The sequence below is a fragment of the Salvelinus alpinus genome, chromosome 15, assembly GCF_045679555.1.
Source record: "Salvelinus alpinus chromosome 15, SLU_Salpinus.1, whole genome shotgun sequence".
NCBI classification, from domain to species: domain Eukaryota; kingdom Metazoa; phylum Chordata; class Actinopteri; order Salmoniformes; family Salmonidae; genus Salvelinus; species Salvelinus alpinus.
Window position 1 is genome coordinate 10,010,649 of NC_092100.1, and position 72,089 is coordinate 10,082,737.

Below are 72,089 nucleotides of genomic sequence, written 5' to 3' on the forward strand. Positions count from 1 at the left end.
TAACACTGCTGTTGACCTTTATGAGAAATATGATTATTTGGGTCATGGCATTGCACTGCTTCTTTGCAATTGATATGCTGTACTTTAAGATATCGAACATTTTTCAGTTTGTTTTACTGTGCCTTTTCCCACCAACCAGGGTTCCAAGAAAGTTAGTAAGAACCTCTGTCCTCAAGAGTCTCTGGAGTACCAGCCTCAGAACACTTCCCCTATGTACTTTACAGGTAAGCCCTGCTGTTGTTTAGGCTGCTGCTCAGTCAAGACTAAGATATTATTACTTTACCGTTCAACTAATTCATTTGGAAAGACATTGTACTCTCCTCTGAGTTGTTACCTATGACATACTGTACTGCGGGCTGGGTGGTAGCCTAGTGGGTTAAGAGGTTGGGCCAGTAACCGATAGGTTGCTGGTTCAGAATCCCTGAGCTCACTATGCAAAATCTGTCAATGTGCTCTTGAGCAAGGCACTTAATCCTAATTGTTCCTGTAAGTCGCTCTGGATAAGAGCGTCTGCTAAATGACTAAAAATGTAAATTGATGACATACTGGATGGTCTTTCTTTGCAGAGTCGATGACAAATTCTCATGGCTCCTTTGCTCCAGAGGGAAATTATGATATTGCATCGTCCTTCCCACTTGAAGAGAAGAGTCGCAAACCTTCCCTTTTCACCAGATTGTGTAGAGCCATCACGAAAGGCTTTTCCAGCCCATTCAAATCTTCAAGGAAAAGCAAATTATTTCATTAAATTCCTCATTAAAACAACAAGAGCATTCATTTGTTCAAATCAAAATCGAATCGTATTGGTCACATATGCCGAAAACAACAGGTGTAGACTTTACTGTGAGATGCTTTATTACGAGCCCATTCCCAACAATGCAGAATTAAAAAGTAAGAAAATATTTTCTAAATAGTAACACAATCACAATAACAAGGATATATATGTAACAGTATAACTTTAGACCGTACCCTCGCCCCGACCCGGGCGCGAACCAGGGACCCTCTGCACACATCAACAACTGACACCCACGAAGCGTCGTTACCCATCGCTCCACAAAAGCCGTGGCCCTTGCAGAGCAAGGGGCAACACTACTTCTAGGTTTCAGAGCAAGTGACGTAACTGATTGAAACGCTATTAGCGCGTACCCGCTAACTAGCTAGCCATTTCACATCCGTTACATATACAAGGAGTACCAGTACCAACACGAAAAAAAAAGAAAAAAAACTTTTTCGTGAAAATGGTTTTAAAATATTTTTTTTAGGCTTATCCAGATTGTCGCTAGTTCGGCATGTCCAGAGTCACCGTTTTTTTGTCACGAATTTCGGGAAAAAAATATCTGCACTTTTTTGTGAAAATAGTTTTTAAACAATTTTTTGGGGCCTATCCAGAATGTCGCTAGTTCGGCATGTCTGGAGTCACCGTTTTTGGGTCACGAATTTGAAGGGGAAAAAATCAGCACTTTTTCGTGAAAATGTTTTTAATATCTTTTTTTAGGCCTATCCAGAATGTCACTAGTTCAGCATGAACTATATATATCACCATACTTAATATATATATCACCATACTATATATATATATCACCATACTATATACCACCACACTATATATCACCATACTTAATATATATATCACCATACTTAATATATATCACCATACTATATATATATATCACCATACTATATATCACCATACTATATATCACCATACTTAATATATATATCACCATACTTAATATATATAACCATACTATATATATATATATCACCACACTATATATCACCATACTATATATATATATCACCATACTATATATATATATATATCACCATACTATATATATATATCACCATACTATATATATATCACCATACTATATATATCACCACACTATATCTCACCATACTATATATATACCACCACACTATATATATATATCACCATACTATATATCACCACACTATATATATATATCTCACCATACTATATATATATCATCATACTATATATATCACCATACTATATATCACCACACTATATATATATATCTCACCATACTATATATATATATCACCATACTATATATATATCACCATACTATATATATCACCACACTATATCTCACCATACTATATATATCACCATACTATATATATCTCACCATACTATATATATATATATCACCATACTATATATCACCACACTATATATATATATCTCACCATACTATATATATCACCATACTATATATATATATCACCATACTATATATATATCATCATACTATATATATCACCATACTATATATCACCACACTATATATATATATCTCACCATACTATATATATATATATATATCACCATACTATATATACCACCACATCCAGATTGTCGCTAGTTCGGCATGTCCAGAGTCACCGTTTTTTTGTCACGAATTTGGGGAAAAAATATCTGCACTTTTTTGTGAAAATAGTTTTTAAAATAATTTTTGGGGCCTATCCAGAATGTCGCTAGTTCGGCATGTCTGGAGTCACCGTTTTTGGGTCACGAATTTGAAGGGGGAAAAATCAGCACTTTTTCGTGAAAATGTTTTTAATATCTTTTTTTAGGCCTATCCAGAATGTCACTAGTTCAGCATGAACTATATATATCACCATACCATATATATATATATATCACCATACTATATATATATATATCACCATACTATATACCACCACACTATATATCACCATACTTAATATATATAACCATACTATATATATATATCACCACTGTTGATAAAACAAGTTTACTGGAGAACTGAGACGAAGTAGAGACTCTGGACAGGGTGGATAAGGTTTAATTAAAAGCAATTTATTCAGAGGTAAAGATATCTGAAATAGCGTGCACGGACCCTTTCATCAAGCTCAAATGGAACTCTCCGAAAGACGCCCAGATAACAGAGTGCATAGACATTTTATACAAAGATAGAAAGTAGGTTGAGTCTGGAAGTTCTTGTCCTCTGGTTGGTCCTGATGAGTTGGGCGAGGTCCCCTTCAGGCTAGTATCACTGTCTCATTGGCTCTGAGTAGATTTCTTTGTCTTCAGAAATGTTCAGCTAAAACAGGAGATTAGGTGTGTGCGTAGATGTTCCTATTTTGACATTTCTGTGTGTCTCTGTAAAATGTTCAGACTGAAGAGGAGATTTTGTGTGTGCGTAGATGTTCCTGTCTTATCAGTGTTTATGAAAGGTTAGCGTCAGCCCTCTGTCCTTGGGTATGTGTGTGTCTCAGTTTCTGTGATATGCAGTACCAGGCATCCTTTTCTTATCAGTCTTTATGAAAAGGCCTGTGTCAGCCATCTGTCTCTGGGTGTGTGTGGGTCTCAGTATCTGCTAATGAGTTTGTGAGAAACCCTGTTTGGAAAGAAGTTAGTTATAACAATGTAATAGCAAATATGCTTGTGTTATAATAAATGATATTTATTACAAATCCCCCTCTTCACGTCTCCAAAGAGACGTGACATAAACTAGGTAAAAGTAAGAAAAGCACAAGTAAACAACCAGGGAAACTTTCTCAGAGAGAAAGTTTTATTCCCCCTCTTCATGTCTCACAAGAGACGTGACATAACTTTAAGCGAATCCAGGCACAAGAAGGGAAACTTTTTCCAGAAGAAAAAGTTTCATATTCCCTCTCTTCACGTCTCCTAAGAGACGTGACATAAACATGGGATCAAGCAGGAGTAGTATATGCAGAAACTTTCTTGAAGAGAAAGTTTCATATGCCCTCTCTTCACGTCTCCTAAGAGACGTGACATAAACATGGGATCAAGCAGGAGTAGTATATGCAGAAACTTTCTTGAAGAGAAAGTTTCATATGCCCTCTCTTCACGTCTCCTAAGAGACGTGACATAAACTAGAAAAAGGTAAGAAAAGCAAAAATAAACAACCAGGGAAACTTTCTCAGAGAGAAAGTTTTATTCCCCCTCTTCACGTCTCACAAGAGACGTGACATAACTTTAAGCGAATCCAGGCACAAGAAGGGAAACTTTTTCCAGAAGAAAAAGTTTCATATTCCCTCTCTTCACGTCTCCTAAGAGACGTGACATAAACTAGAAAAAGGTAAGAAAAGCAAAAATAAACAACCAGGGAAACTTTCTCAGAGAGAAAGTTTTGATTCCCCCTCTTCACGTCTCACCAGAGACGTGACAAAAGCTATGAATGGCGTTTAATTAGTCATCAGTCCAATAGCCTGGCTCAGCATCCTCCAGGGCAAGCATAGGAAACATCTGTCCCTTCTCTGCCTGGTTGGGATCAATAGCATTAGTTATGATCCTAGTGGTCAGCGTTCGAATACATGGAATGCAGCAGCATCCACAAAGCACCAGTATCGCAGTGAAGACAGATATAGATACCAGTATGGAGGAAACAAGCATCTTATATTTCCCAAACGCATCCATCCAAGAGTCCCACATAGAGGTGTCAACCCCGGAGTGGTGCTTCATCTTCTCATTAAGTGTACGAAGACCCTCTAAGGCAACAGTAAGACTACCATCAGTTGCTGTGTTATTGGGAATGAAAGTACAACATTGCTCCCCGAACATGGCACAAACACCTCCGCGTTCAGCCAACAACATATCCACCGCGATTCTATTTTGGAATGCCATCAGGGATGTAGCTGCCAATTGTCCATGGACCGCCTCGAAACCTTGTTGAGTCCAATTACCTAATTTTTAACCAAAAAACGAGAAAATGTTAAACCCTCAGGTCCATCCCTCTATACAACCTGTACCAGGTGGGCTCGTCGCCACCCGGGAACTTCAAACCTTCACAACAGGGAGGACAAACATCACTTTTTATTCATTCGACAACCTCTACTACAGCAAACCAAGGGTCCTCCTCTGTCAGGCCCACTCTCCTGCGAAAGCTTGATTCCGTATCAGCCTCTCCAACTGGAGCATCAAGCAACGGCATCATACCATAGGTCCTTGCCCCATCTGTAACAGACTTCTTCAAACAAGGTATGATACAGGTAGCACAGCACATGAGCATAAGAAAAACAACAACTAGAGTCAGAAATCCAGTAACCATCATTGTAGTGTACTTACCAAACCAACCACCCAGCCAGGGGAACAGTCCACTCTCCTCCACACCTGCAAGACCCTTCATCTCCACTGATAACCTTGCCAACCCACTCAGAGCTTTTGAAATGCTCCCATCTGGACTAGTATTGTTTAGGGACAAACGTACAACACTGTTCTCCAATCATTTTACATACACCTCCCTGGTTGGCCAGAATCATGTCCAGTTCTAGTCTATTTTGTCTACTGGTTTGAGAGGTAGCATCCAATCGTTCAGCCATCCCCGTAAGTACTGTGTGGGTGTAGTTAACAAATCATTGTTGATTATAGTAGATATAATTGATCCAGGCATTCTGCTTAGCATCAACAATAGCTGGGCCAAAAATGGGCAATAAATGCCACAGGCCATCATTCCTGTTTGATGTCTGGTATTCGTGGGGGACCCCTATTGGGACCCCAACAGGTTGGTGTGCATGTTATCTGTACCCTCGGACCAAGGAGCGTCACGGTTCTGCCGTCTCCTGGGTTGGTACCGAGTCTCTGTGTCATGTGCAGCTCCCAGAAGTTGGTTAGCTGTAACCTCAATAATAGGCAATGGTGTTATCAGACTGGCCAAAGCACATGTGCAACGACAATATCCTTTCAAAATGGGGTCAATCGCCTGGCAGGTCCCCACATCCACCATACATCAGCAACACCTCTAGTTAATAGTGGCATTAGTGATGCAGGTAGTAGTAGGGAGCCTCCCATAGTCTATACCCCTACCTGTACTAGTGATACAGCTGTAATATCCCCCATATGCCTTAACTCCCCACGGTACCTTCTGGGGAGGGACTTCTGTGAACACAAGACTCAGAGTTTTACACAGGGTTGAATTTGGCTTAAACTTTCCAATATACACATCCAACCTTCCCCATTACTTAGGGCAAATGGGTGAGCAGCCAGAATAGGTCTGGCATGTCCACATACGACACAGTCCTTTCTATTTATTGTTTTGTAGGCCAACCACATATTCTCCCTTTCCTCATATTCAGTTTCAGTCCCCAATTGGTCACTATCTGAGATGTCTTTTACATTTATTACCTGTACCAGATTGGAGAGCTTAGGTGATGGCGTGGGACTTGGTCTTGAAGTGGTGGAGGAGGCCGGCTGAACCCTGGTCCGTTGGAACTGGTGGTGGCTCTGGCAGCACTGTGATGGTAACATCCCCATCGTATCCTAATCAGACAGCTCAGGACTACAAGCAGTCCTGTAAAAACCTCACCCTCTCCCAGAGAACACATCATCAGCCAGAGACCAAGCAACACTTTCACTTCTATGAACGTACACAGTGAGGAAAGGTCGGGGTCAGGGAATTCTTCATTAAGGAGTTGACCCCTGAGCTTTATTAGCAACAGTTCTTCTCCTTAACTCTGTGATCATTCGGCAGTGTCAGTGTGTCTCACCCTCCAAGTGCGATATGCCCCCAGGTCGAGTGAATCACCTTCTCCTTTAATTCATCTGTAATGCATAAAATCTTGGACATACAGGTTTGGTTAACAAACAGTTTCTCATTTGTTCTATCTGATTATATATTTAACTTCTATGCCTATTTTTTAGCTAGAATTATTATTATTATTTATTTTTTAATTATTATTATTATTATTTTTTTAAATAATTAGTTTATTATCCAATAGGCCCCATCCTATCCTAGACCACAATGTACCCATCCCCCTCTTGATACCTGGCTCTAGCCAGGTAACAACCTTACCTATTCTAAATAATGACTTAGGTAAGAATAGTAAAATATTCTTATGTTCTACATTATCATGTAGGAGCGCCCCTTTCATTTTCCACATGTCCAATTCTCCCTGTTGTCTCCATTCAGTAACTGTTATCTACCCATTCTGTTATCCATGTCCTGGCGCCCCTTCCGAAACTCCCCTCTCTGCTCTCAAACCTTCAAGGTCTCAGCAGTGTAGGAAGGGCCTGTCTGTCTGCCCTTTCCCTTATCTGTCTGTAACAACTGTTTTGTTTCCAAATTTTAACTAAATGTCTCACTGTTTGGCTTCATCTAAACTCATGGATTTTTAGAAAAACATGTCTATGGTGGCAATTTCTAGAGTCCTTACATATTAATTTACCTCAAAACCAGTATACCAAATGACCACAAATGCATTATCTACATGACCCTCCCCCGAAGCTGATCAGACTTCAAGAGACAGCCATGATGCAGGTCAAAGGTTACAACACCCCCTTACATTCGTGTTCCATACCATGTCTAGACCTATTAAAGAACCCCTTATCTTTAAAAATTAAACATTTCCTTGTCTAATTAAAACTCAGAAAATAAAACTCTGAATATTCCATATATGAGTGTGCCCCTTTAAGATACCTTGTCTCTGGGAACATGTAAATCCCCTTAACCCAAACGTTTACTACAAACAAAACATAATTACATAGTTATACCTGTCACAAGAATTTAAAACATGGCCAAGAGGATTAAGTCCTCACCACATTAAAGCTCAGGCTTGGACTTAGGTACCGAGCGGCGACCAGTTAAAAAATAGTTATTAACCTGACCCGGATTTGCCAATTCAGCACGAGCTCCCGAATGATCAAGCTCAGTTTAATTCCGATGCTACCTAGAAGGGTGTCCGAGGCGTGTACGAGGTTGCCAACAACTTACATCTTCAACTTACACTAACTTCTAGTCCCGGACACTGATACAAACTTGAACAGACACTTCAATCTTATGGATACTCCTAGTTCTAGCAACTAGCCCCATTTCTAAGATGTGTCATTACTTCTCACTTATCTTACGGATACTCCTAGTTGCAACTAGCCCCGTTTCTAAGATATATCTCACACTTTATCTTATGGATACTCCTAGCTGATCAACATATCAGCTAGCCCCATTTCTAAGATATTTCAGAATAAATGGCAGATATCTTTACACAAGTGCCTTCACATGTAACACAAGTAATTTTAACAGAAATTCATACTCACACTCAGTTACTGATCTTAAATTTGGATATGTCTATAATACAATATGCAGATTTTTGATTTAACAGGCTCTGCTTACCTTTGTTTAGTCGACTTTTAGATCAGGTTCCTGAGGTGAGATGAATCCCCGGCAGCTCCTTTTCAGGTCACCCATCTCTCTGGATTTGTCTCCAACTTCTCTCTCTCTTCTCATCAACCTCCTATGGACCGAATTCAGGTTCTTAGAAAACCATCCTCTGCTACCAATTTGTTGATAAAACAAGTTTACTGGAGAACTGAGACGAAGTAGAGACTCTGGACAGGGTGGATAAGGTTTAATTAAAAGCAATTTATTCAGAGGTAAAGATATCTGAAATAGCGTGCACGGACCCTTTCATCAAGCTCAAATGGAACTCTCCGAAAGACGCCCAGATAACAGAGTGCATAGACATTTTATACAAAGATAGAAAGTAGGTTGAGTCTGGAAGTTCTTGTCCTCTGGTTGGTCCTGATGAGTTGGGCGAGGTCCCCTTCAGGCTAGTATCACTGTCTCATTGGCTCTGAGTAGATTTCTTTGTCTTCAGAAATGTTCAGCTAAAACAGGAGATTAGGTGTGTGCGTAGATGTTCCTATTTTGACATTTCTGTGTGTCTCTGTAAAATGTTCAGACTGAAGAGGAGATTTTGTGTGTGCGTAGATGTTCCTGTCTTATCAGTGTTTATGAAAGGTTTGCGTCAGCCCTCTGTCCTTGGGTATGTGTGTGTCTCAGTTTCTGTGATATGCAGTACCAGGCATCCTTTTCTTATCAGTCTTTATGAAAAGGCCTGTGTCAGCCATCTGTCTCTGGGTGTGTGTGGGTCTCAGTATCTGCTAATGAGTTTGTGAGAAACCCTGTTTGGAAAGAAGTTAGTTATAACAATGTAATAGCAAATATGCTTGTGTTATAATAAATGATATTTATTACACCACACTATATATCACCATACTATATATATATTTCACCATACTATATATATATATCACCATACTATATACCACCACACTATATATCACCATACTTAATATATATAACCATACTATATATATATATATATATCACCACACTATATATCACCATACTATATATATATATTACCATACTATATATATATATATATCACCATACTATATATATCACCATACTATATATCACCACACTATATATATATATATACATCACCATACTATATATATACCACCACACTATATATCACCATACTATATATCACCACACTATATATATATCACCATACTATATATATATCACCATACTATATATATATCACCATACTATATATATATCACCACACTATATATCACCATACTATATATATATCACCATACTATATATATATCACCACACTATATATCACCATACTATATGCCACCACATTATATATATATATCACAGTCCATAACGGAAAGGCTGCCGGATCCTGTTCTGGCATGATCCGGCTCAAATTAAGCACTGATTTGAAGTACCTAGGCCTCTACCTGCTGAGTATAAAGATTATTCAACTAGATTCAGTGGGCTTGTCATTCACACATTACTGATGAAAAATCAAGTACATTTGATCTAAATGTGGGTATACGAGGACATCTAGTGGTCACCGTGTTTTTTGTTTAATCCATGCCAGCTATGCACTAGCATGCGATGCCATATATTTGACGCAGGTATTTATTTTTTAACATGTATAGTCATTGACTGGAGCAAAATATAATTGTATGAGCTATGCATCTGTGTACAGGCGTTGTTGTACCCCTCTACTATCTAACTTGGTGGGGCGATCTCGTACTGCATGCCTTCTTCACTTAAATACAATGTGTCGTCATGCATTTGTGCGTGTGTAACAGTACTCTGCTTGCGTTGTGTACAATCAATCGTCGACACGAACTCCAACGTGTAGCACCAGTCATGGAGATTTATTCTGATAGGAACAGCACAAAATTGCACGTCATGCAATGCACGGCTCACCATCCAAACTCTGCACTCACACACGCTGGTATGGTGCTTGTTCACTGGGCTGTAGTTACCAAAATAATACAATTACAATATACAATATAATATTTTTAACAATGTACCTGATAGGAACAGCACAAAATTGCACGTCATGCAATGCACGGCTCACCATCCAAACTCTGCACTCACGCACTGTACAAAATATATGAACCCCCCCCACCAGACACAGTAAGTTGCTAGCTAGTATTGGCGGGAATTCTTTACAACAAAATGCACAACCAATATTCTCCAAAAAAACCACTGCATCTTATGTGTGATGTTCGAATAACATTTACAAACAGATTGATATAAATTGTACATTTAAATCATCACTTGGGAGTATAAAAATCATTTTTGACGTACAGTGCTTTGCAACCAACAACTTACCGCTGGTTTGGTGCTTGTTCACTGGGACGATTCTAACTGAAACATCCTCCCTCGTAAGCAAGCTACGCAAACCAGCCAATAAGATGCCATGTTGAGTAGGTGAAGGCAAGACAAAACTAAAACCAAAAACCCATTGGCTTAACAATAAAGTGGCAAGGGGAATCACCAATAGAACCCTGTTACACGTGCACGCTGTTAACGGTCATATCTGTCTTGCTAGCTAATTTAGCTAGCTCATCAACCAGTATTTTATACGCTATTTATGCACGATAGCACTTATTAAAGCCTTGAAACTCATAGGGACCTCACTGTCACCACTGGTCATCTAGCTAGCCCTTATTTGCCAGCAGGATTGCATCGGTTTCCATTGGATTTGACAGTTTGTTAGGCTGGTTAATGGGTAGCTAATTCCCTAACGCGAACTGCTTATCATGTAGCAGCCTATGCTGACTAGCGTCGCTAGCAACTAGCTAACATCGATAACCTTTAGTCGTCGGTCCACAAATTCAAACAAATGGTACTGAACTGATGACAAAAGCATGTTTCTAAATTGTGTGTGGCTATTTATGTTTTGTTTATTTGTTTTTTGCTGAATGACATTGCGAATATAATCATTTTTGTCATTTAACTACCGGTATGTATCTAATCCGGTTTCGGCATGAGAAAAGTATTAATCCCAAATTCCCGAGAATTTGCGCACTAACGGATACTGGGCAATAGAAATCAGAGATCCGGTCACGAATGCGGAGCCACTCCCGAAAATAACAAGGTGTTTGTGACACATTCATGCGTTCCAGTTTGTCATAATTGTCTGTAGGTTCTAAATTGTCTATCAGCTTGGCTGTCCTTCAGAAAGTAGCTAATACTTGTACTCTACAGCTGTATTTTCCTACAGTTAATAATAACACTAGCAACAAAACAGATTTAATTCCTTAAAATGATATTGCCAGATGGAAGAAAATAATAAGGTAGGCCTAAACTGTAATAAGATATACCTTAAAGACTGCTTGTGTTTGATCCTGAATCCAGTTGCCCCTCTTGTACTGGGATAAAACAATAGGGAACCCATGAACCTTATGGAGGCGTGCATGTGTTTTGCAGACACACCTGGGTTCTAGACTGGCTGAGGTAAACATTTTAGGAAAGGCTGGGTTTTTAAATCCCGGTGAAAGCAGATATGACAAGGTTTGTCAATGTCATGTTGCCCTCCTGTTTAGAGGAAACTAGCGAAAAGGACAATTTTGCTTCTCTTAATTCACATTTTCTAGGAAAAAACATGTTCATGCTTTAGGGCTGGTGGGCTGCATACATATTGGTCAAATGTAAAGTGTGTGTGTGTGTGGGGGGGAGGGGGGTAGTGGATAAAATGGGGTATAGGCCTACACTGTTTTCAACCTCTAAACTCTGGATGTTTACTAACTTTGGGAAGTTGGAAACACAAGCATCTTAATATAAAATAGGTTGAATTTGTACCTTTGAAACAATGTCAGATTTTCAACATTATATACACTTTCAGAAAAAAAACAATAGGCTGGGCAGCACCTCAGCCCGGGATCGAACCCCATCCAGGGTTTTAACTACACCCAGCCCTGCTTAGCTTTGATATGTCACTGACTACTACCAATATGCTATTGTGAGAATTATTATTGAGAGATCTCTTAATAACAAAATATATTCAGTGTTAATATCGAAGTCATTCCAAGGGGTAGGTTTGACAAAGCAAATGAGGTGTAACCATACTTTGTAAAAGCCTATATAGCATTTGCAAAGTCATCAACAGCTATTGTTTCAATTCAACCCAGAGTTCAACTAATAGACAAGGCATACAGTATAGGCCTAGTGTCTCAAGCTTTGGTTGATTTCAAATTGAATCTTCAAGTTAATCATTAACATTTTGGATTCACGTCTCCATCTCAACCAAAAATCTAAGTTAAAGAATAGGACTAAATCAAATCAAACTTGATTTAAAGTGCATTTAAAGTTTGATTTGATTTAATTTAGTCCTGTTCTTTAACTTAGATTTTTGGTTGAGATGGAGACGTGAATCTAACATAGAAATGATTCATTTTTAGACAAACTGGAATTAAAGCCAGACTAAGTCAGTGGCACAGAAGGAACTATCCAAGCAGAAGATACTTCTCCTTCAAATGTTGATATTTGGTTTCGTTGTCAACCAAACACAATTCAATATTACTTTAGTAATACAGTACATAGGCTGAACTTTAGGCTAACTTACAAACTAATTGAACAGTATTTATTCAACCTTAAAATGAGTAACACATTTTGACAAAGCGTGCAAGTTCAAGGTAGTGACATGTGTAACTCTGTGTTGTTGTATTTGTCGCACTGCTTTGCTTCATCTTGGCCAGGTCGCAGTTGTAAATGAGAACTTGTTCTGAACTGGCCTACCTGGTTAAATAAAGGTGAAAAAAAGAACAACAAAAAAATAGCATTCTAAGGTCGCAGATCGGTGGAAATCTTCCCAATTGCTATAATAATCTTCGCAGAATCTCAAACAGCATTGATCACTTGCACCATGCTCTTTTAATGTAATCTCAACTACAATCCAGGTCATTTGGTTGTGCTATTAGACAAAGCACATTGATAACACATTTAAGTTGTTGTATAAATACAAAATATCTGACATTGTATTTCCATTTGAACTTTGTTGTGCATTTAAATGGTTCAAAGCGCTGTGATAACACATTTAGATGATAACTAAACCAGAAATCAGACATTGTTTTTCCATTGGAATTTGGTTGTGCTTTTAGATGGTTGAACGCACAGTGATAACACATTGTTTAATTCCCAAACTTCTCATTATCTTTTTGAGTGGATGAATAAAGGTTAAAATCTCATTGATCAACATCTCAACCAAATATTACCCACATTTCCACGTTGAAATGACATGGTGTGCCCAGTGGGATGTGTCTACATTGCTGAGGCTTGTTTACTCATTGACTTCAAGTAGAGCATTTTTGGTGAATCTGAATAAAAGCCTAATAAAATTGTCCCACCCCCCCAGCTTGGGCAGCACTGCTACACTGCTTTTTTTATAGTGACAAAGTGTTTGTGACACGTGCATGTGTTCCAATGATGTCATAATTATCTGGAGGTTCCATGTTGTCTATCAGCTTGGCTGTCCTTCAGAAAGCAGCTAATATTTGTACTCCACAGATGTATTTTCATGCAGCTAATAATACCAGCAGAACTAAGGTAATTGATCGGATCCATCAACATAACCCACTGGGCACAGACGTCAGTTTAACATCTGGTTTTGATTTAAAGTTTGGTTGTTGTTAACTAACGTGAATTCAATGTAAAATCAACAAAACGTTTCACCATGTCACTGGATTTAGGTTAAAAGTTGGGTGAAGAAAAGACTAAATGCCTTTCAAGTTGATTACTTTTTGCAAATCCAATTCGTTTTCTAGGTTGATTAAATATCATCACATAGCTTTTTGGGGGTTGAAATGATGTGGAAACAACGTTGATTCAACCAGTTTTTGCCCAGTGGGAAATGGTTCGGTTCACATACAGTCACTTTGTTTCAGCTTGAGAGATCATCCCGGACTTTGCCCCCTCTGCTGTAGCTGAGACGTCCCTGGAAGACATAGTCTTATTGTTCTATGATGTTTCTGACACTGAGACAGTCAGGTAAGGCCACTCACACTCTGTCCAGTTAGATTGTTGTGTGGAGATTAAGAGAGAGAGACTAATAAGAGAGAACTTGTTATGGGGCAGGTCAGGCATCATTCTTGGAGTCATTTGAAGGGTCAAGTCCCCAGCAGATCTATTTGAACCCCTCTTTATTTGTGGCCATGTATTAACTACTAAGTGAGTCTTTGACATGAAGACAGTGGTTAGATTCTGCCATTGGGATTGCTCTGATGTTGTTTCCATTCTCTCCTGGTTATGACCATAGAGCCTTGTCCCAGTCTCTAGACCTGCCTGTCTGTGTGGTGGATGACCTCCTGCCCTCTGAAGCTGTCAATGAGATGGTAAGTTGACCTTTTGAGTTGACCGTCATTTCATATTTCAACATTAATTCAATAAAATGTTATAGTGATGCTATCATTGGAAATGTTGAAGTACCACAACCATCTCTGTTGTGTTGCAGTTGTTTAATTGGTCCAACGTTGCCAATGCTCCTCCACCCTTTAACAGTTAATCATTATTTCAGTATGATATTTGTTGTATATTAAGTTTGATTATTTGCAATATAATTAAATTTCTACCAGGAGCAGAGCAATTCTGCCAGGAGCAGAGCAACCTCAGTGATGGAAACCACAGAAGAGGGGAAGCTCAACAGTGTGGAAGATCTGACACTTATGGACTTCCTTCAAAACCTAACTGAGAAGTATGTTCTGTTTTCTTTGGTACTATCACTCCTTCAAGGAAATAGGATCAAATTAGAAACTGATTAATTGGAAAAAAATGTTCAGTGCTAGAAAAGTTGTCACATTGCAATTTTGCCAAAACAACTGACACAAAGCAAGTATAACTTCACCGTCAGGCAAATATTTAAATAAAAACAATTCTGCCACGCATCCTGATATGACAACATTTCTAAGGCATCCTGATATGACAACATTTCTAAGGCATCCTGATATGACAACATTTCTAACAATATTGTTTTCAGGCAATGGAGGGGGATTCGTGAGGGCATGTTTGACCCGGTAAGATCATGTTACTGACAATTTAATCAGATTACCATGAAAACTCTGCCTAATGTTTAACCTTGTTCATAAGCTTTTGAAAGATGCACTATGCAACATTTTAAAACACTTCTTCTGTTTCTGGAATACAGCTGACAAAACAACAGCTTGCCGGCTTGTGTCTGAGGATTGACCAGTTTTTATCGGACAAGCTGATGCAGATCATCATCCCAGGTCTTTACGAACTACTGGGCATCCAAGATGCTGCCTCCTCTCAATTGTCACAGAGATCTCTCACAGCGTCACTCACCAGCCTGTTAGACGATAAGGCTAACACCAAGTCCCGCGTGAGATTTACTGAGGCTGGTGTACCTAAGAGGCCAGGCAGTCGAAAGTCTTACAATAGCTTTCGCATCCCGACTCCCTACCCTTCCTCCAACTGTATGGAGCAAAAAGAGGAAGAAGAGCAGGAATCACAACAACTTAAGTTCAAGGAGTTTTACCTGACTAAGGAGATGGGCAGTCTGGGCAGTGGAAGCTACCTGCCCAAGGGGGCCATGAGGTATGTTCTTAAAGGGAAATTTAACAACTTCATATTCATCTCCAGCATCACCATATGTGAAAATTACACATTTCCCTGCTTTGTAGTAAAAAAAGATAGAGGAACGTAACTGTTTCCAATAGTGCTGAGAGATTAGTGCTTTTTGAGGTTGATTTGGTTTCGATTCAAATATTGAAAAAATAATCACGGTTTTCGATTTCAATAATTTTTTGAGATATTGAATGCACTATGGATTATGTGGGTTGAATGCTGTAACAACACAGAATAAAAATATTAATAAAAGTCCCATTTGGGTAGTGACTGCCCATTACTGCTTATCACTTATTAACCATCATTTACTTTCCTACTTTATTATTTCATTCCAAGTCATCAACTCATCTCTATAGAGCTGCTGCCTATGCTGTCTGACAAAATCACTATTTTAGTAGTTCTTCTAAGTAAATAAGGCATACTTTTATGACTGCTGAATACCAATTATCAATCACTTAGATCATGTATTTCCAGGTAGAGAAACCTCGCAAAGCAACTGCTTTTTATCGCTCTCATGCATTCTCTCGTCTCAGTCAATGAGGTCTCCGTATCTGCTCCACACATAGTGGACAAATAAGCGGGCGTGCAATGGATTATGGGAATGAATGACCATATTTTCTGTTCTAAACTATGTAGAATATTGGCCTGTTGGAAACTACAACTCCCTACTACATTGCATAGTTCGTGCTTGATCTGATTTATCTCTACAGAAACTGAGCATCGAGCTCACAGAAGAAGAAAAAAATTAGATATATGGAATTCAAATAATTGAGCCGACGTCGGTCAATTATTTGTTTAAAAACCGAAAAATAACAAAAATGTTGGTTAAATGCTCAGCTCTAGATTCTAATGACATCATCAGTGTGCATCGTGTGATTTTAACCAATTATGAGTAGGCATAGCCTACTAATTGGTTGATGATGTCATAGAAAACACTTATCTTCCTCTTTCTTTTGTACTACAAAACATAGAAATGCCAATTTTTCACATATGCTGATGTTGGGGTGGTGCTGGAGATGATGAATATGAAGTTGAAACATTTAGACATTTCCATTTAACATTTCTTCAAACTGCCTGGTATTTACGATTGTCCTTGAAGTTATTAGAAGTTACAGTATTTGAAGTTTATAGCAATTTGGATTTAGCAGAGGATAGATATTGCCAGGATAGATAGATATCTACAGGCCAGTTTCAATACAAATTACTTTTACAAAAAACATTTTATTGGGCTTTAGAAATTAAGCAGTTAGGCTGACATCACACTAAGGTTTTTTCTCAGAGAAACAGCAGTGTTTTCCTCATTGTTTTCAATGGTGCAGATGTATTTGACACACTGAACGTGCATCACAGCCTTACATATTATTTGTTTGACTTTGATGATATCTGTTTTTTGTTCAAGGTCTCAAACCTCTCTGTCTGAGGTGCAGAAGAAAACAACCAACTCTGAGTCTCTACATGTCCTTTTAGGTCTCTCAGAGGACACCCTCGTCACCTGTGTGCAGGACAGCCTGCAAGGTTCTCTCTCCAAACTTGCATGCATGTCCGATTCTCCATCTGGAAGTGCAGGCTCTATGATGCTAATCCCTGCTGTAATGGCAGAGTTGGCTAAAGATGTCAAGTCGGCCGTATCACTGGTCGTTAAGAGTGCCTCCGCAAGTCAAACCTCTCTAGTGACATCTGGAAGAAGGGGAGACTCGGAGAACAAGGTGACTGAAAGCATGGTGAGAGAGCTGGCTGCTAAACTTGAAAAAGTTGACCAAGAGAGCAAGAGTCTAACAGGGCAAGTCATGAGCACCATCTCTGACACAAAGGTGGCTTTTGTTGACGAGAACGAACAGAGTTTGCTGGAAGTTCTGAAGGACAAGATCACGTTTTTGGCATCGCATGTTGGCTTCATTGACGATCTTGATGCCCTGATAAGGAAATACGAGAGCAGCTACAATATTAGTGAATCTGGTTCCTCCTGCACGCTCACATCTAGGAGCATCCAAAAACTCTCCAGCCGGCTGTTTCTAACATCAGCAATGCAAGCAGTGAGTGGAGTTCTTGCCAAAAAAGTCAGTAGTTTGAGCTTTCCTAGTTCAGTCGTTCAGTCTGAGTTAACAGGTGCTATATCAGGTCAAACATTGTCTGGCATTGTAAAGACAGAGTCAATTCACCCAGTGGGCTCAGCAGCGTCAGTAGTTGTTAAGACTTTCGTGTCAAATATGAAGTCCTTGGCTGAATCTGAAGAGAGTCCGCAACAGAAGAGTGCCTGGTCTGCTGCTGCTCATATCTACCACAGCATCCAAAACAACTTGAAAGATTATTTCGGCAAGCTTCAGCGATGTGCCTTAAAGAGCATTGTCACATCTGATGACAACATCACAAATGCTCAGTTTAAGGAGACAGTTCCACTTCCTTGCTTAGACATGAAATATAGGCCCAGTAAGAGTGAGCCTCAGTTGCCAGAGTCCACTGGTGAAGTTACTTTACAAAGAGGCCTAAGTGAGAGCTCAAAACTTATTTGGGCACAAACTGACTCAGAAGAAAGCAAGCTCCTTCTGACAACTTGCACCAAAGAAGTCATCTCAGAGCTTCTGGTCTTGTACAACACTGAGATGTCAAAGGAGGACCCCCTGTACACTGTTGGAGAAAAAGGATCAGACTTCTCTATTGAGAGACAACAATTTGTAGAAGGTGTTCTGGCTCAGCTTGGGGATATCTCCCATTCCAGGGCCTCATCATCAATAGTATGTGAGTTCCCCTCTCAAATTGAGGACAGCAGAAGTAATGCCACAGCTTCTTTGACCAGTCTGTTAAATTGCATGAAAAAACTCTCAAGTGAGGAATTCAAGAGAAACGCCACTCAAGCAGTGAGTGAGTTCCTAGTTGAAAAGTCCACCAGTAGCTTAACTAGTGCAAAGCCTGCTTATTCTGTAGCGACCAGGTCTGGTTCCATTCAAAACCGGTACACATGGTCAAAGGATATTTGTGCAGATTCTGCTGCCTTTGGCATCATTGACACATTTGTGGAAGACCTGCAGAGCTTGGCGCAACCTGCAGAAGTAGAGGAGAGAGAACCTGACCTCCAGGAAAAAGCACAAAAGCTACAGAGCAGGATCTGGTCAGCTACCACTAGTTTATATAACAATATTAAGAAGACATTAAAGGACTTCACCATTCACCAGCGGAGGTCAGACATGCTGAGCAGAATGTCCAGTCATATACCCACAGAGGACTCTGAACATCTTGGGACTAAGGAGCACATTTGTTTGGCAAGCCAGGACTTGAGGCAAGCTAGTAAGAGTGTGCCTCACTTGCCCAGTTTGAACCTTGAAGTGGCTCTACACAGGGGTGTCAGCGAGAGTTCAAAACTTCTCTGGACTGAAACAGACGAGGCTCTACTGACCAATAGTACCAAAGAGGTCATTTCAACAATCTTGACCTCATGCGAGGATCAGACATCAAATGCACCTTGCTTCTCCACAGTAGGAAAGAAAATATCTGATATGTCCCTTGAGGTCAACGTGTTGGTAGGTGGTGTTCTGTCTCAGCTGAATAACATCTCCTGGTCAAGGTCCCCAACACCATGTGAAGACATGTTTGAACGTCTCCAAGATTCTCCTGAGCGAACCTCTCCAGTAAGTCTAGATTGCAGCACGGCTGCCTCCAAAGGCATTGCATCTTCCCATAGTCTTTCAACAAAGAGCCTCCAGAAACTCTCTAGTCATGAGTTCCAAACCAAAGCTGAGAAAGGAGTGAGTGAGGTCCTCTCTAGATCATTTAACATTGTGGAGGAAGGTACAACAGATCAGTCTGTATCTACATCCACCACATCTACTGATATTATACAAACCATGGTGAAAGACCAGCAGGAGCTCACCCAGACCACCCATTCATCTGACATGGTATCTGGAACCTCCCTGCTCACCACTGGACAGGTTTCTGAGAAAAGGATCTGGTCTGTTGCTCGTAACATCTACCACAGTCTGCAAAGTAAGATTAAGGAGATTATCAGAAAAGATCTTCAAAGATCAGACACAACTCTTGATTCAATCAAAATGTTTACATATCAAAGCAGTTCTGCATCACTGAGAGCTAATCTCGGCCATCTTGAGGTCAACCAGAGCAGTGTTACATCTGGTGGAAAAGATGCCTGTGTGGACATTCCGCATAAATTACTACCTAAAACCACTGAGCTCTCAGGATCCATGCTGGAGGATAATGGCATGATCCGTTGTAGGAGTGCTGCCAGCCAAAAGACAAGAAAGCCCTCTTCTTCACGCTCCTCCATCTCTCCAACACCTACTTCAAAATCAAGGCAGTCGCAATGGCACTTTGCTTTACCCGGGACTCCCATACCCACTGAGTTTCCTGCTCAGATTGACTTTCCCATTGTAAGAAACACAATCATTGAGGACTTCATTCACACAGAGGACTTACTTCCTCTAACCTTTGTGGACAAAGTCAGGCAAGCTGCTGGGGTGGTAGTGAACATTATGGTGGAAAGTGTTGAGAACACACAGGAAAATGGACAGGGTGCTTCTCATCTTAACGACCTCCGTTCTGCTGTTAGGAAATTGAGAAAAATAATTTCCACTTGGACCATCCACATTTTCAGTCATGAATTGGTAGATAAAGTGATAGCCATTCAGGACAGCCACAGCACTCCACATGTCTTAACATTGGAAGCAGCCAAAAGTGTTTCAGACTCCATTCTTTCAAGGCTGAAATGGGGAAAGGAACAATGTGCCATATCCAAGAAGCTCTCCTCCCATCTTCTCCAGATATTTGCTGAAGAGATAGTGAAGGGCTTCCTAAAACAGTGGTCAGATGAGTATGAAAATATAAACTTTGATGTTTCAGTACAGAACGATCCAAAGACTTCTACTTGTATGGTCATTCTTCAAATGATCACCAAAGCCACTGCTAAATGTTATTTTGAGTCCACTACCAGCGTGGCCACCAGTGACATTGTAGATGGCGTGTTTGATTTGGCAAGGGATACCACCAGCAGTACTGGAGAGCAGGTCCTCACCTTTAACACAAAGGTATAGTACACATACATCTTTCATGAATAACACTGCTGTTGACCTTTATGAGATATATGATTCTTTGGGTCATGGCATTGCACTGCTTCTTTGCAATTGATATGCTGTACTTTAAGATATCGAACATTTTCCAGTTTGTTTCACTGTGCCTTTTCCCACCAACCAGGGTTCCAAGAAAGTTAGTAAGAACCTCTGTCCTCAAGAGTCTCTGGAGTACCAGCCTCAGAACACTTCCCCTACTGTGTACTTTACAGGTAAGCCCTGCTGTTGTTTAGGCTGCTGCTCAGTCAAGACTAAGATATTATTACTTTACCGTTCAACTAATTCATTTGGAAAGACATTGTACTCTCCTCTGAGTTGTTACCTATGACATACTGTACTGCGGGCTGGGTGGTAGCCTAGTGGGTTAAGAGGTTGGGCCAGTAACCGATAGGTTGCTGGTTCAGAATCCCTGAGCTCACTATGCAAAATCTGTCAATGTGCTCTTGAGCAAGGCACGTAATCCTAATTGCTTCTGTAAGTCGCTCTGGATAAGAGCATCTGCTAAATGACTAAAAATTGTAATTGATGACATACTGGATGGTCTTTCTTTGCAGAGTCGATGACAAATTCTCATGGCTTCTTTGCTCCAGAGGGAAATTATGATATTGCATCGTCCTTCCCACTTGAAGAGAAGAGTCGCAAACCCTCCCTTTTCACCAGATTGTGTAGAGCCATCACGAAAGGCTTTTCCAGCCCATTCAAATCTTCAAGGAAAAGCAAATTATTTCATTAAATTCCTCATTAAAACAACAAGAGCATTCATTTGTTCAAATCAAAATCGAATCATATTGGTCACATACGCCGAAAACAACAGGTGTAGACTTTACTGTGAGATGCTTTATTACGAGCCCATTCCCAACAATGAAGAGTTAAAAAGTAAGAAAATATTTTCTAAATAGTAACACAATAACAAGGCTATATACAAGGAGTACCAGTACTGAGTCAATGTGCATGGGTCCGAGGTAGTTGAGGTAATACAGTATGTACATGTAGGTAAGGGTAAAAGTGACTAGGCAATCAGGATAGATAATAAACACAGTAGCAGCAGCTAGTGTGAAAGTCGGTCAGTGTCACAGTGAATGTGTGGGTAGAGTGTAGTGAGTGTGCATCGAGCCAATTCAAGAGAGTCAGTGGAAAACAATTAGAAAAATACATCAATAACAAAGGGGTTCAATGCAAATAGTGCAGGTAGCCATTTAATTAACGTTAAACAGTCTTATGGCTTGGGGGTAGAAGCTGTTAAGGAGCCTTTTGTCCCAGACTTGGTGCTCCCGTATCGCTTGCCGTGTGGTAGCAGAGTGAACAGTCTATGACTTGGGTGGTTGGAGCCTTCTGCCAATCATTTACATATCACTTACTTGATTTTTATTTTATTTGATGTCATATTGTAAAAGTATGTATCTGTTCTGCTGAAAATATGATTTTGAAAACAATGAATGTCTACAAGTGCTTCATAAAACAGTTATATTTATTTTTGTATTTTCAAAAGACAGCAAATAGCCAATCAAATATCAACATAAGTGAAATGAAAGACAGATTTAATTTTCAGTGAATAATTGTCTTGTCCAGTGAGCAACTCAATGACAGCAATTCAATGACATCATTAGATCACCTCCAAGAAGCATCTTCAACATTCACCTGACAACCCATTGGTTAAGGCACATACACTAACCAAGTGTTTCTTACCTATCAAGAAGTTTGAGATCAGAAGCTTCTTCAATACCCCAGAAATGGAAAGGCTTTGAGACAAAGACAATCAACTGACAAGATAATGCACATACACTAACCCGGATGTTCTACTTGCCCCACTGAGTTACAGCAAAGTTATCATTTATGCATGGGTCCACGATCCACTCATAGCTCTCACAGCTATCTGACAGTTCTCAGAATACCAAGGAAGAAGTGTGTGATATTGGATTTTGTATCCTTCCCACTCCAAGTGATTGGGAGTCCCGTAGGGTGCCGCATAATTGGCCCAGCGTCGTCCGGGTTTGGCCATCATTGTAAATAAGAATTTGTTCTTAACTGACTTGTCTAGTGAAATAAAGGTGAAATAAAAATAAACTATTTAAGTTGTCTGCTATGTTGCTGTGTAAATCCACACACTGCAGGGGAATGATGACACATGCTGTGCTAACACATCGTTACAGTAGTTGTCAGCTTTGTAACGTAAATAAAGAATTTGTCAAATACTCTATGTGAAATAAAGTATGTATTATTTTCCCATAATGCCATTATTTCATGTCTTTTGTGGTATTTTTTTTCTCCCAAAATAGCATTTTTTCCCCCTTATGTAACAGATGTATTATTTTGACACTGCACAGACTCATTTATATAAGCAATTATAATCCACATCTTAATCCGCATCACCGGGGGCAAACTACCTGCCCTCCAGGACACCTACACCACCCGATGTCACAGGAAGGCCATAAAGATCATCAAGGACAACAACCACCCGAGCCACTGCCTGTTCACCCCGCTATCATCCAGAAGGCGAGGTCAGTACAGGTGCATCAAAGCAGGGACCGAGAGACTGAAAAACAGCTTCTATCTCAAGGCCATTAGACTGTTAAAAAACCACCACTAACATTGAGTGGCTGCTGCCAACATACTGACTCAACTCCAGCTCACTTTAATAATGGAAATTGATGTAAAAATGTATCACTAGCCACTTTAAACAATGCCACTTAATATAATGTTTACATACCCTACATTACTCATCTCATATGTATATACTGTACTCTATATCATCTACTGCATCTTGCCATATTTATGTAATACATGTATCACTAGCCACTTTAAACTTTGCCACTTTTATGTTTACATACCCTACATTACTCATCTCATATGTATATACTGTACTCGATACCATCTACTGCATCTTGCCTATGCCGTTCTGTACCATCACTCATTCATATATCTTTATGTGCATATTCTTTATCCCTTTACACTTGTGTGTATAAGGTAGTAGTTGTGGAATAATCTAATTAGGTTAGATTACTCGTTGGTTAATACTGCATTGTCGGAACTAGAAGCACAAGCATTTCGCTACACTCGCATTAACATCTGCTAACCATGTGTATGTGACAAATTTGATTTGAATAAAAGAGTTTTAAGGCAGCAGTGTTCATACTGTGTATTTTACATTGATTTCAACCACTATAGATCTTCATCAGCAAGTGAGGATTTCTATGGACAAAAACTAGTGTTAAGTGGGGGGGTTTGGAGCCTCAATTTGACCCATGTCAAACACTTACAATCACATACAGTACAACCACATACATTCATTCAACTGAATGATTCTAGAATAAAGACTAGAACAATAATAATTCCATTCACATTCGGCTACTACAAATAGCCAGTGAAATATGATACATTTTTGTTACTTGAGAATACGAATGACTGAGAATCCACTGCCTGCCGTTATAAACTGTCTACACACAAATCAAACACAGTATTGACTATATCTATAAGCCTCATCAAAAGGAACTAAATTCTTCGTAATCCGCATTGTTTCAGGCATCATCTGTTCCAAAGTCTCATCTTGTTCACTGTATTTTCCTCCCTTGTTAGTGACAATACAGGTACTTTGTGAGGTACCAGTTAGTGCAGTTGATCTCTGGGTCGTGTTCATGAGGGCACACAATGGAAAACGTAAAAAAATATATATATGTTTTTCCCGAACAGAAAACTTAAATAAGAGTTCCTTTTTGGACAAGTCCAGGTTGTCCCTCCTTGTTTCAGTATGTTTAATCTGCCTAATGACCAGGATCCTGGTGTCTACCCAATGTGCTGAGCACTCCTCCTGGCCAGAGTCCGTGCTACATTCAGCTGCTGCAGCCATGGTCTCTGTGTGAAGGCACTGTTAGAGAGTCAATCAACCAGAACAAGGTTAGGAGACCAAATGTGTGGTCTATCATTGTGAAATACTGTATATGTGATGGCCTCAATACATTAATGAAGCTCCCTTACATCCTATCCTCTCCCCATACTGACACTATATACCTTCTAAGCATGATAGTTGGCTCATGATTTGTTTCAGGACTTGTTAGGGTAAACCAATAACAGCTTCTAACCCCAAGCCATAAGTAAGCATTTCACCTGTAAATCACTGTCATTTAAAGTTGGACTAACCTGGCCAAGGCCAAACAGTATATGGCGTTTTCTCTGGATGTTCGGTCGTAGTGGAGATTAAAGGAGAAAAGGACTCCATATATCACTATTCTATATATATATATATCACTATACTATATATATATATCACCATACTATATATATATCACCATACTATATATCACCATACTATATATATATATCACCATACTATATACCACCACACTATATATCACCATACTATATACCACCATACTATATATCACCATACTATATATCACCATACTATATATATATATCACCATACTATTTATAGCACCATACTATATATATATCACCATACTATATATATATATCACCATAATATATACCACCACACTATATACCACCACACTATATATCATCATACTATATACCACCATACTATATATATATATATATCACAGTCCAGAACGGAAAGGTGCCGGATCCTGTTCTGGCATGATCCGGCTCAAATTAAGCACTGATTTGAAGTACCTAGGCCTCTACCTGCTGAGTATAAAGATTATTCAACTAGATTCAGGGGGCTTGTCATTCACACAGTACTGATGAAAAATCAAGTACATTTGATCTAAATGTGGGTATACGAGGACATCTAGTGGTCACCGTGTTTTTTGTTTAATCCATGCCAGCTATGCACTAGCATGCGATGCCATATATTTGACGCAGGTATTTATTTTTCAACATGTAGTCATTGACTGGAACAAAATATAATTGTATGAGCTATGCATCTGTGTACCGGCGTTGTTGTACCCCTCTACTATCTAGCTTGGTGGGGCGATCTTATCCTGCATGACTTCTTCACTTAGATACAATGTGTCGTCATGCATTTGGGCGTGCACGCTGTTAACGGTCATATCTGTCTTGCTAGCTAATTTAGCTAGCTCATCAACCAGTATTTTATACGCTATTTCTGCACGATAGCACTTATTAAAGCCTTGAAACTCATAGGGACCTCACTGTCACCACTGGTCATCTAGCTAGCCCTTATTTGCCAGCAGGGTTGCATCGGTTTCCATTGGATTTGACAGTTTGTTAGGCTGGCTAATGGGTAGCTAATTCCCTAACGCGAACTTCTTATCATGTAACAGCCTATGCTGACTAGCGTCGCTAGCAACTAGCTAACATCGATAACCTTTAGTCGTGGGTCCACAAATTCAAACAAATGGTACTGAACTGATGACAAAATCATGTTTCTAAATTGTAGTGGCTATTTATGTTTTGTTTATTTGTTTTTTGCTGAATGACATTGCGAATATAATAATTTTTGTCATTTAACTACTGGTATGTATCTAATCCGGTTTCGGCATGAGAAAAGTATTAATCCCAAATTCCCGCGAGAATTTGCGCACTGACGGATACTGGGCAATAGAAATAAGAGATCCGGTCACGAATGCGGAGCCACTCCCGAAAATAACAAGGTGTTTGTGACACTTTCATGCGTTCCAATTTTGTCATAATTGTCTGTAGGTTCTAAATTGTCTATCAGCTTGGCTGTCCTTCAGAAAGTAGCTAATACTTGTACTCTACAGCGGTATTTTCCTACAGTTAATAATAATACTAGCAACAAAACAGATTTAATTCCTTAAAACGATATTGCCAGATGGAAGAAAATAATAAGGTAGGCCTAAACTGTAATAAGATATACCTTAAAGACTGCTTGTGTTTGATCCTGAATCCAGTTGCCCCTCTTGTACTGGGATAAAACAATAGGGAACCCATGAACCTTATGGAGGCGTGCATGTGTTTTGCAGACACACCTGGGTTCTAGACTGGCTGAGGTAAACATTTTAGGAAAGCCTGGGTTTTTAAATCCCGGTGAAAGCCGATATGACAAGGTTTGTCAATGTCATGTTGCCCCCCTATTTAGATGAAACTAGCGAAAAGGATAATTTTGCTTCTCTTAATCCACATTTTCTAGGAAAAAAACATGTTCATGCTTTAGGGCTGGTGGGCTGCATACATATTGGTCAAATGTAAAGTGTGTGTGTGTGTGTGGGGGAGGGGGGTAGTGGATAAAATGGGGTATAGGCCTACACTGTTTTCAACCTCTAAACTCTGGATGTTTACTAACTTTGGGAAGTTGGAAACACAAGCATCTTAATATAAAATAGGTTGAATTTGTACCTTTGAAACAATGTCAGATTTTCAACATTATATACACTTTCAGAAAAAAAACAATAGGCTGGGCAGCACCTCAGCCCGGGATCGAACCCCATCCAGGGTTTTAACTACACCCAGCCCTGCTTAGCTTTGATATGTCACTGACTACTACCAATATGCTATTGTGAGAATTATTATTGAGAGATCTCTTAATAACAAAATATATTCAGTGTTAATATCGAAGTCATTCCAAGGGGTAGGTTTGACAAAGCAAATGAGATGTAACCATACTTTGTAAAAGCCTATATAGCATTTGCAAAGTCATCAACAGCTATTGTTTCAATTCAACCCAGAGTTCAACTAATAGACAATGCATACAGTATAGGCCTAGTGTCTCAAGCTTTGGTTGATTTCAAATTGAATCTTCAAGTTAATCATTAACATTTTGGATTCACGTCTCCATCTCAACCAAAAATCTAAGTTAAAGAATAGGACTAAATCAAATCAAACTTGATTTAAAGTGCATTTAAAGTTTGATTTGATTTAATTTAGTCCTGTTCTTTAACTTAGATTTTTGGTTGAGATGGAGACGTGAATCTAACATGTAAATGATACATTTTTAGACAAACTGGAATTAAAGCCATACTAAGTCAGTGGCACAGAAGGAACTATCCAAGCAGAAGATACTTCTCCTTCAAATGTTGATATTTGGTTTCATTGTCAACCAAACACAATTCAATATTACTTTAGTAATAGAGTAGATAGGCTGAACTTTAGGCTAACTTACAAACAAAATATCTGACATTGTATTCCCATTTGAACTTTGTTGTGCTTTTAAATGGTTCAAAGCGCTGTGATAACACATTTAGATGATAAACCAGAAATCAGACATTGTTTTTCCATTGGAATTTGGTTGTGCTTTTAGATGGTTGAACGCGTAGTGATACCACATTGTTTATTTCCCAAACTTCTTTTTGAGTGGATGAATAAAGGTTAAAATCTCATTGATCAACATCTCAACCAAATATTACCCAAATTTCCACGTTGAATTGACATGGTGTGCCCAGTGGGATGTGTCTACATTGCTGAGGCTTGTTTACTCATTGACTTCAAGTAGAGCATTGTTGGTGAATCTGAATAAAAGCCTAATAAAATTGTCCCACCCCCCAAGCTTGGGCAGCACTGCTACACTGCTTTTTTATAGTGACAAAGTGTTTGTGACACGTGCATGTGTTCCAATGATGTCATAATTATCTGGAGGTTCCATGTTGTCTATCAGCTTGGCTGTCCTTCAGAAAGCAGCTAATATTTGTACTCCACAGATGTATTTTCATGCAGCTAATAATACCAGCAGAACTAAGGTAATTGATCAGATCCATCAACATAACCCACTGGGCACAGACGTCAGTTTAACATCTGGTTTTGATTTAAAGTTTGGTTGTTGTTAACTAACGTGAATTCAATGTAAAATCAACAAAACGTTTCACCATGTCACTGGATTTAGGTTAAAAGTTGGGTGAAGAAAAGACTAAATGCCTTTCAAGTTGATTACTTTTTGCAAATCCAATTAGTTTTCTAGGTTGATTAAATATCATCACATAGCTTTTTGGGGGTTGAAATGATGTGGAAACAACGTTGATTCAACCAGTTTTTGCCCAGTGGGAAATGGTTCAGTTCACATACAGTCACTTTGTTTCAGCTTGAGAGATCATCCCGGACTTTGCCCCCTCTGCTGTAGCTGAGACGTCCCTGGAAGACATAGTCTTATTGTTCTATGATGTTTCTGACACTGAGACAGTCAGGTAAGGCCACTCACACTCTGTCCAGTTAGATTGTTGTGTGGAGATTAAGAGAGAGAGACTAATAAGAGAGAACTTGTTATGGGGCAGGTCAGGCATCATTCTTGGAGTCATTTGTAGGGTCAAGTCCCCAGCAGATCTATTTGAACCCCTCATTATTTGTGGCCATGTATTAACTACTAAGTGAGTCTTTGACATGAAGACAGTGGTTAGATTCTGCCATTGGGATTGCTCTGATGTTGTTTCCATTCTCTCCTGGTTATGACCATAGAGCCTTGTCCCAGTCTCTAGACCTGCCTGTCTGTGTGGTGGATGACCTCCTGCCCTCTGAAGCTGTCAATGAGATGGTAAGTTGACCTTTTGAGTTGACCGTCATTTCATATTTCAACATTAATTCAATAAAATGTTATAGTGATGCTATCATTGGAAATGTTGAAGTACCACAACCATCTCTGTTGTGTTGCAGTTGTTTAATTGGTCCAACGTTGCCAATGCTCCTCCACCCTTTAACAGTTAATCATTATTTCAGTATGATATTTGTTGTATATTAAGTTTGATTATTTGCAATATAATTAAATTTCTACCAGGAGCAGAGCAATTCTGCCAGGAGCAGAGCAACCTCAGTGATGGAAACCACAGAAGAGGGGAAGCTCAACAGTGTGGAAGATCTGACACTTATGGACTTCCTTCAAAACCTAACTGAGAAGTATGTTCTGTTTTCTTTGGTACTATCACTCCTTCAAGGAAATAGGATCAAATTAGAAACTGATTCATTGGAAAAAAATGTTCAGTGCTAGAAAAGTTGTCACATTGCAATTTTGCCAAAACAACTGACACAAAGCAAGTATAACTTCACCGTCAGGCAAATATTTAAATAAAAACAATTCTGCCACGCATCCTGATATGACAACATTTCTAAGGCATCCTGATATGACAACATTTCTAAGGCATCCTGATATGACAACATTTCTAAGGCATCCTGATATGACAACATTTCTAAGGCATCCTGATATGACAACATTTCTAAGGCATCCTGATATGACAACATTTCTAAGGCATCCTGATATGACAACATTTCTAACAATATTGTTTTCAGGCAATGGAGGGGGATTCGTGAGGGCATGTTTGACCCGGTAAGATCATGTTACTGACAATTTAATCAGATTACCATGAAAACTCTGCCTAATGTTTAACCTTGTTCATAAGCTTTTGAAAGATGCACTATGCAACATTTTAAAACACTTGTTCTGTTTCTGGAATACAGCTGACAAAACAACAGCTTGCCGGCTTGTGTCTGAGGATTGACCAGTTTTTATCGGACAAGCTGATGCAGATCATCATCCCAGGTCTTTACGAACTACTGGGCATCCAAGATGCTGCCTCCTCTCAATTGTCACAGAGATCTCTCACAGCGTCACTCACCAGCCTGTTAGACGATAAGGCTAAAACCAAATCCCGAGTGAGATTTACTGAGGCTGGTGTACCTAAGAGGCCAGGCAGTCGAAAGTCTTACAATAGCTTTCGCATCCCGACTCCCTACCCTTCCTCCAACTGTATGGAGCAAAAAGAGGAAGAAGAGCAGGAATCACAACAACTTAAGTTCAAGGAGTTTTACCTGACTAAGGAGATGGGCAGTCTGGGCAGTGGAAGCTACCTGCCCAAGGGGGCCATGAGGTATGTTCTTAAAGGGAAATTTAACAACTTCATATTCATCTCCAGCATCACCATATGTGAAAATTACACATTTCCCTGCTTTGTAGTAAAAAAAGATAGAGGAACGTAACTGTTTCCAATAGTGCTGAGAGATTAGTGCTTTTTGAGGTTGATTTGGTTTCGATTCAAATATTTAAAAAATAATCACGGTTTTCGATTTCAATAATTTTTTTGAGATATTGAATGCACTATGGATTATGTGGGTTGAATGCTGTAACAACACAGAATAAAACTATTAATAAAAGTCCCATTTGGGTAGTGACTGCCCATTACTGCTTATCACTTATTAACCATCATTTACTTTCTCATATCAAATATTTATTTGATGACTTTATTATTTCATTCCAAGTCATCAACTCATCTCTATAGAGCTGCTGCCTATGCTGTCTGACAACATCACTATTTTAGTAGTTCTTCTAAGTAAATAAGGCATACTTTTAGGACTGCTGAATACCAACTATCAATCACTTAGATCATGTATTTCCAGGTAGAGAAACCTCGCAAAGCAACTGCTTTTTATCGCTCTCATGCATTCTCTCGTCTCTCCGTCTCAGTCAATGAGGTCTCTGTATCTGCTCCACACAGAGTGGACAAATAAGCGGGAGTGCAATGGATTATGGGAATGAATGACCATATTTTCTGTTTTAAACTATGTAGAATATTGGCCTGTTGGAAACTACAACTCCCTACTACATTGCATAGTTCGTGCTTGATCTGATTTATCTCTACAGAAACTGAGCATCGAGCTCACAGAAGAAGAAAAAAATTTAATATATGGAATTCAAATAATTGAGCCGACGTCGGTCAATTATTTGTTTAAAAACCGAAAAATAACAAAAATGTTGGTTAAATGCTCAGCTCTAGATTCTAATGACATCATCAGTGTGCATCGTGTGATTTTAACCAATTATGAGTAGGCATAGCCTACTAATTGGTTGATGATGTCATAGAAAACACTTATCTTCCTCTTTCTTTTGTACTACAAAACATAGAAATGCCAATTTTTCACATATGCTGATGTTGGGGTGGTGCTGGAGATGATGAATATGAAGTTGAAACATTTAGACATTTCCCTTTAACATTTCTTCAAACTGCCTTGTATTTACGATTGTCCTTGAAGTTATTAGAAGTTACAGTATTTGAAGTTTATAGCAATTTGGATTTAGCAGAGGATAGATATTGCCAGGATAGATAGATATCTACAGGCCAGTTTCAATACAAATTACTTTTACAAAAAACATTTTATTGGGCTTTAGAAATTAAGCAGTTAGGCTGACATCACACTAATGTTTTTTCTCAGAGAAACAGCAGTGTTTTCCTCATTGTTTTCAATGGTGCAGATGTATTTGACACACTGAACGTGCATCACAGCCTTACATATTATTTGTTTGACTTTGATGATATCTGTTTTTTGTTCAAGGTCTCAAACCTCTCTGTCTGAGGTGCAGAAGAAAACAACCAACTCTGAGTCTCTACATGTCCTTTTAGGTCTCTCAGAGGACACCCTCGTCACCTGTGTGCAGGACAGCCTGCAAGGTTCTCTCTCCAAACTTGCATGCATGTCCGATTCTCCATCTGGAAGTGCAGGCTCTATGATGCTAATCCCTGCTGTAATGGCAGAGTTGGCTAAAGATGTCAAGTCGGCCGTATCACTGGTCGTTAAGAGTGCCTCCGCAAGTCAAACCTCTCTAGTGACATCTGGAAGAAGGGGAGACTCGGAGACCAAGGTGACTGAAAGCATGGTGAGAGAGCTGGCTGCTAAACTTGAAAAAGTTGACCAAGAGAGCAAGAGTCTAACAGGGCAAGTCATGAGCACCATCTCTGACACAAAGGTGGCTTTTGTTGACGAGAACGAACAGAGTTTGCTGGAAGTTCTGAAGGACAAGATCACGTTTTTGGCATCGCATGTTGGCTTCATTGACGATCTTGATGCCCTGATAAGGAAATACGAGAGCAGCTACAATATTAGTGAATCTGGTTCCTCCTGCACGCTCACATCTAAGAGCATCCAAAAACTCTCCAGCCGGCTGTTTCTAACATCAGCAATGCAAGCAGTGAGTGGAGTTCTTGCCAAAAAAGTCAGTAGTTTGAGCTTTCCTAGTTCAGTCGTTCAGTCTGAGTTAACAGGTGCTGTATCAGGTCAAACATTGTCTGGCATTGTAAAGACAGAGTCAATTCACCCAGTGGGCTCAGCAGCGTCAGTAGTTGTTAAGACTTTCGTGTCAGATATGAAGTCCTTGGCTGAATCTGAAGAGAGTCCGCAACAGAAGAGTGCCTGGTCTGCTGCTGCTCATATCTACCACAGCATCCAAAACAACTTGAAAGATTATTTCGGCAAGCTTCAGCGATGTGCCTTAAAGAGCATTGTCACATCTGATGACAACATCACAAATGCTGAGTTTAAGGAGACAGTTCCACTTCCTTGCTTAGACATGAAATATAGGCCCAGTAAGAGTGAGCCTCAGTTGCCAGAGTCCACTGGTGAAGTTACTTTACAAAGAGGCCTAAGTGAGAGCTCAAAACTTCTTTGGGCACAAACTGACTCAGAAGAAAGCAAGCTCCTTCTGACAACTTGCACCAAAGAAGTCATCTCAGAGCTTCTGGTCTTGTACAACACTGAGATGTCAAAGGAGGACCCCCTGTACACTGTTGGAGAAAAAGGATCAGACTTCTCTATTGAGAGACAACAATTTGTAGAAGGTGTTCTGGCTCAGCTTGGGGATATCTCCCATTCCAGGGCCTCATCATCAATAGTATGTGAGTTCCCCTCTCAAATTGAGGACAGCAGAAGTAATGCCACAGCTTCTTTGACCAGTCTGTTAAATTGCATGAAAAAACTCTCAAGTGAGGAATTCAAGAGAAACGCCACTCAAGCAGTGAGTGAGTTCCTAGTTGAAAAGTCCACCAGTAGCTTAACTAGTGCAAAGCCTGCTTATTCTGTAGCGTCCAGGTCTGGTTCCATTCAAAACCGGTACACATGGTCAAAGGATATTTGTGCAGATTCTGCTGCCTTTGGCATCATTGACACATTTGTGGAAGACCTGCAGAGCTTGGCGCAACCTGCAGAAGTAGAGGAGAGAGAACCTGACCTCCAGGAAAAAGCACAAAAGCTACAGAGCAGGATCTGGTCAGCTACCACTAGTTTATATAACAATATTAAGAAGACATTAAAGGACTTCACCATTCACCAGCGGAGGTCAGACATGCTGAGCAGAATGTCCAGTCATATACCCACAGAGGACTCTGAACATCTTGGGACTAAGGAGCACATTTGTTTGGCAAGCCAGGACTTGAGGCAAGCTAGTAAGAGTGTGCCTCACTTGCCCAGTTTGAACCTTGAAGTGGCTCTACACAGGGGTGTCAGCGAGAGTTCAAAACTTCTCTGGACTGAAACAGACGAGGCTCTACTGACCAATAGTACCAAAGAGGTCATTTCAACAATCTTGACCTCATGCGAGGATCAGACATCAAATGCACCTTGCTTCTCCACAGTAGGAAAGAAAATATCTGATATGTCCCTTGAGGTCAACGTGTTGGTAGGTGGTGTTCTGTCTCAGCTGAATAACATCTCCTGGTCAAGGTCCCCAACACCATGTGAAGACATGTTTGAACGTCTCCAAGATTCTCCTGAGCGAACCTCTCCAGTAAGTCTAGATTGCAGCACGGCTGCCTCCAAAGGCATTGCATCTTCCCATAGTCTTTCAACAAAGAGCCTCCAGAAACTCTCTAGTCATGAGTTCCAAACCAAAGCTGAGAAAGGAGTGAGTGAGGTCCTCTCTAGATCATTTAACATTGTGGAGGAAGGTACAACAGATCAGTCTGTATCTACATCCACCACATCTACTGATATTATACAAACCATGGTGAAAGACCAGCAGGAGCTCACCCAGACCACCCATTCATCTGACATGGTATCTGGAACCTCCCTGCTCACCACTGGACAGGTTTCTGAGAAAAGGATCTGGTCTGTTGCTCGTAACATCTACCACAGTCTGCAAAGTAAGATTAAGGAGATTATCAGAAAAGATCTTCAAAGATCAGACACAACTCTTGATTCAATCAAAATGTTTACATATCAAAGCAGTTCTGCATCACTGAGAGCTAATCTCGGCCATCTTGAGGTCAACCAGAGCAGTGTTACATCTGGTGGAAAAGATGCCTGTGTGGACATTCCGCATAAATTACTACCTAAAACCACTGAGCTCTCAGGATCCATGCTGGAGGATAATGGCATGATCCGTTGTAGGAGTGCTGCCAGCCAAAAGACAAGAAAGCCCTCTTCTTCACGCTCCTCCATCTCTCCAACACCTACTTCAAAATCAAGGCAGTCAGCAATGGCACTTTGCTTTACCCGGGACTCCCATACCCACTGAGTTTCCTGCTCAGATTGACTTTCCCATTGTAAGAAACACAATCATTGAGGACTTCATTCACACAGAGGACTTACTTCCTCTAACCTTTGTTGACAAAGTTAGGCAAGCTGCTGGGGTGGTAGTGAACATTATGGTGGAAAGTGTTGAGAACACACAGGAAAATGGACAGGGTGCTTCTCATCTTGACGACCTCCGTTCTGCTGTTAGGAAATTGAGAAAAATAATTTCCACTTGGACCATCCACATTTTCAGTCATGAATTGGTGGATAAAGTGATAGCCATTCAGGACAGCCACAGCACTCCACATGTCTTAACATTGGAAGCAGCCAAAAGTGTTTCAGACTCCATTCTTTCAAGGCTGAAATGGGGAAAGGAACAATGTGCCATATCCAAGAAGCTCTCCTCCCATCTTCTCCAGATATTTGCTGAAGAGACAGTGAAGGGCTTCCTAAAACAGTGGTCAGATGAGTATGAAAATATAAACTTTGATGTTTCAGTCCAGAACGATCCAAAGACTTCTACTTGTATGGTCATTCTTCAAATGATCACCAAAGCCACTGCTAAATGTTATTTTGAGTCCACTACCAGCGTGGCCACCAGTGACATTGTAGATGGCGTGTTTGATTTGGCAAGGGATACCATCAGCAGTACTGGAGAGCAGGTCCTCACCTTTAACACAAAGGTATAGTACACATACATCTTTCATGAATAACACTGCTGTTGACCTTTATGAGATATATGATTCTTTGGGTCATGGCATTGCACTGCTTCTTTGCAATTGATATGCTGTACTTTAAGATATCGAACATTTTTCAGTTTGTTTTACTGTGCCTTTTCCCACCAACCAGGGTTCCAAGAAAGTTAGTAAGAACCTCTGTCCTCAAGAGTCTCTGGAGTACCAGCCTCAGAACACTTCCCCTACTGTGTACTTTACAGGTAAGCCCTGCTGTTGTTTAGGCTGCTGCTCAGTCAAGACTAAGATATTATTACTTTACCGTTCAACTAATTCATTTGGAAAGACATTGTACTCTCCTCTGAGTTGTTACCTATGACATACTGTACTGCGGGCTGGGTGGTAGCCTAGTGGGTTAAGAGGTTGGGCCACTAACCGATAGGTTGCTGGTTCAGAATCCCTGAGCTCACTATGCAAAATCTGTCAATGTGCTCTTGAGCAAGGCACTTAATCCTAATTGCTCCTGTAAGTCGCTCTGGATAAGAGCGTCTGCTAAATTACTAAAAATGTAAATTGATGACATACTGGATGGTCTTTCTTTGCAGAGTCGATGACAAATTCTCATGGCTTCTTTGCTCCAGAGGGAAATTATGATATTGCATCGTCCTTCCCACTTGAAGAGAAGAGTCGCAAACCTTCCCTTTTCACCAGATTGTGTAGAGCCATCACGAAAGGCTTTTCCAGCCCACTCAAATCTTCAAGGAAAAGCAAATGATTTAATTAAATTCCTCATTAAAACAACAAGAGCATTCATTTGTTCAAATCAAAATCGAATCGTATTGGTCACATATGCCGAAAACAACAGGTGTAGACTTTACTGTGAGATGCTTTATTACGAGCCCATTCCCAACAATGCAGAGTTAAAAAGTAAGAAAATATTTTCTAAATAGTAACACAATAACAATAACAAGGCTATATATGTAACAGTATAACTTTAGACCGTCCCCTCGCCCCGACCCGGGCGCGAACCAGGGACCCTCTGCACACATCAACAACTGACACCCACGAAGCGTCGTTACCCATCGCTCCACAAAAGCCGCGGCCCTAGCAGAGCAAGGGGCAACACTACTTCTAGGTTTCAGAGCAAGTGACGTAACTGATTGAAACGCTATTAGCGCGTACCCGCTAACTAGCTAGCCATTTCACATCCGTTACATATACAAGGAGTACCAGTACCAACACGAAGAAAGAAAAAAAAAATGCACTTTTTCGTGAAAATGGTTTTAAAATAATTTTTTGGGCTTATCCAGATTGTCGCTAGTTCGGCATGTCACCGTTTTTTGGTCACGAAGGTGAAGAAGAAAAAAATCTGTGATTTTTCGTGAAAATGTTTTTAATATCTTTTTTTAGGCCTATCCAGAATGTCGCTAGTTCGGCATGACCGGAGTCACCGTTTTTTGTCACGAATTTGAAAAAAAATAACTGCACTTCTTAGTGAAAATGGTTTTTAATAATTTTTTAGGCTTATCCAGATTGTCGCTAGTTCGGCATGACCGAAGTCACCGTTTTTTTGTCACGAATTTGAAAAAAAATATCTGCACTTTTTAGTGAAAATGGTTTTTAATAATTTTTTAGGCTTATCCAGATTGTCGCTAGTTCTTTTTTTTGTTTTTGTCACGAATTTGAAGAGAAAAAAACCTGTACTTTTTCGTGAAAATGGTTTAAAAATAATTTTTGGGGCCTATCCAGAATGTCGCTAGTTCGGCATGTCTGGAGTCACCGTTTTTGGGTCACGAATATGAAGGGGGAAAAATCAGCACTTTTTCGTGAATTTTTTTTGACTATCTTTTTTTAGGCCTATCCAGAATGTCACTAGTTCAGCATGAACTATATATATCACCATACTATATATATATATCACCATACTATATATATATATCACCATACTATATATATCACCATACTATATACCACCACACTATATATCACCATACTATATATCACCATACTTAATATATATATCACCATACTATATATATATCACCATAATATATACCACCACACTATATATATCACCACACTATATATCACCATACTATATATATATATCTCACCATACTATATATATATATCACCATACTATATATATCACCATACTATATATATATATATATCACCATACTATATATATACCACCACACTATATATCACCATACTATATATCACCATACTATATATATATATATCACCATACTATATATATATATATCACCACACTATATATCACCATACTATATATATATATATATATATATCACAGTCCATAACGGAAAGGCTGCCGGATCCTGTTCTGGCATGATCCGGCTCAAATTAAGCACTGATTTGAAGTACCTAGGCCTCTACCTGCTGAGTATAAAGATTATTCAACTAGATTCAGTGGGCTTGTCATTCACACATTACTGATGAAAAATCAAGTACATTTGATCTAAATGTGGGTATACGAGGACATCTAGTGGTCACCGTTTTTTTTGTTTAATCCATGCCAGCTATGCACTAGCGTGCGATGCCATATATTTGACGCAGGTATTTATTTTTTAACATGTATAGTCATTGACTGGAGCAAAATATAATTGTATGAGCTATGCATCTGTGTACCGACGTTGTTGTACCCCTCTACTATCTAGCTTGGTGGGGCGATCTCATACTGCATGCCTTCTTCACTTAAATACAATGTGTCGTCATGCATTTGTGCGTGTGTAACAGTACTCTGCTTTCGTTGTGTACAATCAATCGTCGACACGAACTCCAACGTGTAGCACCAGTCATTGAGATTTATTCTGATAGGAACAGCACAAAATTGCACGTCATGCAATGCACGGCTCACCATCCAAACTCTGCACTCACGCACGCTGGTTTGGTGCTTGTTCACTGGGCTGTAGTTACCAAAATAATACAATTACAATATACAATATAATATCTTTAACAATGTACCTGATAGGAACAGCACAAAATTGCACGTCATGCAATGCACGGCTCACCATCCAAACTCTGCACTCACGCACTGTACAAAATATATGACCCCCCCACCAGACACAGTAAGTTGCTAGCTAGTATTGGCGGGAATTCTTTACAACAAAATGCACAACCAATATTCTCCAAAAAAACACTGCATCTTATTTGTGATGTTCGAATAACATTTACAAACAGATTGATATAAATTGTACATTTAAATCATCACTTGGGAGTATAAAAATCATTTTTGACGTACAGTGCTTTGCAACCAACAACTTACCGCTGGTTTGGTGCTTGTTCACTGGGACGATTCTAACTGAAACATCCTCCCTCGTAAGCAAGCTACGCAAACCAGCCAATAAGATGCCATGTTGAGTAGGTGAAGGCAAGACAAAACTAAAACCAAAAACCCATTGGCTTAACAATAAAGTGGCAAGGGGAATCACCAATAGAACCCTGTTACAAGTGCACGCTATTAACGGTCATATCTGTCTTGCTAGCTAATTTAGCTAGCTCATCAACCAGTATTTTATACGCTATTTCTGCACGATAGCACTTATTAAAGCCTTGAAACTCATAGGGACCTCACTGTCACCACTGGTCATCTAGCTAGCTCTTATTTAGCAGCAGGGTTGCATCCGTTTCCATTGGATTTGACAGTTTGTTAGGCTGGCTAATGGGTAGCTAATTCCCTAAAGCGAACTTCTTATCATGTAACAGCCTATGCTGACTAGCGTCGCTAGCAACAAACACATCGTACTGAACTGATGGCAAAATCACGTTTCTAAACTGTAGTAGCTATTTATGTTTTGTTTGTTTGTTTTTTGCTTAATGACATTGCGAATATAATCATTTTTGTCATTTAACTACCGGTATGTATCTAATCCGGTTTCGGCATGAGAAAAATATTAATCCCAAATTCCCGCGAGAATTTGCGCACTAACGGATACTGGGCAATAGAAATCAGAGATCCGGTCACGAATGCGGAGCCACTCCCGAAAATAACAAGGCGTTTGTGACACTTTCATGCGTTCCAATTTTGTCATAATTGTCTGTAGGTTCTAAATTGTCTATCAGCTTGGCTGTCCTTCAGAAAGTAGCTGATTCTTGTACTCTACAGCTGTATTTTCCTACAGTTAATAATAACACTAGCAACAAAACAGATTTAATTCCTTAAAATGATATTGCCAGATGGAAGAAAATAATAAGGTAGGCCTAAACTGTAATATGATATACCTTAAAGACTGCTTGTGTTTGATCCTGAATCCAGTTGCCCCTCTTGTACTGGGATAAAACAATAGGGAACCCATTAACCTTTTGGAGGCGTGCATGTGTTTTGCAGACACACCTGGGTTCTAGACTGGCTGAGGTTAACATTTTAGGAAAGCCTGGGTTTTTAAATCCCGGTGAAAGCAGATATGACAAGGTTTGTCAATGTCATGTTGCCCTCCTATTTAGAGGAAACTAGCAAAAAGGATAATTTTGCGTCTCTTAATCCACATTTTCTAGGAAAAAAACATGTTCATGCATTAGGGCTGGTGGGCTGCATACATATTGGTCAAATGTAAATTGTGTGTGGGGGAGGGGAGGGGGTGGTAGTGGATAAAATGGGGTATAGGCCTACACTGTTTTCAACCTCTAAACTCTGGATGTTTACTAACTTTGGGAAGTTGGAAACACAAGCATCTTAATATAAAATAGGTTGAATTTGTACCTTTGAAACAATGTCAGATTTTCAACATTATATACACTTTCAGAAAAAAAACAATAGGCTGGGCAGCACCTCAGCCCGGAATCGAACCCCATCAAGGGTTTTAACTACACCCAGCCCTGCTTAGCTTTGATATGTCACTGACTACTACCAATATGCTATTGTGAGAATTATTATTGAGAGATCTCTTAATAACAAAATATATTCAGTGTTAATATCGAAGTCATTCCAAGGGGCAGGTTTGACAAAGCAAATGAGATGTAACCATACTTTGTAAAAGCCTATATAGCATTTGCAAAGTCATCAACAGCTATTGTTTCAATTCAACCCAGAGTTCAACTAATAGACAATGCATACAGTATAGGCCTAGTGTCTCAAGCTTTGGTTGATTTCACATTGAATCTTCAAGTTAATCATTAACATTTTGGATTCACGTCTCCATCTCAACCAAAAATCTAAGTTAAAGAATAGGACTAAATCAAATCAAACTTGATTTAAAGTGCATTTAAAGTTTGATTTGATTTAATTTAGTCCTGTTCTTTAACTTCGATTTTTGGTTGAGATGGAGACGTGAATCTAACATGTAAATGATTAATTTTTAGACAAACTGGAATTAAAGCCATACTAAGTCAGTGGCACAGAAGGAACTATCCAAGCAGAAGATACTTCTCCTTCAAATGTTGATATTTGGTTTCGTTGTCAACCAAACACAATTCAATATTACTTTAGTAATACAGTAGATAGGCTGAACTTTAGGCTAACTTACAAACTAATGGAACAGTATTTATTCAACCTTAAAATGAGTAACACATTTTGACAAAGCGTGCATGTTCAAGGTAGTGACATGTGTAACTCTGTGTTGTTGTTTTTGGTCGCACTGCTTTGCTTCATCTTGGCCAGGTCGCAGTTGTAAATGAGAACTTGTTCTCAACTGGCCTACCTGGTTAAATAAAGGTGAAAAAAAAGAACAAAAAAAATAGCATTCTAAGGTCGCAGATCGGTGGAAATCTTCCCAATTGCTATAATAATCTGCGCAGAATCTCAAACAGCATTGATCACTTGCACCATGCTCTTCTAATGTAATCTCAACTACAATCCAGGTCATTTGGTTGTACTATTAGATAAAGCACATTGATAACACATTTAAGTTGTTGTATGAGTACAAAATATCTGACATTGTATTCCCATTTGAACTTTGTTGTGCTTTTAAATGGTTCAAAGCGCTGTGATAACACATTTAGATGATAACTAAACCAGAAATCAGACATTGTTTTTCCATTGGAATTTGGTTGTGCTTTTAGATGGTTGAACGCATAGTGATAACACATTGTTTAATTCCCAAACTTCTCATTATCTTTTTGAGTGGATGAATAAAGGTTAAAATCTCATTGATCAACATCTCAACCAAATATTACCCAAATTTCCACATTGAAATGACATGGTGTGCCCAGTGGGATGTGTCTACATTGCTGAGGCTTGTTTACTCATTGACTTCAAGTAGAGCATTGTTGGTGAATCTGAATAAAAGCCTAATAAAATTGTCCCACCCCCCCAGCTTGGGCAGCACTGCTACACTGCTTTTTTATAGTGACAAAGTGTTTGTGACACGTGCATGTGTTCCAATGATGTCATAATTATCTGGAGGTTCCATGTTGTCTATCAGCTTGGCTGTCCTTCAGAAAGCAGCTAATATTTGTACTCCACAGATGTATTTTCATGCAGCTAATAATACCAGCAGAACTAAGGTAATTGATCAGATCCATCAACATAACCCACTGGGCACAGACGTCAGTTTAACATCTGGTTTTGATTTCAAGTTTGGTTGTTGTTAATTAACGTGAATTCAATGTAAAATCAACAAAACTTTTCACCATGTTACTGGATTTAGGTTAAAAGTTGGGTGAAGAAAAGACTAAATGCCTTGCAAGTTGATTACTTTTTGCAAATCGAAATAGTTTTCTACGTTGATTAAATATCATCACATAGCTTTTTGGGGGTTGAAATGATGTGGAAACAACGTTGATTCAACCAGTTTTTGCCCAGTGGGAAATGGTTCGGTTCACATACAGTCACTTTGTTTCAGCTTGAGAGATCATCCCGGACTTTGCCCCCTCTGCTGTAGCTGAGACGTCCCTGGAAGACATAGTCTTATTGTTCTATGATGTTTCTGACACTGAGACAGTCAGGTAAGGCCACTCACACTCTGTCCAGTTAGATTGTTGTGTGGAGATTAAGAGAGAGAGACTAATAAGAGAGAACTTGTTATGGGGCAGGTCAGGCATCATTCTTGGAGTCATTTGTAGGGTCAAGTCCCCAGCAGATCTATTTGAACCCCTCATTATTTGTGGCCATGTATTAACTACTAAGTGAGTCTTTGACATGAAGACAGTGGTTAGATTCTGCCATTGGGATTGCTCTGATGTTGTTTCCATTCTCTCCTGGTTATGACCATAGAGCCTTGTCCCAGTCTCTAGACCTGCCTGTCTGTGTGGTGGATGACCTCCTGCCCTCTGAAGCTGTCAATGAGATGGTAAGTTGACCTTTTGAGTTGACCGTCATTTCATATTTCAACATTAATTCAATAAAATGTTATAGTGATGCTATCATTGGAAATGTTGAAGTACCACAACCATCTCTGTTGTGTTGCAGTTGTTTAATTGGTCCAACGTTGCCAATGCTCCTCCACTCTTTAACAGTTAATCATTATTTCACTATGATATTTGTTGTATATTAAGTTTGATATTAAGTTGATTATTTGCAATATAATTACATTTCTACCAGGAGCAGAGCAATTCTGCCAGGAGCAGAGCAACCTCAGTGATGGAAACCACAGAAGAGGGGAAGCTCAACAGTGTGGAAGATCTGACACTTATGGACTTCCTTCAAAACCTGACTGAGAAGTATGTTCTGTTTTCTTTGGTACTATCACTCCTTCAAGGAAATAGGATCAAATTAGAAACTGATTCATTGGAGAGAAAAAAATTCAGTGCTAGAAAAGTTGTCACATTGCAATTTTGCCAAAACAACTGACACAAAGCAAGTATAACTTCACCGTCAGGCAAATATTTAAATAAAAACAATTCTGCCACGCATCCTGATATGACAACATTTCTAAGGCATCCGGATATGACAACATTTCTAAGGCATCCGGATATGACAACATTTCTAAGGCATCCGGATATGACAACATTTCTAAGGCATCCTGATATGACAACATTTCTAAGGCATCCTGATATGACAACATTTCTAAGGCATCCTGATATGACAACATTTCTAAGGCATCCTGATATGATAACATTTCTAAAGCATCCTGATATGACAACATTTCTAAGGCATCCTGATATGACAACATTTCTAACAATATTGTTTTCAGGCAATGGAGGGGGATTCGTGAGGGCATGTTTGACCCGGTAAGATCATGTTACTGACAATTTAATCAGATTACCATGAAAACTCTGCCTAATGTTTAACCTTGTTCATAAGCTTTTGAAAGATGCACTATGCAACATTTTAAAACACTTCTTCTGTTTCTGGAATACAGCTGACAAAACAACAGCTTGCCGGCTTGTGTCTGAGGATTGACCAGTTTTTATCGGACAAGCTGATGCAGATCATCATCCCAGGTCTTTACGAACTACTGGGCATCCAAGATGCTGCTGCCTCTCAATTGTCACAGAGATCTCTCACAGCGTCACTCACCAGCCTGTTAGACGATAAGGCTAAAACCAAATCCCGAGTGAGATTTACTGAGGCTGGTGTACCTAAGAGGCCAGGCAGTCGAAAGTCTTACAATAGCTTTCGCATCCCGACTCCCTACCCTTCCTCCAACTGTATGGAGCAAAAAGAGGAAGAAGAGCAGGAATCACAACAACTTAAGTTCAAGGAGTTTTACCTGACTAAGGAGATGGGCAGTCTGGGCAGTGGAAGCTACCTGCCCAAGGGGGCCATGAGGTATGTTCTTAAAGGGAAATGTAACAACTTCATATTCATCTCCAGCATCACCATATGTGGAAATTACACATTTCCCTGCTTTGTAGTAAAAAAAGATAGAGGAACGTAACTGTTTCCAATAGTGCTGAGAGATTACTGCTTTTTGAGGTTGATTTGGTTTCGATTCAAATATTTAAAAAATAATCACGGTTTTCGATTTCAGTAATTTTTTTAGATATTGAATGCACTATGGATTATGTGGGTTGAATGCTGTAACAACACAGAATAAAAATATTAATAAAAGTCCCATTTGGGTAGTGACTGCCCATTACTGCTTATCACTTATTAACCATCATTTACTTTCTCATATCAAATATTTATTTGATTACTTTATTATTTAATTCCAAGTCATCAACTCATCTCTATAGAGCTGCTGCCTATGCTGTCTGACAAAATCACTATTTTAGTAGTTCTTCTAAGTAAATAAGGCATACTTTTATGACTGCTGAATACCAACTATCAATCACTTAGATCATGTATTTCCAGGTAGAGAAACCTCACAAAGCAACTGCTTTTTATCGCTCTCACGCATTCTCTCGTCTCTCTGTCTCAGTCAATGAGGTCACCGTATCTGCTCCACACAGAGTGAACAAATAAGCGGGCGTGCAATGGATTATGGGAATGAGTGACCATATTTTCTGTTCTACACTATGTAGAATATTGGCCTGTTGGAAACTACAACTCCCTACTACATTGCATAGTTCGTGCTTGATCTGATTTATCTCTACAGAAACTGAGCATCGAGCTCACAGAAGAAGAAAATAAATAAATATATGGAATTCAAATAATTGAGCCGACGTCGGTCAATTAATTGTTTAAAAACCAAAAAATAACAAAAATGTTGGTTAAATGCTCAGCTCTAGATTCTAATGACATCATCAGTGTGCATCGTGTGATTTTAACCAATTATGAGTAGGCATAGCCTACTAATTGGTTGATGATGTCATAGAAAACACTTATCTTCCTCTTTTTTACTACAAAACATAGAAATGCCAATTTTTCACATATGCTGATGTTGGGGTGGTGCTGGAGATGATAAATATGAAGTTGAAACATTTAGACATTTCCCTTTAACATTTCTTCAAACTGCCTGGTATTTACGATTGTCCTTGAAGTTATTAGAAGTTACAGTATTTGAAGTTTATAGCAATTTGGATTTTGCAGAGGATAGATATTGCCAGGATAGATAGATATCTACAGGCCAGTTTCAATACAAATTACTTTTACAAAAAACATTTTATTGGGCTTTAGAAATTAAGCAGTTAGGCTGACATCACACTAAGGTTTTTTCTCAGAGAAACGGCAGTGTTTTCCTCATTGTTTTCAATGGTGCAGATGTATTTGACACACTGAACGTGCATCACAGCCTTACATATTATTTGTTTGACTTTGATGATATCTGTTTTTTGTTCAAGGTCTCAAACCTCTCTGTCTGAGGTGCAGAAGAAAACAACCAACTCTGAGTCTCTACATGTCCTTTTAGGTCTCTCAGAGGACACCCTCGTCACCTGTGTGCAGGACAGCCTGCAAGGTTCTCTCTCCAAACTTGCATGCATGTCCGATTCTCCATCTGGAAGTGCAGGCTCTATGATGCTAATCTCTGCTGTAATGGCAGAGTTGGCTAAAGATGTCAAGTCGGCCGTATCACTGGTCGTTAAGAGTGCCTCCGCAAGTCAAACCTCTCTAGTGACATCTGGAAGAAGGGGAGACTCGGAGACCAAGGTGACTGAAAGCATGGTGAGAGAGCTGGCTGCTAAACTTGAAAAAGTTGACCAAGAGAGCAAGAGTCTAACAGGGCAAGTCATGAGCACCATCTCTGACACAAAGGTGGCTTTTGTTGACGAGAACGAACAGAGTTTGCTGGAAGTTCTGAAGGACAAGATCACGTTTTTGGCATCGCATGTTGGCTTCATTGACGATCTTGATGCCCTGATAAGGAAATACGAGAGCAGCTACAATATTAGTGAATCTGGTTCCTCCTGCACGCTCACATCTAAGAGCATCCAAAAACTCTCCAGCCGGCTGTTTCTAACATCAGCAATGCAAGCAGTGAGTGGAGTTCTTGCCAAAAAAGTCAGTAGTTTGAGCTTTCCTAGTTCAGTCGTTCAGTCTGAGTTAACAGGTGCTGTATCAGGTCAAACATTGTCTGGCATTGTAAAGACAGAGTCAATTCACCCAGTGGGCTCAGCAGCGTCAGTAGTTGTTAAGACTTTCGTGTCAGATATGAAGTCCTTGGCTGAATCTGAAGAGAGTCCGCAACAGAAGAGTGCCTGGTCTGCTGCTGCTCATATCTACCACAGCATCCAAAACAACTTGAAAGATTATTTCGGCAAGCTTCAGCGATGTGCCTTAAAGAGCATTGTCACATCTGATGACAACATCACAAATGCTGAGTTTAAGGAGACAGTTCCACTTCCTTGCTTAGACATGAAATATAGGCCCAGTAAGAGTGAGCCTCAGTTGCCAGAGTCCACTGGTGAAGTTACTTTACAAAGAGGCCTAAGTGAGAGCTCAAAACTTCTTTGGGCACAAACTGACTCAGAAGAAAGCAAGCTCCTTCTGACAACTTGCACCAAAGAAGTCATCTCAGAGCTTCTGGTCTTGTACAACACTGAGATGTCAAAGGAGGACCCCCTGTACACTGTTGGAGAAAAAGGATCAGACTTCTCTATTGAGAGACAACAATTTGTAGAAGGTGTTCTGGCTCAGCTTGGGGATATCTCCCATTCCAGGGCCTCATCATCAATAGTATGTGAGTTCCCCTCTCAAATTGAGGACAGCAGAAGTAATGCCACAGCTTCTTTGACCAGTCTGTTAAATTGCATGAAAAAACTCTCAAGTGAGGAATTCAAGAGAAACGCCACTCAAGCAGTGAGTGAGTTCCTAGTTGAAAAGTCCACCAGTAGCTTAACTAGTGCAAAGCCTGCTTATTCTGTAGCGTCCAGGTCTGGTTCCATTCAAAACCGGTACACATGGTCAAAGGATATTTGTGCAGATTCTGCTGCCTTTGGCATCATTGACACATTTGTGGAAGACCTGCAGAGCTTGGCGCAACCTGCAGAAGTAGAGGAGAGAGAACCTGACCTCCTGGAAAAAGCACAAAAGCTACAGAGCAGGATCTGGTCAGCTACCACTAGTTTATATAACAATATTAAGAAGACATTAAAGGACTTCACCATTCACCAGCGGAGGTCAGACATGCTGAGCAGAATGTCCAGTCATATACCCACAGAGGACTCTGAACATCTTGGGACTAAGGAGCACATTTGTTTGGCAAGCCAGGACTTGAGGCAAGCTAGTAAGAGTGTGCCTCACTTGCCCAGTTTGAACCTTGAAGTGGCTCTACACAGGGGTGTCAGCGAGAGTTCAAAACTTCTCTGGACTGAAACAGACGAGGCTCTACTGACCAATAGTACCAAAGAGGTCATTTCAACTATCTTGACCTCATGCGAGGATCAGACATCAAATGCACCTTGCTTCTCCACAGTAGGAAAGAAAATATCTGATATGTCCCTTGAGGTCAACGTGTTGGTAGGTGGTGTTCTGTCTCAGCTGAATAACATCTCCTGGTCAAGGTCCCCAACACCATGTGAAGACATGTTTGAACGTCTCCAAGATTCTCCTGAGCGAACCTCTCCAGTAAGTCTAGATTGCAGCGCGGCTGCCTCCAAAGGCATTGCATCTTCCCATAGTCTTTCAACAAAGAGCCTCCAGGAACTCTCTAGTCATGAGTTCCAAACCAAAGCTGAGAAAGGAGTGAGTGAGGTCCTCTCTAGATCATTTAACATTGTGGAGGAAGGTACAACAGATCAGTCTGTATCTACATCCACCACATCTACTGATATTATACAAACCATGGTGAAGGACCAGCAGGAGCTCACCCAGACCACCCATTCATCTGACATGGTATCTGGAACCTCCCTGCTCACCACTGGACAGGTTTCTGAGAAAAGGATCTGGTCTGTTGCTCGTAACATCTACCACAGTCTGCAAAGTAAGATTAAGCAGATTATCAGAAAAGATCTTCAAAGATCAGACACAACTTTTGATTCAATCAAAATGTTTACATATCAAAGCAGTTCTGCATCACTGAGAGCTAATCTCGGCCATCTTGAGGTCAACCAGAGCAGTGTTACACCTGGTGGAAAAGATGCCTGTGTGGACATTCCGCATAAATTATTACCTAAAACCACTGAGCTCTCAGGATCCATGCTGGAGGATATTGGCACGATCCGTTGTAGGAGTGCTGCCAGCCAAAAGACAAGAAAGCCCTCTTCTTCACGCTCCTCCATCTCTCCAACACCTACTTCAAAATCAAGGCAGTCGCAATGGCACTTTGCTTTACCCGGGACTCCCATACCCACTGAGTTTCCTGCTCAGATTGACTTTCCCATTGTAAGAAACACAATCATTGAGGACTTCATTCACACAGAGGACTTACTTCCTCTAACCTTTGTTGACAAAGTCAGGCAAGCTGCTGGGGTGGTAGTGAACATTATGGTGGAAAGTGTTGAGAACACACAGGAAAATGGACAGGGTGCTTCTCATCTTGACGACCTCCGTTCTGCTGTTAGGAAATTGAGAAAAATAATTTCCACTTGGACCATCCACATTTTCAGTCATGAATTGGTGGATAAAGTGATAGCCATTCAGGACAGCCACAGCACTCCACATGTCTTAACATTGGAAGCAGCCAAAAGTGTTTCAGACTCCATTCTTTCAAGGCTGAAATGGGGAAAGGAACAATGTGCCATATCCAAGAAGCTCTCCTCCCATCTTCTCCAGATATTTGCTGAAGAGACAGTGAAGGCCTTCCTAAAACAGTGGTCAGATGAGTATGAAAATATAAACTTTAATGTTTCAGTCCAGAACGATCCAAAGACTTCTACTTGTATGGTCATTCTTCAAATGATCACCAAAGCCACTGCTAAATGTTATTTTGAGTCCACTACCAGCGTGGCCACCAGTGACATTGTAGATGGCGTGTTTGATTTGGCAAGGGATACCATCAGCAGTACTGGAGAGCAGGTCCTCACCTTTAACACAAAGGTATAGTACACATACATCTTTCATGAATAACACTGCTGTTGACCTTTATGAGATATATGATTCTTTGGGTCATGGCATTGCACTGCTTCTTTGCAATTGATATGCTGTACTTTAAGATATCGAACAATTTTCCAGTTTGTTTTACTGTGCCTTTTCCCACCAACCAGGGTTCCAAGAAAGTTAGTAAGAACCTCTGTCCTCAAGAGTGTCTGGAGTACCAGCCTCAGAACACTTCCCCTACTGTGTACTTTACAGGTAAGCCCTGCTGTTGTTTAGGCTGCTGCTCAGTCAAGACTAAGATATTATTACTTTACCGTTCAACTAATTCATTTGGAAAGACATTGTACTCTCCTCTGAGTTGTTACCTATGACATACTGTACTGCGGGCTGGGTGGTAGCCTAGTGGGTTAAGAGGTTGGGCCAGTAACCGATAGGTTGCTGGTTCAGAATCCCTGAGCTCACTATGCAAAATCTGTCAATGTGCTCTTGAGCAAGGCACTTAATCCTAATTGCTCCTGTAAGTCGCTCTGGATAAGAGCGTCTGCTAAATGACTAAAAATGTAAATTGATGACATACTGGATGGTCTTTCTTTGCAGAGTCGATGACAAATTCTCATGGCTCCTTTGCTCCAGAGGGAAATTATGATATTGCATCGTCCTTCCCACTTGAAGAGAAGAGTCGCAAACCTTCCCTTTTCACCAGATTGTGTAGAGCCATCACGAAAGGCTTTTCCAGCCCATTCAAATCTTCAAGGAAAAGCAAATGATTTAATTAAATTCCTCATTAAAACAACAAGAGCATTCATTTGTTCAAATCAAAATCGAATCGTATTGGTCACATATGCCGAAAACAACAGGTGTAGACTTTACTGTGAGATGCTTTATTACGAGCCCATTCCCAACAATGCAGAGTTAAAAAGTAAGAAAATATTTTCTAAATAGTAACACAATAACAATAACAAGGCTATATATGTAACAGTATAACTTTAGACCGTCCCCTCGCCCCGACCCGGGCGCGAACCAGGGACCCTCTGCACACATCAACAACTGACACCCACGAAGCGTCGTTACCCATCGCTCCACAAAAGCCGCGGCCCTTGCAGAGCAAGGGGCAACACTACTTCTAGGTTTCAGAGCAAGTGACGTAACTGATTGAAACGCTATTAGCGCGTACCCGCTAACTAGCTAGCCATTTCACATCCTTTACATATACAAGGAGTACCAGTACCAACAAGAAAAAATGCACTTTTTCGTGAAAATGTTTTTAATATCTTTTTTTAGGCCTATCCAGAATGTCGCTAGTTCGGCATGACCGGAGTCACCGTTTTTTTGTCACGAATTTGAAGAGAAAAAAACCTGTACTTTTTCGTGAAAATGGTTTTTAATTTTTTTGGGGGGCCTATCCAGAATGTCGCTAGTTCGGCATGACCAGAGTCACCGTTTTTGGGTCACGAATTTGAAGGGGAAAAAATCAGCACTTTTTCGTGAAAATGTTTTCAATATCTTTTTTTAGGCCTATCCAGAATGTCACTAGTTCAGCATGAACTATATATATATCACCATACCATATATATATATCACCATACTATATATATATATCACCATACTATATACCACCACACTATATACCACCACACTATATATCACCATACTTAATATATATATCACCATACTATATATATATATCACCATAATATATACCACCATAATATATACCACCACACTATATATATATCACCATACTATATATATATCACCATACTATATACAGTGGGGAGAACAAGTATTTGATACACTGACGATTTTGCAGGTTTTCCTACTTACAAAGCATGTAGAGGTCTGTAATTTTTATCATAGGTACACTTCAACTATGAGAGACGGAATCTAAAACAAAAATCCAGAAAATCACATTGTATGATTTTTAAGTAATTAATTTGCATTTTATTGCATGACATAAGTATTTGATACATCAGAAAAGCAGAACTTAATATTTGGTACAGAAACCTTTGTTTGCAATTACAGAGATCATACGTTTCCTGTAGTTCTTGACTAGGTTTGCACACACTGCAGCAGGGATTTTGGCCCACTCCTCCCTACAGATCTTCTCCAGATCCTTCAGGTTTCGGGGCTGTCGCTGGGCAATACGGACTTTCAGCTCCCTCCAAAGATTTTCTATTGGGTTCAGGTCTGGAGACTGGCTAGGCCACTCCAGGACCTTGAGATGCTTCTTACGGAGCCACTCCTTAGTTGCCATGGCTGTGTGCTTCGTGTCGTTGTCATGCTGGAAGACCCAGCCACGACCCATCTTCAATGCTCTTACTGAGGGAAGGAGGTTGTTGGCCAAGATCTCGCGATACATGGCCCCATCCATCCTCCCCTCAATACGGTGCAGTCGTCCTGTCCCCTTTGCAGAAAAGCATCCCCAAAGAATGATGTTTCCACCTCCATGCTTCACGGTTGGGATGGTGTTCTTGGGGTTGTACTCATCCTTCTTCTTCCTCCAAACACGGCGAGTGGATTTTAGACCAAAAAGCTCTATTTTTGTCTCATCAGACCACATGACCTTCTTCCATTCCTCCTCTGGATCATCCAGATGGTCATTGGCAAACTTCAGACGGGCCTGGACATGCGCTGGCTTGAGCAGGGGGACCTTGCGTGCGCTGCAGGATTTTAATCCATGACGGCGTAGTGTGTTACTAATGGTTTTCTTTGAGACTGTGGTCCCAGCTCTCTTCAGGTCATTGACCAGGTCCTGCCATGTAGTTCTGGGCTGATCCCTCACCTTCCTCATGATCATTGATGCCCCACGAGGTGAAATCTTGCATGGAGCCCCAGACCGAGGGTGATTGACCGTCATCTTGAACTTCTTCCATTTTCTAATAATTGCGCCAACAGTTGTTTCCTTCTCACCAAGCTGCTTGCCTATTGTCCTGTAGCCCATCCCAGCCTTGTGCAGGTCTACAATTTTATCCCTGATGTCCTTACACAGCTCTCTGGTCTTGGCCATTGTGGAGAGGTTGGAATCTGTTTGATTGTGTGTGGACAGGTGTCTTTTATACAGGTAACGAGTTCAAACAGGTGCAGTTAATACAGGTAATGAGTGGAGAACAGGAGGGCTTCTTAAAGAAAAACTAACAGGTCTGTGAGAGCCGGAATTCTTACTGGTTGGTAGGTGATCAAATACTTATGTCATGCAATAAAATGCAAATTAATTATTTAAAAATCATACAATGTGATTTTCTGGATTTTTGTTTTAGATTCCGTCTCTCACAGTTGAAGTGTACCTATGATAAAAATTACAGACCTCTACATGCTTTGTAAGTAGGAAAACCTGCAAAATCGGCAGTGTATCAAATACTTGTTCTCCCCACTGTATATATCACCATACTATATATATCACCACACTATATATCACCACACTATATATATATCACCATACTATATATCACCACACTATATATATATCACCATACTATATATATATATATATCACCATACTATATATCACCACACTATATATATATATATATATCACAGTCCATAACGGAAAGGCTGCCGGATCCTGTTCTGGCATGATCCGGCTCAAATTAAGCACTGATTTGAAGTACCTAGGCCTCTACCTGCTGAGTATAAAGATTATTCAACTAGATTCAGTGGGCTTGTCATTCACACATTACTGATGAAAAATCAAGTACATTTGATCTAAATGTGGGTATACGAGGACATCTAGTGGTCACCGTTTTTTTTGTTTAATCCATGCCAGCTATGCACTAGCATGCGATGGCATATATTTGACGCAGGTATTTATTTTTTAACATGTATAGTCATTGACTGGAGCAAAATATAATTGTATGAGCTATGCATCTGTGTACCGGCGTTGTTGTACCCCTCTACTATCTAGATGGTGGGGCGATCTCATACTGCATGCCTTCTTCACTTAAATAGAATGTGTCGTCATGCATTTGTGCGTGTGTAACAGTACTCTGCTTGCGTTGTGTACAATCAATCGTCGACACGAACTCCAACGTGTAGCACCAGTCATAGAGATTTATTCTGATAGGAACAGCACAAAATTGCACGTCATGCAATGCACGGCTCACCATCCAAAATCTGCACTCACGCACGCTGGTATGGTGCTTGTTCACTGGACTGTAGTTACCAAAATAATACAATTACAATATACAATATAATATCTTTAACAATGTACCTGATAGGAACAGCACAAAATTGCACGTCATGCAATGCACGGCTCACCATCCAAACTCTGCACTCACGCACTGTACAAAATATATGACCCCCCCACCAGACACAGTAAGTTGCTTGCTAGTATTGGCGGGAATTCTTTACAACAAAATGCACAACCAATATTCTCCAAACAACACTGCATCTTATGTGTGATGTTCGAATAACATTTACAAACAGATTGATATAAATTGTACATTTAAATCATCACTTGGGAGTATAAAAATCATTTTTGACGTACAGTGCTTTGCAACCAACAACTTCCCGCTGGTTTGGTGCTTGTTCACTGGGACGATTCTAACTGAAACATCCTCCCTCGTAATGTGAAGGATGGTTTTGTTCTCTTTTAACATAAATATATGCCTTATAGAAGTAGGACATGTTAATCACAAAACATAGCGTGACTGCAGAAAGGCTGTTGTTAATCTAGGGTGTCGACTGGGTAAACCACAAGGTTGAGACAAGATGGAAAAATGCTGAATAACAAGAAAACAGGAACTGAGGAATGTGTAGGGAAAATGCTGAATAACAAGAAAACAGGAACGGAGGAATGAGTAGAAACCAACAAATCAGCTCAATCTTCACAAGAACCATTCCGGACATTTCAATCCTGAGTGCTGTGACTGGACACCACCGATAGGCTAGCAAGTGTAATAAATATCATTTATTATAACACAAGCATATTTGCTATTACGTTGTTATAACTAACTTCTTTCCAAACAGGGTTTCTCACAAACTCATAAGCAGATACTGAGACCCACACACACCCAGAAACAGATGGCTGACACAGACCTTTCATAAACACTGATAAGAAAAGGGTGCCTGGTACTGCATATCACGAGATACTGAGACACACACATACCCAAGGACAGAGGGCTGACGCAAACCTTTCATAAACACTGATAAGACAGGAACATCTACGCACACACAAAATCTCCTCTTCAGTCTGAACATTTTACAGAGACACACAGAAATGTCAAAATAGGAACATCTACGCACACACCTAATCTCCTGTTTTAGCTGAACATTTCTGAAGACAAAGAAATCTACTCAGAGCCAATGAGACAGTGATACTAGCCTGAAGGGGACCTCGCCCAACTCATCAGGACCAACCAGAGGACAAGAACTTCCAGACTCAACCTACTTTCTATCTTTGTATAAAATGTCTATGCACTCTGTTATCTGGGCTTCTTTCGGATAGTTCCATTTGAGCTTGATGAAAGGGTCCGTGCACGCTATTTCAGATATCTTTACCTCTGAATAAATTGCTTTTAATTAAACCTTATCCACCCTGTCCAGAGTCTCTACTTCGTCTCAGTTCTCCAGTAAACTTGTGATATCAACACAAGTTTAAAACCACGCTAAGCCTCTACTGTGACAGGCCAACTCTAAAGTTGGAACTAACTCTGGAACAGTATAAAAGAAGATGTCTGTACTATTTCAGTCAGTTCTCTGCTTTACCCTGCGTGGTGATACAGTGAACCCGTATATACGAAAATTGCATTTACCATTTATCACTTGTGTTAAATAAAGATAATTATAGTATAATCAGTGACTCTGAATCACATTTTATCCTGATACCAGATTTGATTGACGCAACCTTTCACAGTAAGCAAGCTACGCAAACCAGCCAATAAGATGCCATGTTGAGTAGGTGAAGGCAAGACAAAACTAAAACCAAAAACCCATTGGCTTAACAATAAAGTGGCAAGGGGAATCACCAATAGAACCCTGTTACACGTGCACGCTGTTAACGGTCATATCTGTCTTGCTAGCTAATTTCAACCAGTATTTTATACGCTATTTCTGCACGATAGCACTTATTAAAGCCTTGAAACTCATAGGGACCTCACTGTCACCACTGGTCATCTAGCTAGCCCTTATTTGCCAGCAGGATTGCATCGGTTTCCATTGGATTTGACAGTTTGTTAGGCTGGTTAATGGGTAGCTAATTCCCTAACGCGAACTGCTTATCATGTAACAGCCTATGCTGACTAGCGTCGCTAGCAACTAGCTAACATCGATAACCTTTAGTCGTGGGTCCACAAATTCAAACAAATGGTACTGAACTGATGACAAAATCATGTTTCTAAATTGTAGTGGCTATTTATGATTTGTTTTTTGCTGAATGACATTGCGAATATAATCATTTTTGTCATTTAACTACCGGTATGTATCTAATCTGGTTTCGGCATGAGAAAAGTATTAATCCCAAATTCCCGCGAGAATTTGCGCACTAACGGATACTGGGCAATAGAAATCAGAGATCCGGTCACGAATGCGGAGCCACTCCCGAAAATAACAAGGCGTTTGTGACACATTCATGCGTTCCAGTTTGTCATAATTGTCTGTAGGTTCTAAATTGTCTATCTGCTGGCTGTCCTTCAGAAAGTAGCTAATACTTGTACTCTACAGCTGTATTTTCCTACAGTTAATAATAACACTAGCAACAAAACAGATTTAATTCCTTAAAATGATATTGCCAGATGGAAGAAAAATAATAAGGTAGGCCTAAACTGTAATAAGATATATCTTAAAGACTGCTTGTGTATGATCCTGAATCCAGTTGCCCCTCTTGTACTGGGATAAAATAATAGGGAACCCATGAACCTTATGGAGGCGTGCATGTGTTTTGCAGACACACCTGGGTTCTAGACTGGCTGAGGTAAACATTTTAGGAAAGCCTGGGTTTTTAAATCCCGGTGAAAGCAGATATGACAAGGTGTGTCAATGTCATGTTGCCCTCCTATTTAGAGGAAACTAGCAAAAAGGATAATTTTGCTTCTCTTAATCCACATTTTCTAGGAAAAAAACATGTTCATGCTTTAGGGCTGGTGGGCTGCATACATATTGGTCAAATGTAAAGTGTGTGTGGGGGAGGGGAGGGGGGATAAAATGGTGTATAGGCCTACACTGTTTTCAACCTCTAAACTCTGGATGTTTACTAACTTTGGGAAGTTGGAAACACAAGCATCTTAATATAAAATAGGTTGAATTTGTACCTTTGAAACAATGTCAGATTTTCAACATTATATATACTTTCAGAAAAAAAACAATAGGCTGGGCAGCACCTCAGCCCGGGATCGAACCCCATCCAGGGTTTTAACCACACCCAGCCCTGCTTAGCTTTGATATGTCACTGACTACTACCAATATGCTATTGTGAGAATTATTATTGAGAGATCTCTTAATAACAAAATATATTCAGTGTTAATATCGAAGTCATTCCAAGGGGTAGGTTTGACAAAGCAAATGAGATGTAACCATACTTTGTAAAAGCCTATATAGCATTTGCAAAGTCATCAACAGCTATTGTTTCAATTCAACCCAGAGTTCAACTAATAGACAAGGCATACAGTATAGGCCTAGTGTCTCAAGCTTTGGTTGATTTCAAATTGAATCTTCAAGTTAATCATTAACATTTTGGATTCACGTCTCCATCTCAACCAAAAATCTAAGTTAAAGAATAGGACTAAATCAAATCAAACTTGATTTAAAGTGCATTTAAAGTTTGATTTGATTTAATTTAGTCCTGTTCTTTAACTTAGATTTTTGGTTGAGATGGAGACGTGAATCTAACATGTAAATGATTAATTTTTAGACAAACTGGAATTAAAGCCATACTAAGTCAGTGGCACAGAAGGAACTATCCAAGCAGAAGATACTTCTCCTTCAAATGTTGATATTTGGTTTCGTTGTCAACCAAACACAATTCAATATTACTTTAGTAATACAGTAGATAGCCTAAAGTTCAGCCTAACTTACAAACTAATGGAACAGTATTTATTCAACCTTAAAATGAGTAACACATTTTGACAAAGCGTGCATGTTCAAGGTAGTGACTTGTGTAACTCTGTGTTGTTGTTTTTGGTCGCACTGCTTTTCTTCGTCTTGGCCAGGTCGCAGTTGTAAATGAGAACTTGTTCTCAACTGGCCTACCTGGTTAAATAAAGGTGAAAAAAAAGAACAAAAAAATAGCATTCTAAGGTCGCAAATCGGTGGAAATCTTCCCAATTGCTATAATAATCTGCGCAGAATCTCAAACAGCATTGATCACTTGCACCATGCTCTTTTAATGTAATCTCAACTACAATCCAGGTCATTTGGTTGTGCTATTAGATAAAGCACATTGATAACACATTTAAGTTGTTGTATAAATACAAAATATCTGACATTGTATTCCCATTTGAACTTTGTTGTGCTTTTAAATGGTTCAAAGCGCTGTGATAACACATTTAGATGATAACTAAACCAGAAATCAGACATTGTTTTTCCATTGGAATTTGGTTGTGCTTTTAGATGGTTGAACGCATAGTGATAACACATTGTTTAATTCCCAAACTTCTCATTATCTTTTTGAGCGGATGAATAAAGGTTAAAATCTCATTGATCAACATCTCAACCAAATATTACCCAAATTTCCACGTTGAAATGACACGGTGTGCCCAGTGGGATGTGTCTACATTGCTGAGGCTTGTTTACTCATTGACTTCAAGTAGAGCATTGTTGGTGAATCTGAATAAAAGCCTAATAAAATTGTCCCACCCCCCCAGCTTGGGCAGCACTGCTACACTGCTTTTTTATAGTGACAAAGTGTTTGTGACACGTGCATGTGTTCCAATGATGTCATAATTATCTGGAGGTTCCATGTTGTCTATCAGCTTGGCTGTCCTTCAGAAAGCAGCTAATATTTGTACTCCACAGATGTATTTTCATGCAGCTAATAATACCAGCAGAACTAAGGTAATTGATCAGATCCATCAACATAACCCACTGGGCACAGACGTCAGTTTAACATCTGGTTTTGATTTCAAGTTTGGTTGTTGTTAATTAACGTGAATTCAATGTAAAATCAACAAAACTTTTCACCATGTTACTGGATTTAGGTTAAAAGTTGGGTGAAGAAAAGACTAAATGCCTTGCAAGTTGATTACTTTTTGCAAATCGAAATAGTTTTCTACGTTGATTAAATATCATCACATAGCTTTTTGGGGGTTGAAATGATGTGGAAACAACGTTGATTCAACCAGTTTTTGCCCAGTGGGAAATGGTTCGGTTCACATACAGTCACTTTGTTTCAGCTTGAGAGATCATCCCGGACTTTGCCCCCTCTGCTGTAGCTGAGACGTCCCTGGAAGACATAGTCTTATTGTTCTATGATGTTTCTGACACTGAGACAGTCAGGTAAGGCCACTCACACTCTGTCCAGTTAGATTGTTGTGTGGAGATTAAGAGAGAGAGACTAATAAGAGAGAACTTGTTATGGGGCAGGTCAGGCATCATTCTTGGAGTCATTTGAAGGGTCAAGTCCCCAGCAGATCTATTTGAACCCCTCATTATTTGTGGCCATGTATTAACTACTAAGTGAGTCTTTGACATGAAGACAGTGGTTAGATTCTGCCATTGGGATTGCTCTGATGTTGTTTCCATTCTCTCCTGGTTATGACCATAGAGCCTTGTTCCAGTCTCTAAACCTGCCTGTCTGTGTGGTGGATGACCTCCTGCACTCTGAAGCTGTCAATGAGATGGTAAGTTGACCTTTTGAGTTGACCGTCATTTCATATTTCAACATTAATTCAATAAAATGTTATAGTGATGCTATCATTGGAAATGTTGAAGTACCACAACCATCTCTGTTGTGTTGCAGTTGTTTAATTGGTCCAACGTTGCCAATGCTCCTCCACTCTTTAACAGTTAATCATTATTTCACTATGATATTTGTTGTATATTAAGTTTGATATTAAGTTTGATTATTTGCAATATAATTACATTTCTACCAGGAGCAGAGCAATTCTGCCAGGAGCAGAGCAACCTCAGTGATGGAAACCACAGAAGAGGGGAAGCTCAACAGTGTGGAAGATCTGACCCTTATGGACTTCCTTCAAAACCTGACTGAGAAGTATGTTCTGTTTTCTTTGGTACTATCACTCCTTCAAGGAAATAGGATCAAATTAGAAACTGATTCATTGGAGAGAAAAAAATTCAGTGCTAGAAAAGTTGTCACATTGCAATTTTGCCAAAACAACTGACACAAAGCAAGTATAACTTCACCGTCAGGCAAATATTTAAATAAAAACAATTCTGCCACGCATCCTGATATGACAACATTTCTAAGGCATCCGGATATGACAACATTTCTAAGGCATCCGGATATGACAACATTTCTAAGGCATCCGGATATGACAACATTTCTAAGGCATCCTGATATGACAACATTTCTAAGGCATCCTGATATGACAACATTTCTAAGGCATCCTGATATGACAACATTTCTAAGGCATCCTGATATGACAACATTTCTAAAGCATCCTGATATGACAACATTTCTAAGGCATCCTGATATGACAACATTTCTAACAATATTGTTTTCAGGCAATGGAGGGGGATTCGTGAGGGCATGTTTGACCCGGTAAGATCATGTTACTGACAATTTAATCAGATTACCATGAAAACTCTGCCTAATGTTTAACCTTGTTCATAAGCTTTTGAAAGATGCACTATGCAACATTTTAAAACACTTCTTCTGTTTCTGGAATACAGCTGACAAAACAACAGCTTGCCGGCTTGTGTCTGAGGATTGACCAGTTTTTATCGGACAAGCTGATGCAGATCATCATCCCAGGTCTTTACGAACTACTGGGCATCCAAGATGCTGCCTCCTCTCAATTGTCACAGAGATCTCTCACAGCGTCACTCACCAGCCTGTTAGACGATAAGGCTAAAACCAAATCCCGAGTGAGATTTACTGAGGCTGGTGTACCTAAGAGGCCAGGCAGTCGAAAGTCTTACAATAGCTTTCGCATCCCGACTCCCTACCCTTCCTCCAACTGTATGGAGCAAAAAGAGGAAGAAGAGCAGGAATCACAACAACTTAAGTTCAAGGAGTTTTACCTGACTAAGGAGATGGGCAGTCTGGGCAGTGGAAGCTACCTGCCCAAGGGGGCCATGAGGTATGTTCTTAAAGGGAAATGTAACAACTTCATATTCATCTCCAGCATCACCATATGTGAAAATTACACATTTCCCTGCTTTGTAGTAAAAAAAGATAGAGGAACGTAACTGTTTCCAATAGTGCTGAGAGATTAGTGCTTTTTGAGGTTGATTTGGTTTCGATTCAAATATTTAAAAAATAATCACGGTTTTCGATTTCAGTAATTTTTTTAGATATTGAATGCACTATGGATTATGTGGGTTGAATGCTGTAACAACACAGAATAAAAATATTAATAAAAGTCCCATTTGGGTAGTGACTGCCCATTACTGCTTATCACTTATTAACCATCATTTACTTTCTCATATAAAATATTTATTTGATGACTTTATTATTTCATTCCAAGTCATCAACTCATCTCTATAGAGCTGCTGCCTATGCTGTCTGACAAAATCACTATTTTAGTAGTTCTTCTAAGTAAATAAGGCATACTTTTATGACTGCTGAATACCAACTATCAATCACTTAGATCATGTATTTCCAGGTAGAGAAACCTCGCAAAGCAACTGCTTTTTATCGCTCTCATGCATTCTCTCGTCTCTCCGTCTCAGTCAATGAGGTCTCCGTATCTGCTCCACACAGAGTGGACAAATAAGCGGGCGTGCAATGGATTATGGGAATGAATGACCATATTTTCTGTTCTAAACTATGTAGAATATTGGCCTGTTGGAAACTACAACTCCCTACTACATTGCATAGTTCGTGCTTGATCTGATTTATCTCTACAGAAACTGAGCATCGAGCTCACAGAAGAAGAAAAAAATTAAATATATGGAATTCAAATAATTGAGCCGACGTCGGTCAATTATTTGTTTAAAAACCGAAAAATAACAAAAATGTTGGTTAAATTCTCAGCTCTAGATTCTAATGACATCATCAGTGTGCATCGTGTGATTTTAACCAATTATGAGTAGGCATAGCCTACTAATTGGTTGATGATGTCATAGAAAACACTTATCTTCCTCTTTCTTTTGTACTACAAAACATAGAAATGCCAATTTTTCACATATGCTGATGTTGGGGTGGTGCTGGAGATGATGAATATGAAGTTGAAACATTTAGACATTTCCCTTTAACATTTCTTCAAACTGCCTTGTATTTACAATTGTCCTTGAAGTTATTAGAAGTTACAGTATTTGAAGTTTATAGCAATTTGGATTTTGCAGAGGATAAATATTGCCAGGATAGATAGATATCTACAGGCCAGTTTCAATACAAATTACTTTTACAAAAAACATTTTATTGGGCTTTAGAAATTAAGCAGTTAGGCTGACATCACACTAATGTTTTTTCTCAGAGAAACAGCAGTGTTTTCCTCATTGTTTTCAATGGTGCAGATGTATTTGACACACTGAACGTGCATCACAGCCTTACATATTATTTGTTTGACTTTGATGATATCTGTTTTTTGTTCAAGGTCTCAAACCTCTCTGTCTGAGGTGCAGAAGAAAACAACCAACTCTGAGTCTCTACATGTCCTTTTAGGTCTCTCAGAGGACACCCTCGTCACCTGTGTGCAGGACAGCCTGCAAGGTTCTCTCTCCAAACTTGCATGCATGTCCGATTCTCCATCTGGAAGTGCAGGCTCTATGATGCTAATCTCTGCTGTAATGGCAGAGTTGGCTAAAGATGTCAAGTCGGCCGTATCACTGGTCGTTAAGAGTGCCTCCGCAAGTCAAACCTCTCTAGTGACATCTGGAAGAAGGGGAGACTCGGAGACCAAGGTGACTGAAAGCATGGTGAGAGAGCTGGCTGCTAAACTTGAAAAAGTTGACCAAGAGAGCAAGAGTCTAACAGGGCAAGTCATGAGCACCATCTCTGACACAAAGGTGGCTTTTGTTGACGAGAACGAACAGAGTTTGCTGGAAGTTCTGAAGGACAAGATCACGTTTTTGGCATCGCATGTTGGCTTCATTGACGATCTTGATGCCCTGATAAGGAAATACGAGAGCAGCTACAATATTAGTGAATCTGGTTCCTCCTGCACGCTCACATCTAAGAGCATCCAAAAACTCTCCAGCCGGCTGTTTCTAACATCAGCAATGCAAGCAGTGAGTGGAGTTCTTGCCAAAAAAGTCAGTAGTTTGAGCTTTCCTAGTTCAGTCGTTCAGTCTGAGTTAACAGGTGCTGTATCAGGTCAAACATTGTCTGGCATTGTAAAGACAGAGTCAATTCACCCAGTGGGCTCAGCAGCGTCAGTAGTTGTTAAGACTTTCGTGTCAGATATGAAGTCCTTGGCTGAATCTGAAGAGAGTCCGCAACAGAAGAGTGCCTGGTCTGCTGCTGCTCATATCTACCACAGCATCCAAAACAACTTGAAAGATTATTTCGGCAAGCTTCAGCGATGTGCCTTAAAGAGCATTGTCACATCTGATGACAACATCACAAATGCTGAGTTTAAGGAGACAGTTCCACTTCCTTGCTTAGACATGAAATATAGGCCCAGTAAGAGTGAGCCTCAGTTGCCAGAGTCCACTGGTGAAGTTACTTTACAAAGAGGCCTAAGTGAGAGCTCAAAACTTCTTTGGGCACAAACTGACTCAGAAGAAAGCAAGCTCCTTCTGACAACTTGCACCAAAGAAGTCATCTCAGAGCTTCTGGTCTTGTACAACACTGAGATGTCAAAGGAGGACCCCCTGTACACTGTTGGAGAAAAAGGATCAGACTTCTCTATTGAGAGACAACAATTTGTAGAAGGTGTTCTGGCTCAGCTTGGGGATATCTCCCATTCCAGGGCCTCATCATCAATAGTATGTGAGTTCCCCTCTCAAATTGAGGACAGCAGAAGTAATGCCACAGCTTCTTTGACCAGTCTGTTAAATTGCATGAAAAAACTCTCAAGTGAGGAATTCAAGAGAAACGCCACTCAAGCAGTGAGTGAGTTCCTAGTTGAAAAGTCCACCAGTAGCTTAACTAGTGCAAAGCCTGCTTATTCTGTAGCGTCCAGGTCTGGTTCCATTCAAAACCGGTACACATGGTCAAAGGATATTTGTGCAGATTCTGCTGCCTTTGGCATCATTGACACATTTGTGGAAGACCTGCAGAGCTTGGCGCAACCTGCAGAAGTAGAGGAGAGAGAACCTGACCTCCTGGAAAAAGCACAAAAGCTACAGAGCAGGATCTGGTCAGCTACCACTAGTTTATATAACAATATTAAGAAGACATTAAAGGACTTCACCATTCACCAGCGGAGGTCAGACATGCTGAGCAGAATGTCCAGTCATATACCCACAGAGGACTCTGAACATCTTGGGACTAAGGAGCACATTTGTTTGGCAAGCCAGGACTTGAGGCAAGCTAGTAAGAGTGTGCCTCACTTGCCCAGTTTGAACCTTGAAGTGGCTCTACACAGGGGTGTCAGCGAGAGTTCAAAACTTCTCTGGACTGAAACAGACGAGGCTCTACTGACCAATAGTACCAAAGAGGTCATTTCAACAATCTTGACCTCATGCGAGGATCAGACATCAAATGCACCTTGCTTCTCCACAGTAGGAAAGAAAATATCTGATATGTCCCTTGAGGTCAACGTGTTGGTAGGTGGTGTTCTGTCTCAGCTGAATAACATCTCCTGGTCAAGGTCCCCAACACCATGTGAAGACATGTTTGAACGTCTCCAAGATTCTCCTGAGCGAACCTCTCCAGTAAGTCTAGATTGCAGCACGGCTGCCTCCAAAGGCATTGCATCTTCCCATAGTCTTTCAACAAAGAGCCTCCAGAAACTCTCTAGTCATGAGTTCCAAACCAAAGCTGAGAAAGGAGTGAGTGAGGTCCTCTCTAGATCATTTAACATTGTGGAGGAAGGTACAACAGATCAGTCTGTATCTACATCCACCACATCTACTGATATTATACAAACCATGGTGAAAGACCAGCAGGAGCTCACCCAGACCACCCATTCATCTGACATGGTATCTGGAACCTCCCTGCTCACCACTGGACAGGTTTCTGAGAAAAGGATCTGGTCTGTTGCTCGTAACATCTACCACAGTCTGCAAAGTAAGATTAAGGAGATTATCAGAAAAGATCTTCAAAGATCAGACACAACTCTTGATTCAATCAAAATGTTTACATATCAAAGCAGTTCTGCATCACTGAGAGCTAATCTCGGCCATCTTGAGGTCAACCAGAGCAGTGTTACACCTGGTGGAAAAGATGCCTGTGTGGACATTCCGCATAAATTACTACCTAAAACCACTGAGCTCTCAGGATCCATGCCGGAGGATAATGGCATGATCCGTTGTAGGAGTGCTGCCAGCCAAAAGACAAGAAAGTCCTCTTCTTCGCGCTCCTCCATCTCTCCAACACCTACTTCAAAATCAAGGCAGTCGCAATGGCACTTTGCTTTACCCGGGACTCCCATACCCACTGAGTTTCCTGCTCAGATTGACTTTCCCATTGTAAGAAACACAATCATTGAGGACTTCATTCACACAGAGGACTTACTTCCTCTAACCTTTGTTGACAAAGTTAGGCAAGCTGCTGGGGTGGTAGTGGACATTATGGTGGAAAGTGTTGAGAACACACAGGAAAATGGACAGGGTGCTTCTCATCTTGACGACCTCCGTTCTGCTGTTAGGAAATTGAGAAAAATAATTTCCACTTGGACCATCCACATTTTCAGTCATGAATTGGTGGATAAAGTGATAGCCATTCAGGACAGCCACAGCACTCCACATGTCTTAACATTGGAAGCAGCCAAAAGTGTTTCAGACTCCATTCTTTCAAGGCTGAAATGGGGAAAGGAACAATGTGCCATATCCAAGAAGCTCTCCTCCCATCTTCTCCAGATATTTGCTGAAGAGACAGTGAAGGCCTTCCTAAAACAGTGGTCAGATGAGTATGAAAATATAAACTTTGATGTTTCAGTCCAGAACGATCCAAAGACTTCTACTTGTATGGTCATTCTTCAAATGATCACCAAAGCCACTGCTAAATGTTATTTTGAGTCCACTACCAGCGTGGCCACCAGTGACATTGTAGATGGCGTGTTTGATTTGGCAAGGGATACCACCAGCAGTACTGGAGAGCAGGTCCTCACCTTTAACACAAAGGTATAGTACACATACATCTTTCATGAATAACACTGCTGTTGACCTTTATGAGATATATGATTCTTTGGGTCATGGCATTGCACTGCTTCTTTGCAATTGATATGCTGTACTTTAAGATATCGAACATTTTCCATTATAATGTGCCTTTTCCCACCAACCAGGGTTCCAAGAAAGTTAGTAAGAACCTCTGTCCTCAAGAGTCTCTGGAGTACCAGCCTCAGAACACTTCCCCTACTGTGTACTTTACAGGTAAGCCCTGCTGTTGTTTAGGCTGCTGCTCAGTCAAGACTAAGATATTATTTCTTTACCGTTCAACTAATTCATTTGGAAAGACATTGTACTCTCCTCTGAGTTGTTACCTATGACATACTGTACTGTGGGCTGGGTGGTAGCCTAGTGGGTTAAGAGGTTGGGCCAGTAACCGATAGGTTGCTGGTTCAGAATCCCTGAGCTCACTATGCAAAATCTGTCAATGTGCTCTTGAGCAAGGCACTTAATCCTAATTGCTCCTGTAAGTCGCTCTGGATAAGAGCGTCTGCTAAATGACAAAAAATGTAAATTGATGACATACTGGATGGTCTTTCTTTGCAGAGTCGATGAAAAATTCTCATGGCTTCTTTGCTCCAGAGGGAAATTATGATATTGCATCGTCCTTCCCACTTGAAGAGAAGAGTCGCAAACCCTCCCTTTTCACCAGATTGTGTAGAGCCATCACGAAAGGCTTTTCCAGCCCATTCAAATCTTCAAGGAAAAGCAAATTATTTCATTAAATTCCTCATTAAAACAACAAGAGCATTCATTTGTTCAAATCAAAATCGAATCGTATTGGTCACATACGCCGAAAACAACAGGTGTAGACTTCACTGTGAGATGCTTTATTACGAGCCCATTCCCAACAATGAAGAGTTAAAAAGTAAGAAAATATTTTCTAAATAGTAACACAATAACAATAACAAGGCTATATACAAGGAGTACCAGTACCGAGTCAATGTGCATGGGTGCAAGGTAGTTGAGGTAATACAGTATGTACATGTAGATAAGGGCCACACCTCCCGGGTGGCGCAGTGGTTTAGGGCACTGCATCGCAGCTGAGTCTCTGGGTACGCGCCCAGGCTCTGTCGCAGCCGGCCGCGACCGGGAGGTCCGTGGGGCGACGCACAATTGGCCTAGCGTCGTCCGGGTTAGGGAGGGTTTGGCCGGTAGGGATATCCTTGTCTCATCGCGCTCCAGCGACTCCTGTGGCGGGCCGGGCGCAGTGTGCGCTAACCGAGGGGGCCAGGTGCACGGTGTTTCCTCCGACACATTGTTGCGGCTGGCTTCCGGGTTGGAGGCGCGCTGTGTTAAGAAGCAGTGCGGCTTGGTTGGGTTGTGCGATGAGACAAGATAGTAATTACTAGCGATTGGATACCACGAAACTTGGGGAGAAAAGGGGGTAAAAGAAAAAAATATATATATAAATAAATAAACAAAAGTGACTAGGCAATCAGGATAGATAATAAACACAGTAGCAGCAGCTAGTGTGAAAGTCGGTCAGTGTCACAGTGAATGTGTGGGTAGAGTGTAGTGAGTGTGCATCGAGCCAATTCAAGAGAGAGTGGAAAACAATTAGAAAAATACATCAATAACAAAGGGGGTCAATGCAAATAGTGCAGGTAGCCATTTAATTAACGTTAAACAGTCTTCTGGCTTGGGGGTAGAAGCTGTTAAGGAGCTTTTTGTCCCAGACTTGGTGCTCCCGTATCGCTTGCCGTGTGGTAGCAGAGTGAACAGTCTATGACTTTGGGTGGTTGGAGCCTTTTGCCAATCATTTACATATCACTTACTTGATTTTTATTTTATTTGATGTCATATTGTAAAAGTATGTATCTGTTCTGCTGAAAATATGATTTTGAAAACAATGAATGTCTACAAGTGCTTCATAAAACAGTTATATTTATTTTTGTATTTTCAAAAGACAGCAAATAGCCAATCAAATATCAACATAAGTGAAATGAAAGAAAGATTTAATTTTCAGTGAATAATTGTCTTGTCCAGTGAGCAACTCAATGACAGCGATTCAATGACATCATTAGATCACCTCCAAGAAGCATCTTCAACGTTCACCTGACAACCCATTGGTTAAGGCACATACACTAACCAAGTGTTTCTTACCTATCAAGAAGTTTGAGATCAGAAGCTTCTTCATTACCCCAGAAATGGAAAGGCTTTGAGACAAAGACAATCAACTGACAAGATAATGCACATACACTAACCCGGATGTTCTACTTGCCCCACTGAGTTACAGCAAAGTTATCATTTATGCATGGGTCCACGATCCACTCATAGCTCTCACAGCTATCTGACAGTTCTCAGAATACCAAGGAAGAAGTGTGTGATATTGGATTTTGTATCCTTCCCACTCCAAGTGATTGGGAGTCCCATAGGGTGCCGCATAATTGGCCCAGCGTTGTCCGGGTTTGGCCATCATTGTAAATAAGAATTTGTTCTTAACTGACTTGTCTAGTGAAATAAAGGTGAAATAAAAATAAACTATTTAAGTTGTCTGCTATGTTGCTGTGTAAATCCACACACTGCAGGGGTATGATGACACATGCTGTGCCAACACATCGTTACAGTAGTTGTCAGCTTTGTAGCGTAAATAAAGAGTTTGTCAAATACTCTATGTGAAATACAGTATGTATTATTTTCCCATAATGCCATTATTTCATGTCTTTTGTGGTATTTTTTTTCTCACAAAATAGCATTTTTTCCCCCTTATGTAACAGATGTATTATTTTGACACTGCACAGACTCATTTATATAAGCAATTATAATCCACATCTTAATCCGCATCACCGGGGGCAAACTACCTGCCCTCCAGGACACCTACACCACCCGATGTCACAGGAAGGCCATAAAGATCATCAAGGACAACAACCACCCGAGCCACTGCCTGTTCACCCCGCTATCATCCAGAAGGCGAGGTCAGTACAGGTGCATCAAAGCAGGGACCGAGAGACTGAAAAACAGCTTCTATCTCAAGGCCATTAGACTGTTAAAAAACCACCACTAACATTGAGTGGCTGCTGCCAACATACTGACTCAACTCCAGCTCACTTTAATAATGGAAATTGATGTAAAAATGTATCACTAGCCACTTTAAACAATGCCACTTAATATAATGTTTACATACCCTACATTACTCATCTCATATGTATATACTGTACTCTATATCATCTACTGCATCTTGCCATATTTATGTAATACATGTATCACTAGCCACTTTAAACTATGCCACTTTTATGTTTACATACCCTACATTACTCATCTCATATGTATATACTGTACTCGATACCATCTACTGCATCTTGCCTATGCCGTTCTGTACCATCACTCATTCATATATCTTTATGTACATATTCTTTATCCCTTTACACTTGTGTGTATAAGGTAGTAGTTGTGGAATTGTTAGGTTAGATTACTCGTTGGTTATTACTGCATTGTCGGAACTAGAAGCACAAGCATTTCGCTACACTCGCATTAACATCTGCTAACCATGTGTATGTGACAAATAAAATTTGATTTGAATAAAAGAGTTTTAAGGCAGCAGTGTTCATACTGTGTATTTTACATTGATTTCAACCACTATAGATCTTCATCAGCAAGTGAGGATTTCTATGGACAAAAACTAGTGTTAAGTGGGGGGGTTTGGAGCCTCAATTTGACCCATGTCAAACACTTACAATCACATACAGTACAACCACATACATTCATTCAACTGAATGATTCTAGAATAAAGACTAGAACAATAATAATTCCATTCACATTCGGCTACTACAAATAGCCAGTGAAATATGATACGTTTTTGTTACTTGAGAATACGAATGACTGAGAATCCACTGCCTGCCGTTATAAACTGTCTACACACAAATCAAACACAGTATTGACTATATCTATAAGCCTCATCAAAAGGAACTCAATTCTTCGTCGTCCGCATTGTTTCAGGCATCATCTGTTCCAAAGTCTCATCTTGTTCACTGTATTTTCCTCCCTTGTTAGTGACAATACAGGTACTTTGTGAGGTACCAGTTAGTGCAGTTGATCTCTGGATCGTGTTCATGAGGGCACACAATGGAAAACGTAAAAAAATATATATATGTTTTTCCAGAACAGAAAACTTAAATAAGAGTTCCTTTTTGGACAAGTCCAGGTTGTCCCTCCTTGTTTCAGTATGTTTAATCTGCCTAATGACCAGGATCCTGGTGTCTACCCAATGTGCTGAGCACTCCTCCTGGCCAGAGTCCGTGCTACATTCAGCTGCTGCAGCCATGGTCTCTGTGTGAAGGCACTGTTAGAGTCAATCAACCAGAACAAGGTTAGGAGACCAAATGTGTGGTCTAGCATTGTGAAATACTGTATATGTGATGGCCTCAATACATTAATGAAGCTCCCTTACATCCTATCCTCTCCCCATACTGACACTATATACCTTCTAAGCATGATAGTTGGCTCATGATTTGTTTCAGGACTTGTTAGGGTAAACCAATAACAGCTTCTAACCCCAAGCCATAAGTAAGCATTTCACCTGTAAATCACTGTCATTTAAAGTTGGACTAACCTGGCCAAGGCCAAACAGTATATGGCGTTTTCTCTGGGTGTGCGGTCGCAATGGAGAGAAAAGGAGAAAAGGACTCCATATATCACTATACTATATATATATATATCACTATACTATATATATATCACCATACTATATATATATCACCATACTATATATATTTTATTTTATTTTACCATTATTTTACCAGGTAAGTTGACTGAGAACACGTTCTCATTTGCAGCAACGACCTGGGGAATAGTTACAGGGGAGAGGAGAGGGATGAATGAGCCAATTGTAAACTGGGGATTATTAGGTGACCGTGATGGTTGAGGGCCAGATTGGGAATTTAGCCAGGACACCGGGGTTAACACCCCTACTCTTACAATAAATGCCATGGGATCTTTAATGACCTCAGAGAGTCAGGACACCCGTTTAACGTCCCATCCGAAAGACGGCACCCTACACAGAGCAGTGTCCCCAATCACTGCCCTGGGGCATTGGGATCTTTGTTTAGACCAGAGGAAAGAGTGCCTCCTACTGGCCCTCCAACACCACTTCCAGCAGCACCTGGTCTCCCATCCAGGGAATGACCAGGACCAACCCTGCTTAGCTTCAGAAGCAAGCCAGCAGTGGTATGCAGGGTGGTATGGTGGTATATCACCATACTATATACCACCACACTATATATCACCACACTATATATCACCATACTATATATATCACCATACTATATATATATCACCATACTATATATATATCACCATACTATATATCACCATACTATATATATCACCATACTATATATCACCATATTATATACCACCACACTATATATCACCATACTATATATCACCATATTATATACCACCACACTATATATCACCACACTATATATCACCATACTATATATATATATCACCATAATATATACCACCACACTATATACAGTGGGGAGAACAAGTATTTGATACACTGCCGATTTTGCAGGTTTTCCTACTTACAAAGCATGTAGAGGTCTGTCATTTTTATCATAGGTACACTTCAACTGTGAGAGACGGAATCTAAAACAAAAATCCAGAAAATCACATTGTATGATTTTTAAGTAATTAATTTGCATTTTATTGCATGACATAAGTATTTGATCACCTACCAACCAGTAAGAATTCCGGCTCTCACAGACCTGTTAGTTTTTCTTTAAGAAGCCCTCCTGTTCTCCACTCATTACCTGTATTAACTGCACCTGTTTGAACTCGTTACCTGTATAAAAGACACCTGTCCACACACTCAATCAAACAGACTCCAACCTCTCCACAATGGCCAAGACCAGAGAGCTGTGTAAGGACATCAGGGATAAATTGTAGACCTGTACAAGGCTGGGATGGGCTACAGGACAATAGCCAAGCAGCTTGGTGAGAAGGCAACAACTGTTGGCACAATTATTAGAAAATGGAAGAAGTTCAAGATGACGGTCAATCACCCTCGGTCTGGGGCTCCATGCAAGATCTCACCTCGTGGGGCATCAATGATCATGAGGAATGTGAGGGATCAGCCCAGAACTACACGGCAGGACCTGGTCAATGACCTGAAGAGAGCTGGGACCACAGTCTCAAAGAAAACCATTAGTAACACACTACGCCGTCATGGATTAAAATCCTGCAGCGCACGCAAGGTCCCCCTGCTCAAGCCAGCGCATGTCCAGGCCCGTCTGAAGTTTGCCAATGACCATCTGGATGATCCAGAGGAGGAATGGGAGAAGGTCATGTGGTCTGATGAGACAAAAATAGAGCTTTTTGCTCTAAACTCCACTCGCCGTGTTTGGAGGAATAGAAGGATGAGTACAACCCCAAGAACACCATCCCAACCGTGAAGCATGGAGGTGGA

At 40.1% G+C, this 72,089-nt stretch overlaps 4 protein-coding genes and 2 long non-coding RNA genes across 7 annotated transcripts; all 6 read left to right on the top strand.

Annotated features, from left to right (window-relative positions):
- The first annotated feature begins 13,513 nt into the window (after positions 1 to 13,513).
- On the top strand, positions 13,514 to 22,964 carry LOC139539462 (serine-rich adhesin for platelets-like). Its single transcript, XM_071342435.1, has 8 exons — positions 13,514 to 14,102; positions 14,371 to 14,446; positions 14,687 to 14,805; positions 15,088 to 15,124; positions 15,256 to 15,665; positions 17,095 to 20,728; positions 20,895 to 20,982; positions 21,325 to 22,964. The coding sequence occupies exons 2-8, from the start codon at positions 14,444 to 14,446 to the stop codon at positions 21,501 to 21,503; spliced, it is 4,470 nt and encodes a 1,489-aa protein (XP_071198536.1). The 5' UTR covers positions 13,514 to 14,102; positions 14,371 to 14,443; the 3' UTR covers positions 21,504 to 22,964.
- Positions 22,965 to 26,319: 3,355 nt separating this feature from the next.
- On the top strand, positions 26,320 to 35,059 carry LOC139539463 (serine-rich adhesin for platelets-like). Of its 2 annotated transcripts, XM_071342436.1 has the most exons (7): positions 26,320 to 26,543; positions 28,725 to 28,827; positions 29,096 to 29,171; positions 29,412 to 29,530; positions 29,921 to 29,957; positions 30,089 to 30,498; positions 31,958 to 35,059. In XM_071342436.1, exons 3-7 carry the CDS (start codon positions 29,169 to 29,171, stop codon positions 34,908 to 34,910), a joined length of 3,522 nt encoding a protein of 1,173 aa, XP_071198537.1. In that variant the 5' UTR covers positions 26,320 to 26,543; positions 28,725 to 28,827; positions 29,096 to 29,168; the 3' UTR covers positions 34,911 to 35,059. The 2 variants fall into 2 exon arrangements, with proteins under 2 accessions (XP_071198537.1, XP_071198538.1); XM_071342437.1 differs by lacking the exon at positions 26,320 to 26,543 and having other exon boundaries at positions 28,689 to 28,827.
- A 395-nt stretch (positions 35,060 to 35,454) lies between these two features.
- Positions 35,455 to 36,384, top strand: LOC139539464 (uncharacterized). Its single transcript, XR_011667952.1, has 3 exons — positions 35,455 to 35,592; positions 35,759 to 35,846; positions 36,189 to 36,384. It is a non-coding gene; the product is annotated as an uncharacterized lncRNA (long non-coding RNA).
- Positions 36,385 to 42,262: 5,878 nt separating this feature from the next.
- LOC139539466 (uncharacterized) lies at positions 42,263 to 43,199 on the top strand. The gene is made up of 3 exons (XR_011667953.1): positions 42,263 to 42,492; positions 42,761 to 42,836; positions 43,088 to 43,199. It is a non-coding gene; the product is annotated as an uncharacterized lncRNA (long non-coding RNA).
- Positions 43,200 to 43,824: 625 nt separating this feature from the next.
- On the top strand, positions 43,825 to 50,500 carry LOC139539465 (serine-rich adhesin for platelets-like). The gene is made up of 4 exons (XM_071342438.1): positions 43,825 to 44,257; positions 45,712 to 49,345; positions 49,513 to 49,600; positions 49,943 to 50,500. Exons 1-4 carry the CDS (start codon positions 43,911 to 43,913, stop codon positions 50,110 to 50,112), a joined length of 4,239 nt encoding a protein of 1,412 aa, XP_071198539.1. The 5' UTR covers positions 43,825 to 43,910; the 3' UTR covers positions 50,113 to 50,500.
- Positions 50,501 to 59,616: 9,116 nt separating this feature from the next.
- On the top strand, positions 59,617 to 65,994 carry LOC139540522 (serine-rich adhesin for platelets-like). The gene is made up of 4 exons (XM_071344406.1): positions 59,617 to 59,996; positions 60,128 to 60,537; positions 61,996 to 65,629; positions 65,791 to 65,994. The coding sequence occupies exons 1-4, from the start codon at positions 59,985 to 59,987 to the stop codon at positions 65,992 to 65,994; spliced, it is 4,260 nt and encodes a 1,419-aa protein (XP_071200507.1). The 5' UTR covers positions 59,617 to 59,984.
- The last annotated feature ends 6,095 nt before the right edge of the window (positions 65,995 to 72,089 follow it).

What these genes read in the sequence shown, in the direction of transcription:
- LOC139539462 (XM_071342435.1), top strand. An exon ending in CTTCAAAACCTAACTGAGAA is followed by an intron (nt 14,806 to 15,087) that starts GTATGTTCTGTT and finishes TATTGTTTTCAG; the next exon opens with GCAATGGAGGGGGATTCGTG. An exon ending in CCCTACTGTGTACTTTACAG is followed by an intron (nt 20,983 to 21,324) that starts GTAAGCCCTGCT and finishes CTTTCTTTGCAG; the next exon opens with AGTCGATGACAAATTCTCAT.
- LOC139539463 (XM_071342436.1), top strand. An exon ending in CTTCAAAACCTAACTGAGAA is followed by an intron (nt 29,531 to 29,920) that starts GTATGTTCTGTT and finishes TATTGTTTTCAG; the next exon opens with GCAATGGAGGGGGATTCGTG. An exon ending in CTGCCCAAGGGGGCCATGAG is followed by an intron (nt 30,499 to 31,957) that starts GTATGTTCTTAA and finishes TTTTTGTTCAAG; the next exon opens with GTCTCAAACCTCTCTGTCTG.
- LOC139539465 (XM_071342438.1), top strand. Translation starts at nt 43,911, where the DNA reads ATGCAGATCATCATCCCAGGTCTTTACGAACTACTGGGCATCCAAGAT. An exon ending in CTGCCCAAGGGGGCCATGAG is followed by an intron (nt 44,258 to 45,711) that starts GTATGTTCTTAA and finishes TTTTTGTTCAAG; the next exon opens with GTCTCAAACCTCTCTGTCTG. An exon ending in CCCTACTGTGTACTTTACAG is followed by an intron (nt 49,601 to 49,942) that starts GTAAGCCCTGCT and finishes CTTTCTTTGCAG; the next exon opens with AGTCGATGACAAATTCTCAT.
- LOC139540522 (XM_071344406.1), top strand. An exon ending in CTGCCCAAGGGGGCCATGAG is followed by an intron (nt 60,538 to 61,995) that starts GTATGTTCTTAA and finishes TTTTTGTTCAAG; the next exon opens with GTCTCAAACCTCTCTGTCTG. An exon ending in TCCTCACCTTTAACACAAAG is followed by an intron (nt 65,630 to 65,790) that starts GTATAGTACACA and finishes CCCACCAACCAG; the next exon opens with GGTTCCAAGAAAGTTAGTAA.